General features: G+C 50.0%; 1 protein-coding gene and 1 pseudogene across 8 annotated transcripts; both read right to left on the bottom strand.

The window, feature by feature from the left end:
• Window positions 1-55: 55 nt before the first annotated feature.
• LOC112322346 (small nuclear ribonucleoprotein E-like) lies at window positions 56-334 on the bottom strand (annotated as a pseudogene).
• A 13,597-nt stretch (window positions 335-13,931) lies between these two features.
• On the bottom strand, window positions 13,932-58,749 carry BCOR (BCL6 corepressor). Of its 8 annotated transcripts, none has more exons than XM_045187526.2 (15): window positions 58,713-58,749; window positions 38,432-38,557; window positions 37,027-37,105; window positions 33,322-36,165; window positions 32,612-32,665; window positions 31,954-32,140; window positions 25,304-25,564; window positions 24,604-24,948; window positions 23,670-23,995; window positions 23,118-23,372; window positions 18,430-18,596; window positions 17,161-17,306; window positions 16,637-16,714; window positions 16,283-16,439; window positions 13,932-15,078 (listed from the first exon to the last, which is right to left on the bottom strand). In XM_045187526.2, exons 2-15 carry the CDS (start codon window positions 38,515-38,517, stop codon window positions 14,787-14,789), a joined length of 5,277 nt encoding a protein of 1,758 aa, XP_045043461.2. In that variant the 5' UTR covers window positions 38,518-38,557; window positions 58,713-58,749; the 3' UTR covers window positions 13,932-14,786. The 8 variants fall into 8 exon arrangements, with proteins under 8 accessions (XP_045043461.2, XP_053773116.1, XP_053773115.1 ...); XM_053917141.1 differs by lacking the exon at window positions 58,713-58,749 and adding an exon at window positions 58,131-58,221; XM_053917140.1 differs by lacking the exon at window positions 58,713-58,749 and adding an exon at window positions 57,889-57,967.
• Window positions 58,750-70,907: the final 12,158 nt, after the last annotated feature.

The raw sequence follows: 70,907 nt of genomic DNA, 5'->3' as shown, positions 1-70,907 counted from the left end.
TAGAAAACACAAACTGTCCTGTCTTCTCAAAAATTTCTCACTTCATTAGTCATTTCTAGTTGGAAACACTTTGAAGGAGAGTAATATTATCTCGTTTTTGCATGATCTGACCTAATTGTTTTCTTGACTTTGTTTTGGAATCAATCTCTTCTGCATCATCTAATACAAGGATCGTGTATTCATCAAAACCAATGACACAGGCCTCTGTCCACATATGCACTTGCTCATAAAGCCACACCTGAATCCAAGACCTATTTTGCAACTATCTGAAGATAAGGTTGATGGGCTGCACCATCATCTTCTGCACTTCTTGGCTCTGGCCACGGTACGCCATGGTGAAAGCTGACAAAGACCACACTAACCCGCGTACTACCTCAGAAAGCTACTTCTGGAATAAAGCACCGGAAGCAGAAGAAAATTCACTCCTTTGAAGTGTATAGTTCATTTTAGTATATTCAGAGTTGTACAAGCATCACAACTTTAGAATATTTTCATTATCCCCAAAAAAGCTCCATACTCCCTTCCTCCGCCCTCCTCCCCAGCCCTTGGCAACCACTAAACTACTTTGTATCTCTATGGATTTGTCTATTCTGGACATTTCATATATGTGGAATCATATTATATGTGGTCCTCTGTGTCTGGCTTCTTCACTCATCGGACTGTTTTCAAGATTCATCCAACTTGTAACATGTGTTAGTATTTATTTCTTTTTATTGCTAAGTAATATTCCATTATATGGATAGACCACATTTTAACATTTACCATTCATCAGTTGATAGACATTTGGTTTCTATCTACTATTTGTTTTTTATGAATAATGCTACTATGAATATTTGTGCACAAGTTTTCTTGTAGACATATGTTTTCATATCTCTTGCGTATATACCTAGGAGTGGAGTTGCTGGGGCATTCAGAAAATTCTCCATTTAACATTTTAAAGTACTGCCAAACTGTTTTCCAAAGTTGCTGTATCATTTGAAGTCATTTCTCATTGTGGTTTTGATTTGCATTTCCCTGATGGCTAATGATGTTGAATAAATTTTCTTATATTTATTATCCATTTGCATATCTTCTTTGAAAAAATGTTTATTCAATTCCTTTTCCCATTTTTAAATGAGTAATTTAATTTGTCTTTTTATTATTGAGTTGTAAGAGTTCTTTATATATTCTTCACATATTCCCAATCAGATATATGACTTGCAAATATTTTCCCCTATTCTATGGGTTGTCTTTTCACTTTCTTTTTTTGTTTAAACCACTTTTTCCAATTACAGTTGACATACAATATAATATTAGATCAGGTATACACCCCAGTGATTAAACATTATATAACTTACTAAGTGATTATTCCAATAAATGTAGTACCCATCTGATACCATACATAGTAATTAGGATATTATTGACTATATTCCCTATGCTGTAATTTACATCCTCATGACTATTCTGTAACAACTACTTTGTACTACTTAATCCCTTCACCTTTTTCACCCATCTCCCCAACCCACCTCCCATCTGGCAACTGTCAAAATGTTCTCTGTATCTATGAGTATGTTTCAGTTATGTTTCTTCTTTTCTTTTGGTTTTTTAGATGTATTTGTTGATAGATATGTATTCACTGCCATTTTATTGTTAATATTTTTATCTTTCTTCTCCTCCTTCTCCTCCTCCTTCTCCTTCTCCTTCTCCTTCTCCTTCTCCTTCTTCTTCTTCTTCTAGAAGACCCTTTAACATTTCATGTAATACTGGTTTGGTGGTGATGAGCTCCTTTCGCTTTTCCTTATCTGGTAAGTTCCTTATAAATTCTTTGATACTAAATGATAGCTTTGCTAGGTAGAGTAATCTTGGTTGTAGGTCCTTGCTTTTCATCACTTTGAATATTTCTTGCCAATCCTTTCTGGTCTACAAAGGTTCTGTTAAGAAATCAGCTGACAGTCTTATGAGAGCTCCCTTGTAGGTAACTAACTGCTTTTCTCTTGCTGTGTTTAAGATTCTCTCTTTGTATTTAACCTTTGGCATTTTAATTATGATGTGTCTTGGTGTGGGCCTCTTTGGGTTCATCTTGTTCAGGATTCTCTGCACTTCCTGGACTTGTATGTGTATTTCCACCACTGTGTTAGGGAAGTTTTCTGTCATTATTTTTTTAAATAAGTTTTCAATTTCTTGCTCTCTGTCTTCTCAGTCTGGCACCCTGTGATGCAAAGGTTGGTGCTCTTGAAGTTGTCCCAGAGTCTCCTTACACTATCTTTATTTTTGTAATTCTTTTTTCTTTTTATTGTTCTGATGCAATATTTTTTGCTTCCTTAAATACCAAATTGCTGATTTGATTCTTGGCATCATCTACTCTACTGCTGATACCCTGTAAATTATTCTTCATTTCAGTTAATGAGTGTACCTTTCATTTCTGACTGGTTCATTGTTATGGTTTCCATGTCCCTTTTTTATGCTATTGAAGTTGTCACTAAGTTCAACCACTTTTCCCTTAAGTTCATTGAGCATCCTTATAACCAGTGTTTTGAACTCTGTATCTAGTAGATTGCTTGTCTGCTTTTTGTTTAGTTGTTTTTCTGGAATTTTATCCTGTTCTTTCATTTGAGACTTGTTTCTCTGTCTCCTCATTTTGGCAGCTCCCCTGTGTTTGTTTCTTTGTAGAGCTGCTATGCCTCCCAGGCCTGGTAGAGTAGTCTAATATAGTAGGTATCCTGTAGGGTCCAGTGACACAGCTTCCCACAACACTCAAGCTGGTAGCTCCAGCTGTGCCCACCCCCATGTGGGCTGTGTACACCTTCCTGTTGTAGTTTAGCCTTGATTGCTGTTGGCAGACCAATGGGAGGGATTTACCCCCAAGTCAATCAACTGCAAGCACTGGCTGTGACCACTGATCACCATGGAGGATCAGCTGTGCAGGGCCTCACTCGACAGAGCAGGACTTACTTTAGTGGGGCTTTGGTGCCCACTGAGTCCACCCCTTGAGTGTGTCATGGTGGAGGTGGTTGGGTGGTATTTTGATGTGATCTGAAGCTGTCCTCTAGGTGAGTTGGCTCTGGAGCCTCCCAGGAGGTGCACACCAAGGTCAGCTGCCACCTCTGTTCTGCCCAGGGCCACCCAGCTTGAATTACAAAGGGATCTGCAGCTGCCTGCTACTTGTGCTTGGCTTGGAGGTGCCCAGGAGAGGCCAAGCTGTGAACCAAGCCTGGCTGCTGATACTGCTAGGCCTGGGGTCACTTAGTGAGAGATATGGGGCATGCTGAGGCCAGATGCTGCTTGTTCGAGAGATTTTAGGAAAGTCTGAAGCGTGAGCCAAGACATGCCAAGACAGGTCATTCATATGGAAAAGGCAAGTGGGCCCACAAGTTGGGGGGTACAGGGTCTCAAGGAATCACCAGGGCAGGGGTGAACAGTGATAACTAGGTTGATGGAGACTCAGATATGGCATCCACCTGCTGACTCTGTGGGTACAGGGCTCATCAAAGGAAGAATGGCCTCTGCCAGCACTTTTATCTGAGAGAAAGCTGCCCCCCAGCTCTCATCCTGATGCCAGGTACTTCAGTTCCTCCTATGTCCCTGGTGCCCTCCAATCTGCTGCCCCAGCACTGAAGCTCAGAAAGAGTGAGTCAGAGTAAGTCTATATGCAACACATTTAAGAGGAACTGCCTGGGACTCCAGAAGCCCTCCATCTCACTCAGCCTCAATTCCTGCTGTTTTTTACAGCCAGAAATTATGGGAACTCCTCTTCCCTACTCTGGAATGCTGGGCTTGGGAGCCTGGTGTGGGGCTGGGACCCCTCACTGTTCAGGGAGGGACCTATGCAGCCAAGATATCTCTCTGGATTTTTATCCTCCTCAGGTGGGTGTGGGACTAGCCCCTTCGATGTCTCCGCCCCTCCTAACACTCTCTACTTGGCTTCTTCTTTAAATCCCTTATTGTAGGACTTGTATTCAGCTAGATTTCAGGCAGTTCTGAATGATGGTTTTTCTGTTTAGTTTAGTTTAGTTGTAATTTTGATATGGTTGTGTTGGATGCGAATACCACATTTGCCTAGGCTGCTATCTTCACCAGAAGTCCTGTCTTTTCACTTTCTTAATGGTAATTATTTGCAGCACAAAAGTTTTTAATTTTGAAAAAGTCCAATTTATTTTTTTCTTTGGTTGTTCGTGCTTTTGGTGTCATATCTAAAAAACAATTGCCTAACCAAGATTTGCTTCTATGTTTTCTCCTAAGAGTTTTATAGATTTAGTTCTTACATTTAAATCATTGTTCCACTCTAAGCTAATTTTTTGGTATCATGTGAGATAGGGGTCCAATTTCATCCATTGCATGTGCATCCAGAATTTTATCAGCATCATGTGTTAAAGACTGTCCTTCCCCTATTGCATACTCTTCACAACCTTGTTGTAAGTCAGTTGACCATGTATGTGAAGGTTTAATCCTGGGCTCTCTATCCTAGTCTGTTCTGTTGGTCTATATGTCTATCCTCACGCCAGCATAAGCCATGTAGTTTGGGGTGACTTTTATGCAGCCACTGTAACTGGAATAGGGAGAGGAGAGTGGATGGAAGGGATTAAATGAAAGATGGAAAAGGAGAAAGGCTGAAGAAAAGAGAGCTTCACTTGCTCCGTTTTGAGTCTTCTTAAGCCTACTCTTGGCTTAAATTTGTACACCCTGAAAACTCAAGCCTTGGACACGTAAAAGCATCTATCTTCTGGCCCCAGGGAATGGTTCAAGAGGGCTGCACATTTCTGGACAAGTGAAATCTAGTGGCATTTACAGGACAATTAGCCCAGCTCTGAAAGGTTTCAGACTTGTCCTTCTTGGTTCTACCCTTTTAGCCTGAAGCCTTTAGCTGGAGATATTGTTAGAACTTGTATGGATCATACAGATCTCTCAGAGTTGGAGGTGGGGGTGGGGGTGGCAGAGGCAGAAATTAAGCTTTGGACCAATCAACCAGCCTCACAGTTGCCTCCAAAATGTGTTCAGGGTCATGGTCCCACCCACTAGCAAGATTAATCTATAGAGGAAAGTCAGATAAATAGGGAATCATTGCAAACTCTTGTGATTTTCCTTCTAGGGTTGTACATAGGATGGACCCAAAAACCAGAACGGTTTACTTCTGTTCAATTTTAAGCACTGCAGAGGCTTCAGTCAAAAGAAACATCTGCTTCCAAAGTTTGTATCCTTAGCATATTTCTCTCTCTCTCTCTCTCTCCTCCCTACTCACACCTTCCCTCCCTCCCTCGTTTTCTTCCTTCTTCTCGTAACCATTTCCCTTTCTCCACAGCCTCCCCGCCCAGAGATAACTATCCTGAATTAGATATGTATGACTCCTGTTCTTGTTTTTATATCTTTACTATCAGAAACCCATTTAGAGTATAACATAGTGTTTTGCCTATTTGTAAATGTTATATAAATGTGCCACACTGTACACATTCTTTTGTAATTTGCTTCTATTTTAGTCAGCTATTGTTTGTGACATGCATCTGCTGTCTTGGTTGGTGTACCTGCGATCTAGTATCTCAGTGGCTGACTATAAACCAATTTATTTATCCACTTGCCTGTTCAAAGGCCACTCCCCAGAGAGGACTTCTCTGACCTGACCACTCAATATAATGCTGACCTTTTTCTTTCTCCTTTTTCCTCTTCTTCCTTCCTTTAATATATACACACTAAGGGAAAACACCAGCTTTCAGAAGCAAATCCGGCTTCTGCTAATTCTGACCCTAGTCTTCTTTTACAGTACGTGTGACGTATTTTTATAGGAAAAGTATGTGTGTTTGGGTCCGCTAAGGAGCAGATGCCAAGATGGGATTAGACAACAAAAAAAAAAGTGAGTCATTGGAGGAGGAAGCAATAAAAAGGTAAGGAAAGCCCTCAGACCTTGATCAGGTCTGACACTTGTGGAAGGAGAGGGGAAGGAAGGAATGGGTAGGACTCTCAGACTACAGAGTAGTTCCAAGATAAGTTTAGCCAGATGGTGAGGAGTCTTCAGCCAAGGTTTCCCATTGGAGGAGCTCCACAAATTGCCAGAATGAGCCAGCCTCAACACAGAGGCTTGTGCTCGGTCACTGGCTGGGAATAGTACACGGAAAATGTGGCCTTAGCCTGAACCTGGTGGTGGATCCAGGGGAGAAAGGTAGCCAGGGCTTTCCATGAAATATACCCCCGAAGGCAGGCCTGAACAGTACATTCTCATGGCAGGCATAGCAACTCTCGCCAGCACCTTGGTTGTGTCTGCCTGCCTGCAAGTACTTAATGAGGACCGACCTGCTCAGGTTGAGACCTGGCTGATTAATTCTTCCATTTGCCCAAACCAGAGGACTATGGGAAGGAGTGTGTTATGGACTGAGAGTTTGTGTTCCTCCCAAATTTCATATGTTGAAATGAAATGCCTTAATGCCCAATGCCCTGGTGTTTATTAAGAGGTGAGGAGGTCTTTGGGAGGTAAGTAGGGCATGAGAGTGGAGCCCTCATGGTGGGATTAGTGCTCTTACAAGGAGAGACTAGAGAGCTCCATTACGTGAGGATACAAGAAGTGGGCAGTCTGCAACCAGGAAGAGGGTTCTCACCAGAACTCAACCATGTTAGCACACTGATCTCGAACTTCCAACCCCCAGAATTGAGAAATAAATTGCTGTTGTTTATAAGCCACCCAGTCTGTGGTACTTTGTTACAGCAGCCAGAACGGACTAAGAAAGGGGGTGATTTCAGTGTGTAGAGGAAAGACCTCCCCCTCCCCATGACCAGACCCAAATCCAAACCCGAAACCCTAAACTCTGAACCTGGGCCTTACGAGGGGTCTTGATGGGGAGGGGCTACAAAATGTCTTAGGCCTTTTAGAGAGAGGGGAATGGAGGGAGAAAGAGAAGGAGAGAAACGTCGATGTGAGAGAGAAACATCGATTGGCTGCCTCTCACACGAGCAAACGAGTGACCTTTCGGTTGGTTTGTAGGACAGTGACCAACCAACTGAGCCACATTGGTCAGGGCTTGGACCTTCTGTTTTTACAGAATCCTAATGCCTTTCAGAAAAGAGAGAAGAATGATAAAGTAATAAATGTTTGAACCTGGAGAACCAAGATGGCAGCGTAGGTAGACACACTGCGCCTCCTCGCATAACCAGAACTGACAGAAAAATCGAACGGCAACGAAGTCCGACACCAAGGAGATAAAAAAGAAGCATACATCCAGACCAGGAGGAGGGGCGGAGACGAGCACCAGGACGGAGAGGACTCACGTGGCCGTGGCGGGACCTAGACTGGCTGAGTGTGGGAGGAACGGGGCAGGCAGCCTGACCACTAGCAGACCCTGCGGCCCCACATTCGCGCACAGGTAAACCGAGAGGGCCGGACTCAGAGTGGCGGAGAACGGGGCAGGCAGAGCGGCGGGTAGCACCCCACGGCCCCACATTCGCGCACAGATAAACCAGGACGAACAGCGGGGAGCAAAGCAGACCGCATAACCCAGGGCTCCAGTGCGGGCAAATAAAGCCTCAAACCTCTGATTGAAGGCGCCCCTGGGGGTTGGGGCGGCAGCAGGAGAGACTCCCAGCCTCACAGGAGAGGTCGTAGGAGAGACCCACAGGGGCCTGGAGCGTGCACAAGCCCACCCACTCGGGAACCAGCACCAGAGGGGCCCAATTTGACTGTGGATAGCAGAGGGAGTGACTACAATCCCAGCAGAGAGTGAAGCAAGTGCCATTGCTTCCTCTCGGCCCCTCCCCCACGTACAGGGTCACAGTGCAGCGTCACAGTGCAGTGACCAGCATTACCCCGCCCCAGGGAACACCTAAAGCTCTGCCCCTTTAAGTAACAGAAGCACCAAGACAAAAAAAAAAAAGGCCCAAATGACAGAACACTTCAAAGCTCCAGAAATAATTCAACTAAGCAGCGAACAGATAGCCAACCTATCACATGCACAGTTCAAAACACTGGTTATTAAGACGCTCACAGAATTGGTTGAATTTGGTCGAAAAGTAGATGAAAAAATGAAGCCTATGCCAAGAGAAACAAAGGAAAATGTACAGGGAACCAATAGTGATGGGAAGGAAACTGGGACTCAAATCAACGGTGTGGACCAGAAGGAAGAAAGAAACATCCAGTCAGAAAAGAATGAAGAAACAAGAATTCAGAAAAATGAGGAGAGGCTTAGGAACCTCTAGGACATCATGAAACGTTCCAACATCTGAATTATAGGGGTGCCAGAAGAAGAGGAAGAACAAAAAATTGAAAACTTATTTGAACAAATAATGAAGGAGAACTTCCCCAGTCTGGCAAAGGAAATACACTTCCAGGAAGTCCAGGAAACTCAGAGAGTCCCAAAGAAGCTGGACCCAAGGAGGAACACACCAAGGCACATCATAATTACATTACCCAAGATTAAGCAGAAGGAGAGAATCTTGGAAGCAGCAAGAGAAAAGGACACAGTTACCTACAAAGGGGTTCCCATAACACTGTCAGCTGATTTCTCAAAAGAGACCTTACAGGCAAGAAGGGGCTGGCAAGAAGTATTCCAAGTCATGAAAGGCAAGGGCCTACATCCAAGATTACTGTATCCAGCAAAGCTATCATTTAGAATGGAAGGGCAGATGAAGTGCTTCTCAGATAAGGTCAAGTTAAAGGAGTTCATCATCACCAAGCCATTATTATATGAAATGTTAAAGGGACTTATCTAAGAAAAAGAAGATAAAAAAATATGAACAGTAAAAATGACAGCAAACTCACAGTTATTAACGACCACACCTAAAACAAAAACAAAAGCAAACTAAGCAAACAACTAGAACAGAAACAGAACCACAGAAATGGAGATCACATGGAGGGTTATCAATAGGGGATTGGGAGGGGGAGAGAGGGGGGAAAGGTACAGAGAATAAGTAGCATAAATGATAGGTGGAAAATAGACAGGGGGAGGGTAAGAATAGTATAGGAAATGTAGAAGCCAAAGAACTTATAAGTATGACCATGGACATGAACTATAGCGGGGGAATGTGGGAGGGAGGGGGTGGGCAGGATGGAGTGGAGTGAAGGGGCGGAAATGGGACAACTATAATAGCATAATCAATAAATATATCAAAAAAAATAAATGTTTGAACCTGTCTTTGTTTCATATTTCTCTGAGGAAGCAGTTATGAGACACATTTTAAAAAGTCTGCCATGGCTGGTGTGGCTCAGTGGATTGAGTGCTGGCCTGCAAACTGAAATTTTGCTGGTGCAAATCTCAGTCAGGGCACGTGCCTGGGTTGAAGGCTGGGTTCCCGGTTGGGGGCACGTGAGAGGCAATCACACACTGATGTTTCTCTCCCTCTCTGTCTCCTTCCCTTCCCCTCTCTCTAAAAATAAATAAATCTTTTTTAAAAGAAGTCTGAGATGAAAATTACATTTTTGTTCCTCAATTTATTTAGAAAAATTTCAAACCTATAGAAAAGTTGAAAGAACAGTTTAATATGCCCTTTACCTAGATTCACCAATTATTGTTTTGCCATGCCCTTGTTATCTCTGTGTATAATCTTTTTACTGAACCTTTTGAAAGTAAATTAGATATCATGATAATTCACCCCTAAACACCGTAGCATACATCGCCCAAGAATAAGAACATTTTCCTACTTAACCACAATGTCTTTATCACTTCTAAGAAAATTTACATTTATTTAATAACACCCTCTAATTTATAGTTTTTATTTCAATTTCTCTATTGACATTATAGTGATAGAAACCACATCAGTGGTTACCTGGGGAGAGGGGTCTGTTGAAAGCAAAGAAGCACAAGGAAACTTTTTGGGGTGATGAAAATGTTTAATTCTTGACTGGGAGTGGTGCTTATCTGGGCATAAAATTGTCAAAACTCACAGAACTGTACACGTAAAATGGGTGCCTTTTATTGTACATAAATTATACTTCAACAAAATTGACTTTTAAAAATTTCCCCAAAGTGTTTTATGATTATTTTTTCCACCTGATCTAGGATTCTATCAAGGTTCATTTATTGTGTTTGGTTGCCTTGTCTCTTCATTCTTCTCTGATCTAAAACATTTCCTCCTGCTTTTGTATTTCATGCCATTGATTAAAAAATAAAAAAGGGCAGGCTAGTTGTCCTGCAGAATGTCCCACATTGTGGATTTATCTGTCTCTTCGTGGTTGGATTAGGTTACACATTTTGACAGAACACTGCAGAGGTGATGTCCTATCCTTATTCATCACATTGGGAGGCATATGGTGCCAGTCTGTCCCTCTACTGGCAAGGCTCACCTTGTATGTTTCCTGCTACAGACTCAGAGTCAACCATTTCTTCAAGTAGCCCCTGGTTCTCGACAGTGGAGAATGGTATTTAGAAACCAAGAACTTAGTGCTAGATGTGCTCATTGCTAGTGGGGTGTCAATGTTTCTTAGGCCCTTTTAGTGGGCAGAGCTTAGAAATCCACATTGTACTTGTTGCATTTAAATCCTACATTGACAATTCAAACCCAACACAAGGTTCTTTCTCCCTTCCTCACATTCCATTATTTGTATCTCCCTTCTTACATAGTGGTTTCCAACATCACCAATATACTTATCATTTGCTCTAGCTTACAATGCATATAAAATGCTTTCAGAATTACAACTGAAATATCACTACAAGCAATTTGCTATATAAAGTTCAAGGTATCTTCAGCTATTTTTGTTCTTAGAATATATTCCACTAAAGATGTATACTCTGTACTATTGTCAAAACTTATTTAGGTTAATTCTTCTCTCTGTGTGATTAATGTGATACAGTTTCATTTCTTCTTTATATTTAAATTCAGCATTTTTATTTTTGGTTTTTGCATATATAAACTATTAAAAACTACATACCCGGCATACACATAAGTCTTGCCCATCCCTGACCCCTCTAGCCTTTGCCATTGAGAGCTAACATTTGCCATGTTTTCTCTTTTCCAGTTTTCCCAGTGAACGGGTCATTTACGAGATGGTAGAGATAAGACAACCACAAATCTAGTTCAAAGGAACCTGCAAATTGTGTGAGGGGGTAGGCTCATTTCAGGGTCCATTTTTGTTTAAAGTACCCATTTTTTAAAAAAGGAATAACCTATACATTTACCTAGTGCTTAATACCTGTTGGGTATTCTGTTTGGTGCTGTACATGCATTATCTTATTTAACTTTCACAACTCTAAAAGATAGGTGTTGATGCTCACTGAAAAACTTTTATTGTGGAAAACTTCAAATGTACTCAAAAGTAAAGAGTATGGTACAAACAAACATCCATGTACCCATCACCCACTTCAACAATTACCAACTGATCTGGTTTGTTTAATCTCTACCTCCTCCTGGATAATTTTGTAGCAAATCCCAGATATCCTATCATTTAATCCTTAAATATTTCAGCATCTAAAAGGACTCCCTACCAAAAAGAAATGTACTGTTCCTATTTCTCCGGTTTTCACAAATATTTTTTAGTTTGTTCAAATCAAAAATCCATATTTTGCCACTCTTGGTATTTCTAAGTCTCTTTTAAAGTCTATAGGTTCCACCTCCAACTGTTTTTTCCCCTTAAAATTTATTTGAAGAAACCAAGTCATGTGCCTTAGAGCCTCAGTCTGGCTTATGATTAATATATACCCATAGTGCCCTAAGATATTCATCTGTCCCCTGTACTTTCTGTAAATTATAAATTGACCTAGACCTGCACTATCCAGTATGGTAGCCACTAGCCACATGTGGCTAATGAGCACTTGAAACGTGGCCAGTCCAAATTGAAGTGTTGTAAGCATAAAATATGCATTGGATTGTTTGTAAGTCTTAGCACAAAATGAAAATTTAAAATCTCATTAATAATTTTTATAGATTGCATGTTGAAATGTTAACACTTTGGATATATTGAGTTAAAATATAAAAATTAATTCACCTATTTCTTTTCACTTTTTAAAGTGTAGCTACCAGAAAACCCTGAAGTACATACATGGTCCACATTCTGTTTCTATTGGGCAGGTGCTGCTCTAGAGATTTGGTCAGTTTCAGAATCCATTTTTTTGGCAAGACTACCTCATCGGAGGTGTTTTCTCATCAGGAAGCTCATAATGCCTGGATGTTCCTTTTTTTAATTTCCTGTTCTGGGCAATGTTGGCATTCATAATCATTGCCTAGACCCACTATTTCATTAAGGGTTTTAAAATGGTAACATTCTATTATTTCTTTGTGTACTGGCTGGAATACTGTTGTACCATAGGAAAGCCAGGGAAAATGCTTGATCCTTCCTTTCTTTGCCAGCTTTCAAACGTTTTCCTCAACATCCCTCTAAAGGTGATATATTAGTTTGTTTTATGTACCTTTATGAACACATGGATTTGAATATATTTTGTGTTTATTTATACGTGTTGTAGTCATCCTCACTGATACTCAAAGCAGCCTATATTTATCCAACAGAGACTTCCCCAAGTTGGCTACCCAATCTTTTTGACACAGCAGCCCCAGCAGCTTGTGTATATCCATACTCTCCTCGAACTCTTTCCCTCTTCAAACTGGAATCAAGGATTTCTCAAAAGAACTTCAATTCTTTTTAGTGGGAAAAAGTATTTAGAAATCACAATCTGAGAGGTAGTGGTGCTCATTTCCATTGGTGATTGTTTCTAAGACTTTTCAGTGGACAGAGATAGGAAACATTTTTTAAGATAAAGTTCATAAGTTCACAGTAATACTTTTTTAACTCAATAGATTACTGGTTTATTATAAAAGCATATATAGCTCGGGAACAGCCAGATGTCAGCTGCCTTTTGTGTTCAGTATATCCCAAACTTCATTTAGTATGCCAAGTCTCCCCCGAAAAGGGGTTCCCTTTCTCATTCTACATACTGGCTTATCTGACAGTGCTGGATTTCCCTGTTCCCAACTATGCCTGGCTTTTCCACCTTCCAGGCCACAGAGTTTGCTGACCCCTCCTCCCTCCACATTAAGACCCCACTCAAGTATACCATCTCCACAGCCTCTTCCCTGACCTAAGCCCCCTCCATCTGCTCTGCCTTGACGCTCTCAGGGTTCAATACAGGTCTAGAAAGCACTCAAGGCATTCTGAACACAAATGGATTTGATACAAGTAATCAGATGCTTAATCAAATCTTTGGGAGAGCCAGAAGAATGTGAGTCAGGAATGACACTGGGTTCAAGAGCAATTGACTGAGGTTGTCATCCAGGTATCAGAATGCTGTTGCCACTAACACTACTGCTTCTCATCACCTACAAAGCTGAAGACCCAATGTTGGAAGTCTGGTCTAGTCACTCCAACTGTCCAGCATGTCCCCCTCACCTTTTTTATCAGCAGTCACTAGAGAAGGAAGATGTCTCTACCTCACTCTGCCTTCCAAACCGAACCGATTCCTAGCTGCAAGGGAGTCTAGTAGTTTTCAGCTCTCTGGTCTCTGTAATAAAGGAAGGACATAAAAGGAAGTGGGGACAAAAATTGAGGGCCAAATGACAATACCCAATATGGATACTGCTGGAAAAAGTAGGAGCAGTGGAGGAGCAGAGTGATCAAAGGTACAGGCCTTGACTATCAGGCCATGCCAGTTTGGACTTGACCTGGAAAGTGACTGAAAACCATGAGGCCTGGAAGGAAAAGTGACACAACAAAAGCCTGGTTTCTGGAAAAGCATTCCTAAAGATAAAGGGTTAGCCATGATGAAGCTACTATAGTCCGTCAAGGCCAAAGACAGTGTAAAATCCAACTAGGCATTCAAAGAAGATGGGAAAGATAAAGGTCTGAGCCATCAAAATGTATTTCCACAAAAAAGGGCTTTCAGAAAATGACTCCAAGTCATATTCTGAGCATAACTCCTCTGAAATCCTCTAGTCTGCTTTGACTCAGAGACTATAAATTACCCTAAAGTCATGTATAGGGAATGAACCATCAATATCACTTAAGAAAAAGAAATCTGTGACAATGTTTTAGGAATACACAGGACACAACATACTTCAATGTTCTCCTTTTCTCAACAGGTTTATTGCCTTTTAAGAAAATTTTTGTAAAATATAAATACAAAGGCAGAGAATTTACTTACAAAGTTAAAACACAGATTTCAAACATAAACACACAATTCTGAAAATTTTAGTTTTATGTACATTTTCAAGCAACCTCAACATATTATGTTAGTTTTCAATATTTTACAGGGTACAGAAAAAAATAGCTCAAAGTCTTCTTTAAATAAGAGCATAAAATGTTTAAACATATAAACAATCCGGTTTGACGCGTGAAAACTAATTTCACAGCTTTTAAATTAGGATATAAAAGTTTCATACAATTAGTTGTTGTGTGTGGATATGGTTTGAATTTATATTACATACTACTGGATTACATCCAATAGCATTTACCTGACCCGAGCAGGTACTCTGTAAACAAAACATAAAGTTACAACATCACCAAGTGCCTTCACCGAATGTATTCCCCCAAACCAACCACACGGTTCTGAACACCGCCTGTCATCGGAGCTTTGTATGAAATTAAGTGAAAGTGTTGCGCTCCCTTTCCTCATATTTTTCCTTAAAAAAGAAAAAAACCAAATGTTCCAAGTAAAAACAAACATATCCCAAAGCACATGTGCATTGAAAAGTAAAGAAACATTATAACAACTTCCATAAAAACTGACTTAAAAGTTTAAAAAGAAAAAAAACATGTTTCTAAGTCCTTCCGACTAGAGTCATTTCTCTTATATAAAGAAGAGATATTTTCATATGTAATAGTGTCCTTTCTTTACAGAAATAGTTGTATTATGACACATATGCACAAGGATTAACACTATAACACAATGTACACGGCAGGTCTGGCGAGCTCACCAGTAGTCATCTGAGACCATGTCGCTGGGGTGTAGCCACTCCACGGTTGAGCCCAAAAGAGTCTGAAGCTCGCTAGTGAACTCAACCAGATCCAAGAGCTCCTTGCTTTCAGGGTTAAAGGCTTCCAGGTCTTTGGAACAAGAGAACAAGAGACTTGCTGCAACTTGCCGGTAAAACTCTGCCTCTGCAATGGTGACAATTTCCACATTTGGGAAATTGCAGCGAAATATACGGGAGGACATTTTCAATTTCTTAAGCACGTCTGAAAGCAACAGCCAGTTTCGAGGCCTAGAAGAGAAAGGAAAAGTGGTTCAAATTTCTAGCAAAATTAAAAGTGCTTTCAAGTATTAAATGCCATCCCAATGAGCTCAGTCTCTATCTGGAACAAGGGCCACTTCCTTCTGCGTTGATACCACGCCCTTTCCACCATTTCCCAGCATACCTAGAAGAGAGGATCTACTTCTACAGGTGGGAACTTTGGGCTCACCTCGATTTATTAAAGACACCACTCAGGAAGGACCAACCAACTTAGCCAGAAGCCATGGCAGCACCTCTGAAGGAGCTGCATCAAAAGCCACCTCATCACAGGCTGCTGGTGCTGATGGAAACTGACAGGTAAAGATTTGCTCACTCAGCTCCGGCCACAACTCGGGTCACCACTCTCCAAGTGAGTGCCCTGCTATAGTCACTGGAGGAGGCCAGTCACAAACGCCTCTTTGATTTCTCCTCTCCTCCACTGCTCATCCATCAAGCACTATAAACACAGAAGGCTGGCTGGCTGGCTGGCTGTCCTTTCCTTTCCCACACCTCCATCCCCAGCCCTTGGTGCTCGAGAAGGTGTGTTACATGCCTTACATACACCATTGCCACACTTTATGATTTCTATTACTAATAAAATGACACTGTGACGACATACATGTTTATCACCTCAGAGCCTGAGGAGGATGTTACTCATTAACACAGCAGAACATGGTCTCCTGACATGTACACCCCAAGGCCTTGGTCACAGGGGCACAGTGACCCAACCATGGGAGCCAGACCAAATCTAACCAAATCTGACAACACACAAGGTCCCTGGTGCCACATAACGCTTTTCCTAATCTTACTGAAGAAGAAGTTATATCATCAGTGTAGTCCAGTAGACCTCAAGTGCCCTGGAAGGCTGCTACGGTGGCTTGTTGGGGAGGCTCTTAAGGAGGCCTTCTCCCAAAGAGTTTAGTGACTGAAGGATCCAAGCTGTATAAAACTCTAGTCACTGACTTCAATGTCCTTTGAGCTCTAGGAGCATGTTCTGATGGGGGCAGTTATCCCATACTGTGGCCCCACCCCACCCCCACACCTTTTCTGGAAAAGATTTACTGCATTTTGTGAGGTTTAGGGACACTTAGGAATTCACTCACCCACCCATCCTCATCTGTTTCAAGGGATTTCTAAGTCCTGCCGCGCCAAGAGCAGCTAAACTATTTCTTAACCACATGGTAGCCATGCTCACCCCTGAGCGACGGAAACTTGGATGTTGTAACATGGTAAGAGGGGGCTTTCTGAAAATTCAAATTCAAACACATCACTGTAGGCCTCATCATCGTCGTTCTGGTCCTCCGGCCCTGGGGGGTTTGCTAAAACATCATATCCGCTTTCATCATCTGGCTCTAATGGAGGGCAAACAAAAGAACTGAAATCAGTCACAGCAAGACTTCAGCTGTTGTCCAAAAAGGACTCTTATTTAAAAGATTTTTTCCCCAACCAAGACCTGCTTATAGTACCCACCACTACTGACCCACACCCCAGAGAAATATTCTGTAACTCAGTCACTTCCCACTGGACCAAAAAGAACAATGCTGCTCACCACACACAGAGCTGCCATAGAACTCCCAAAAGCTGTTGGAGTCCTCGTCACCACGACCCTGCAGGTCTTTTAAATAGTCTGAAGAGAGAAAACCAGATAAAACCTGTTGGTAAGAATCCACTACTGGCAGTTAGAGGGTTTCTCACTTCCTGTCTACCCCATGACACACCCTTTGTGCACTCTCCAACAGTGTTCTCGACCATTTCTGACCAAAACCCACATACCTGTTCACCCGCCCTCCCGAGGGATGGACCACCCTTACCCTTAGCATGCCCTAGTCCTCCAAAAGAAAAGCTACACTGGCAAGCTAAGATTGTTTTCAGCCCTCATAAGCAGAAAAAAGTATGCATCTCTTCTTTGAATTCTGTATCTGTTCTTTCATAAACTTTATGCTGCTTTCCCCAGTAAGTAAACTTAAGGTAAACAAGGGTGGCCCCAGTGAATGAGCGGCATTCTTTGGCCAGAATTGTGTGAAGTCACCACTTAGATGCTCGAATAACACCATTTCTTGAACTTTGTCATACCTGTTAAAAACTTTTCCATAAGTTCGCTGTGTGTCATTTTCATAATGGTTCTACCTGAGTACGTAGCCAAAGTAGGGTCAGCACCATAGGAGAGAAGCAAGCGCACAATTTCCAAATGATCATTCTCAACAGCATCATGGAGAGGCCTAGGAGAGATGCACAGAAGGATTCAACTTGTGCACATAATACTTGCCTCTAATAATAGCCAAAATCATGCATGTGCATGCCAAGCATCGCAGGAGCAGTATTTCACTGAAGAGGAGTGTGATGCCACTGCCATTCCAGATAGGGAAACTAGCAGTGACTGGCTCAAGGTCAAGCAACATCTCTTTACTATTTCAGGCCTAATTCTCAAATGCAAATCTGTCTTAATCCAGGGCCTAAGGAGGAACACAAGGCAAATTGAAAATGTTTTCAATGAACTCAATAGTTAAAATACCTTACTGAAGGGAAAAAACCCACCATTATGGAAGCCAATACAACAATCAATTGTTACACCTGTTAACAAAAAGCCTACTCTGTTTTTAAAAAGAGACTAGGTGCAAAGTGGAGCCTCTCCTGAAAGCCAGACCCCAGCAGCCTAGAGATTAATGATCAATCCCCTGGCCCAGAACCAGTCACCAGGGCGAGTTCTCAGGAGGGTGCAGGACCCTCCCACCAGTGCCCACTGGGGCATGAAACACTGCCCACAGTCCCATCCCGAGGGAACACTATTTGGAAAGCATAAAACACCAAATACATTTCACTTTTGCTGGTGTTATGACTGTCAGGGAAGGCCTAGCACCCCACCTCCTGGTAGCATCCCATGCACACAACCAGGAAGACATTTGGGCTGACTGAGACCCAGCCCCTGACCAATGAACCAAGGTCGAGGACAAGATGGGTGGGCTATGGATGTGAGTAGACAGGGCAGGTCCTACACCAAGCCGGTGGTGGTTGGCCCTGTTTGGATGCCCAGGATTGTCAGCTCCAGTGTATTTTAAATGCTGTGATTTAGTGAAGAATCCAGGGTTTTCAAAGACAATACCTCCAATTATTCAGGCAGGCTGGACATTTTTAGGGATTTCTGTCCATGGGAACATTGCAAACTTTTAAAGTTCTATCTAAATTTGCCAGAAAGGTATGGTCAATTCCATTCTAGAGGACCCCGCCATTAAAGTGCTTCCATGTCATTCTCTCCAGTCTTTCCTTCTGGGGTTTTCTGCATAACCTGAGAAGCACTGCCTGTGCCCCAGTAGGGCCATGCTGACAGAAGCACCCACGACCAACCTGGTTCCATCCTGGGCACTGCAGTTGACATCAGCGCCATATTCAAGAAGGTGTCGCACAATGTTCAGCCACCCCCTAGCACAAGCTTCATGCAGGGCACAGTATCCGGCGTTGTCTCGATGGTTCACATCACAAATTTTATTCTCCAGGCAGTATAACACCACCTCCTGTGGGGAGAGAAGGGGGGATGCCATCAGACCATCATCCAACGAACCTTGTTAAGGGTGACCTCTCTATAGCTTGGCAGTGCCCGCTTTCGAAGGCATCGCCCTTGGGTCAAAGAGCCAACTACAGCATAGGCAGGCGGTGGACGTCTTGGTGAGGGGGCGAGAGAGCGTGTGAAGGGCTTGGTGGGGAGACAGTATCATTAGCCCCAGGAGCCTGGCCCTGGGCAAATTACCCTTGAACTTCTTCAGGTGTCCATTTATTCCTCTGAGACAGGAGAGTAATGGAGGCTCCATAGGGTGGCTGAAAGGATGCAACAGATAGCTAAGAAAGCCCTCAGGCCAGGGCTTGGCATGGCCAGTACAGAGGTATCCCGCTTCTAATATCTTAGATGACACACTAACAAGTACAGGGCATTCTCAAGAAACAGAGCCTGCAGTGCAAATGCTCCTGTTCGTATGTTAAGTAAAGTAAGAGAGAGACTCTCTATGCATCACATACATCATCAAGAAATGACACAAAATGCTTCAAATACCCCCACCCTCCATCTTGCCTCACCCTCCACCCCACTTGGGGCTGAATCAATATGCCATTTTCATATTTACTTAAGTTAATGACAGGGATATGCTACACCATATACTGCAACCTACACCTATCAAACACTAAATAAAAGTCCACCCTTACCCTTTCTCAAAAGGTGTTCTGTGTCAACAGTGCGCATTTGAATCACTGTATTATTTTTACTTCTTTGGTGTGTTAAAATATCAATACAAACCACTCCTAGTATGCAGAGTGGTATTTATTCAATGTTTTATTACCTTGACTAAGAAAGTTTTCAAACACATAGAACAGCACTTGCCACCAGAAAGCACGTTTTACTCTTTTCCTCTAAAAGTCATGCCCAGCAGAGCTGTCAGTTCTGAGAGCCGGGGCAGGCAAACCCTGCACATGGCCCAACACATGCTCCAGTTGGTCAAGGGAAGCTGGATGTGTTGCAACAGGCCTCCCTTTCGAGGACACATCAATCAAAAGTGACCCGTCACTTGGGAGCTAACTAGAATGTTTCATATGTGAACCTAACATTGCATGCTGGTAGACCTGGCCATTGGTGCCCTGTTGCTTTAGATTGCCTGAAATAAAAGGAGGAAGGGAGAAGACATATCCACAAAAGCATTCTCTGTTCAGATCCTAACCTGCCAGAAAGCCCACAATCCTTTGGGCTTCCAGGCCACCTGCCCTGAGCCCTGGTATCCAGGATACCGCATGAAGCTGCTGCTCTTTTAGCAGGCCCTCTCTAGCCAGACTCAAGTGGATGGCTGCAAGCTAATGAGTTGTGTGCCCCAGCCAGGGGGAGGCCCCATCATGTGGCTCTGGGATCAGGTCTGAGTGCCGACTGCTGTGCATAGATCAATTTACCCAGGTCCCTGTCCAGTGTCTTGTCAACCCAGGGTTTATTTGCTCTGACAATTAAGGCCTTCACCTGGAAACCTTCATCGTTACTAGGGCTGATTCAAGGGTACCTAGAAATGAAAGGATGGCAGAGCTGATGGCTAAGTCAACTCTTTTCCTGGAAGATGGCAACAGAGGCAGTAGTAAACCACAGCCAGGTCTGCCATTTTGCCAAGGGCTGTCCTAATGCAGCCATGTTGCCATCTCTATTTACATAGTACTTCTCATTTCCCCAAGTGAGTATGTCTCCTGGTGTCCTACAGTAACCTATGAGGTACCAGAAGTGAAGGCAGTACTGTTTTCATTCAACACTTGGGGAAACCGAGGTCCAGATAAGTTAAATCCCAAATTCAATTAACATGAACTAGTAGACCTAGAACTCAGGTCTTTTGGTACCTGGGCAGCTGGAAAGATTCAAAAGGTCTCAGAGAGCCCCAGCTAGAGGGATGCAATCCAGCCGTGACAAGCATCCCACAGGCTCTCTGTCAGGGTCAGGTGGGCTAACTACCTTGTCCTAGCTGGGAGGGCAATGACCTCTAAATGGATGGCTATTGCTGTCTTCAACAGTTGGAGAGAACGGCTAAGAGGCCAGCCACATCTGTGTAGCCAATACATTCCTTGGTTTATTTGCTATCCTAGAAATGGGAGTGCTTGAAGGGCAGCCCACCCATTCCCAAACAAAATCAAACTGTTTTTGTTGGACAGTTCTCTGTTAAGCGGCTATAAGCCGAATGCCATTAACCACAAAATGTAACCATAAAGGCCATAAACCCGACGTTGTTAATTAATTAAATGCCTCATTAACTTTTTTAAAAACATGATTTATTCAATTCATAGAAAATTTAACCATCTCCACTAAACGCACAAGCATGTGGTTGCACATTGGCCTTTTAGCCTAAGAATCAGAAGCCTTTTTACTGGGAAGGAAAGGTTTGAGTGTCTCTGGCCATGCAAGCTGTCTATGTATCACAGAGGGTGTTTCTAAACCTCAGGAACCAGATTAACACGACAGAACACTCAGAGAGCCTTTTTACTGCACATGCTATCTTTTGCTAAATAACAACAGAAAACACTAACATCAGGAAAGCCCTTCCAGATCTGTGCATTTAAACTACACCTTAACCCCTTTACGGGTTAAGCAAATTGTCCTTCAACTTTAAAAGGTTTATATTGCCACATGTCCTGACTGACCATCATCCTGCCAGAAATTCTGCCTAAGGAAATCCTAGAAACTTGGGTCCAAAGCTGGAATCTTTCATCTACTAGTTAAATGTTTAACATCAAAACTGGTGACCTGTGTAATTTACATATTGAAATTTACATTTGGGGGGGGGGAGCATTTGTCTTGATATAAACGTTTCCAAGACTTCATGTGCTATCAAAGGCCAGTGACCTACAAAAGTATGGATCAAGTGCTCCTTGGTCCAGACCCCAGACCCACTGGCTCTACAAAAACCAAAGCAGAAACTTCCTGAAGGACCAACAAGGGCCTCTTGAGGTCCCTGGTCCCAGGGGAGACTGGTAAAAACAATGCCAAAATCGAAGGCAAGGCCAGGAGCTCCAAAAATCCATGCAAGTGGGAACAGACTGCCCTCCTGCCCTCACCTCATCAAATAAAAGTCTATTTCCTCAACCATGACTAGTAAAGAGCGAACAGTTGGCATGAGGGGTCTAGCTCAGTGCCATGTGCAGTATCTACCCTGTCCTAGGTACTACTGCTCTGCACTCATGGGAAACCAACTGGCTCACACTTGAATGAGTTAAGTACCAAATCTTTCCAGAGAGTTCTCTCCAGGCAATCCAGAGATCTCCACAAGAGACATGTTGATGCAAACAACAGGACATACAACCAACAACCAAAAATATCCCCTGAACTAAGAAAGCGTTAATGCTTCCAACTTCCTACCCACAGTCACGCCTCAGGGGCGGGCTTGGGTCGAGGGAATCACACCAGGAAGGGCTTACTACACAATGGACAGTGGCACAGTGCCAGCCAGGCTGTGGGAGCCAGAGCTCCAGACAGACCCTGTGAGCCCTCAGCCAGCACAGGCCAGCATGGGTCCTACCACCCCAGAGTTTACCCACACCTCCATTCTCAGCCTGCTGAGCTGCATTTTATTTTCACCATTCAACTTTCCAGAGGGCTGATGCCAGCATAAAAAAATGCCTTTGCCCTGTGGGCTATTACATCACAATTTCAACTGACAAGCATGGTCGGGGAGCCACACGGAGCAGAGGGAGTAATCTATCTCACAGAGGCTTGAACTGTACAAAGGGCAATTCCAATGCAAGCCAGTCTAGGAGAGGAGTGGGGTGGGGGAGCCGTGGGGAGAGAGGCTGGGGCTTCAGAGCCCGACTGCTGGACCGATACCTGTACAAGTTCTCATTTAACCCCTCTGGGGCTTACTTGCCCCATCTGAAAGTGGGATTACCACACAAAGATATGGAAAGGGTGAAATTTGTTATTTTGGATCATTTGGGTTTGGAAAGTTACCTTTCCATCTATATTACTACAGGAAAACAGGCCATGCCTAGGGCGATATGTGACAAGGGTAGTGAGTTCGGGGCAAAGCCTGAGTTCCCCCTCATCCTCAGCCCTCAGCCTCTTTCCCTTTCAGAAAGAGGGCTCAGGTCTCCCCCCATCCACTACCTGCACAGACATTTCCTGCCCGCAACCCAAAACAGAGCTAACAACTTCTCTCCCCCTTACTAATCAGAATCTAAAAGGAGTCATTAAAATTCCCCCAGTCGCCAAGCCCTGGGTTATGTCAGATTTTATATCAGAGATAAGTGAGTGAGATGGGAGGAAGCCAAGCAGTCTACCTGCCTGAACACGACCTGAACATCAGAGAGGCCTTTCTTTTCACACCGTGATTGAACAGGCCACCAAAGAGATGGCAGTGGAGTGGGGCTAACACAAACATCCTGTGAGACACCCAGCCCAGTGCCCTGGACGTGCAGGGGGCTGGGCTCTAAGGCTGGATCCCCCACCCACCCCCTTCCCACCACCCCCCAACCTCAAGGAACAGCAGCCTGTGGTGTCTGAATCCAGGGCACCCACAAGGGATACTCACCTCATAGCCAAGCCGGGCGGCGCGCTGCAGAAGGGTTTCGCCAGCATTCTTATTGACAATAAGTCTCCGTGCCTCGGGGGGCATCGGGCGCGACTGGGTGGTCTCTGGAGGGGAGCTTGAGCGCGGCAGCTGTGAGGACTGGGAAGCTGGTAGCAATTGTTGCAAACGGTCAAAGGGCTTCTGGTCCTGCTTAGCTGGTGACAGATCGTAGTCGGAACTGGGCTCAGGCCGCTTTCGGAATCTCCTGACAGTCACCTATCACAAAACCAGGCAGCGCACACATTTAAGACAACGTTTCATACCCCCCTCTTCCCTGAGTTACATACAAACCCAAGTGGAGGCAGGCGCTTTTTCTCTTTTGTTTGGGGGAGGGGGATTAGGGGCAGGGACTTCATTCTTACTAGTTTCAAACTTCACTCCCACCCAGGAGACATGCCCCCTACGATGGGGGAGTGACATTTGGAAAAAGAAAGCTTTGTCCCCAGAAGCAGAGCAGCATGCAGGCAGGATGGGCTCACCCAGGCCCAGGGGAGAGTGAGGGGCCAGAGGTACCTTGCCATCAGCATTCTCCACATAGTAGTCCCCAGTCAGCGACAAGCCCCGCCTGGGCTCCTGGGGGATCAAATGCTTGGTTTTACACAGTCTCTTCCCGGATGGTTTCTCGCTGTTGTCGGTGTATTTCTGCAGCAGGGAGGCAGCCTGGCAATCCTCTTCTTCGTCTGTGCACAGCACATCTGTCTTCTGGCTTTCTTTAATTTTCTGATGTTTGGCAGGCGGCCTCGAGGCTGGCGTGCAGCTTGGCTGAGTCTGCTTTTTGCCGCTTGCATTGGTGGATGAAAGGCTCTTCATGGGCGGAGAGCCCGAGAACACAGGCAAACCTAAATCCGGAGGGGGTGGCGGGAAGGAGGGAGGGGGAGAAGAAGCAGGCGTTACATAGTTGTAGCCAGTGTGGAGAGAAAAGCCCATTGTTAGCCCTGATCACTGGAGTGGCTTCAGCTTTTAAAGATATACCAATTATGTTTTCAAAGCATTAATATTTTAATTATCCCACACTGAAATGGCAAATAAGTTAACCCACAAAATGCCAACTGGCAAGTTTCTTCAAAGGCCCAGGACAAGAGGATAGAAGCCAGCCCTTAGTGCTCTTTTTGCTCCTGCCCCACTGGGCCTAGGAACTTAGGACCTTCCCAAGGATGGTCAGTCTGGTGCTAAAGTGAGTGTACTGGCAAGCCCTGGGGGTCACCTAGACTCTCCTTCCTGCTCCTCACCCATGGGTTGGGCCGGAAGCAGCCCAGAAAGTTCAGCTGCCTCCTCTCAGCTGTGCTCTTCCCTGTACATTCCAGACGGGAGTATGGAGGCTGGAAGGATATCATGAAAGAACTCCCTGCCTGCCACCACCTAGTCAGTTAACTTCTGTGGTGCTCAGGTTTCCTTCCAGGGCCCTTTCCCACAGAGGTCAGGTTGTCTCAGGGTGGCCTCTTCGTACCTTGTTCATTATCACTGGACTTGAGGGACTCTTCAGACCAGCTTCTGTTGCTTTTGGCCTCTGCCCTTTTCCTGCCAGGTTTGTCTTCCGAGATGTTATTGCCTTGGGCAGTGGCCTCAGGCTGAGTGGCCTGGGTCAGTTCCTTCCTGCCCTGCCGGCCAGGTTTGCTCTCTGCTGCCAACACCTGCTGCTCCCACCGTTCTCTAAGGTGCAGCAAGTGGCGTTGTTTTTTAGGATGGAGCCCTGTTAATTCAATGCACACCTTCAGGTTGGTCAGCTCATTATAATGTGGGTCTTCTAAGTGGTTAGAGGAATTGTTTGTCATTTCCCTCTCAGGCCAGTCATCTAATGGAGAAATAACTACAAATTAATCAAAAAGTCCCCTGGGAGGGGGGAACAAACTGTCTTACGCATCACTAATGGGGTGGGGGAGGGGAGGGGTGTGGTTGCTGTCTCTGCTGGAGCTATCATCAAAGTCTTGGGAGGGGCCTATTTGTCTTTGGCCATCTTTTGGGCCAAAAAATCTTTCCTGCCTCTGGCTCTTGGGGGAGGGACATATGAGTGGGTTCCCCAGGGCTCTAGGGCAGGAAATATCCACTGCACCACCCCGTGACTTCCCAGGGGCGCCCTGTGGTGAGAGTGGGTCCACACGTGTCCACCTTTGGCAGCTAAACAGGCAACTGAAGCTGACCTAGCTCACCTTTGGAGACCCGTCTCCGCTTGGCTTTCAGCAGAGGGTCCTCTGGCAGCTCTTCTACAGTGGTCTCAGTGTGGGTACTGTCACCTGAGACTTTACGTTTTCTGTCCAGCTGGAGGGTGGGGCTGCTTGGTATATCTGCAGCTGTCTGCTCTGTGGGTGGCTCGCTTACGGGTTGCCTGTCCACAAAGTACTTCTCCACAGACAGGTCTTTGTCCTCCGGGGGTTCAAAGGGGTCATGTTTGTTTCCAGCACTATATTCACCTGAGGGAAAAGGGGGGACAGTAACACAGAAATGAAGGCTCAAAGGTCACCATGAGAAGGCAGGATTTGGGGAGCAGGCAGGCCCTCCATGTCCAACGTAATCTGCCACCAACAGGCCTTTCTGTGCAGACTGGGGGCCTCACACACTGGAAGCATAAACCTGTCAGAAACAGAATGTCCCACAGGAAGGGCAGCTGGAGACAATCAGCTAGTAACAGCAGACAGTGGGGCATGTATCACTCATAACTTTCTCTTTCCACTTTTTTAGAGTTGGGGCACAAACGAATCAAGGAGATGAGGCATCGACACTATCTTCTTTATAAAGCACACGATGAAAGAACTTCCCTCCTGCTACAGCCCAGCTACTCACTTTCAATGGTGCTCAGGTCCCCTCCAGGGCCCTTTCCTACAGAGAATGGGTGACCTCAAAGCAAGATCCAACCAAGCCAGGGCTGACCCTCTCCGGCAACATTGGCTGAGGTCATTATTTTGAAATAAAAGGAAGGCTGCTGTAACAAAGAGACCAAATATCCCCTAAATGTCATCTACAGAAGGGGTAACACTGATGCTCACATGGGCACTGGGGGAGTAGATGAAGGGAGAGGGAAGACAGAGAGTGTTAGGAGGCATGGAAGGTGGGAAAGCAAGAATACTGCTCAGACAAGTGTGGCATGCAAACAGAGTCAGGGACAATGTCAGAGAATTCAACCAGATCAGCACAAGTCCCACCGTCCTCTTTCTCACATCAGGGCGGGGGAGGGGGGAGGACAGGAGGGGGAAGGAGCCTATCACTGCAACTAAGGAGCTGCTCCCATTTTCGTCCCAGATGGAAATCCCTCAAGGCCAAGGCACCTCAGTGACACCATGTACATCCACAAGGATATAGTCACCCCACTGGCACTACTTCATGCCTTCCTTCCCGTGCAAACATCTAAGGATGTTCCAAAGACAACACACCACCCCTTTCACCGTCAGGTGTCTTTGCCACTCTAGGCCAGAACTTGCTACACTGCTCACTCCAACACTGCCTGTGCCATTTCTGCTCCTTCTGCTCAACCTGGCATCAACTTGTGGGCCTTTCCTTAAATCACCTCAGCCCAACATCTCTCCCTACTTTTGCTCTAGCCTAAGAAACAGCTCATCAACTGCTTTACAGCTTGCATTTTTTCCTAACACAGAAATAATTCCAAAACCATCATGGTGACGTTCAGGTGTTCCTTCAAAATGACCCTGTGCGTCACCAGGGGAAGGAGTTTAGTACTTTGGTAACACTGAGCTGAGTAAGCCACCATGTCCATTTCTTGATGAAATCATAAGCATAGTCCTTATAGACTGATCCCTTTCCCCAGTCCACTTCAAATATCACCTCCATTCTGACCAACCCTGCTGGTTCCCTGGTCAGCCTTCTCTTGGGGGCATTCCCAAAGCTGAGTAACAGTCAATTGTGGAGATAAGTGTTACCCTGGCCTTGGCTAGGCTGTGCTCTTAATGGTGGAAGGAGCCCAATCAACTCCTCTTCAAGGGCACCCCATAGGTGGGACAGAGGGGCCACGTGTACTCTTGCAAAGGATTGGTGGAGTTGCCCCAGCCATATGGGTCTTCCGTCATGGCAGCATTCCAACACAAAGCTGGCAGCAGCCAGAGGAAACCCACAGCTTGCCCAAATCTCTGGCCCGTGCAGAGAACGGCTGCAACTCTCGCTCTGGCTGCTCTGTGACCCTCTTAACCGTTCTGGCAATAACAGCGCCACTTTACAACTTGGCCCCCTTCAGTTGTAAAGTGGGAATATTACTGCAAGCCGCCTCCCGGGGTGGGCTTCATAAACAGGCCCAGCCGGCAAAGGGAGGCAAAGGGAAAGTCGGGAGAAATAGCTTTAACAAAAGGACACCAAGACTCTGAAACCAGCTGGAATTATAGGCCCCATATGTATGAAATTTAAGGATGTGAGCCCTCTTAGTTACACCATTTGACTTTTCTGATCCATTCAACCATCCCAGAAAGCCCTATGGGAGGGCTTTCTTAAGAACCGCCACGTGCAATTTTAAAATTAATTTGAAAGTGCACTCTCCCACCCCCCTTTTAAGTAGGAAAGATCGTTCAAACCAGGCGTTTGAAAGCAGAGGTGACTGGGTGACGACACATGCCTTCCAGGGTCACATCAGACAGCAGCTTGGCCTGTGTGGGGCCCCTCACAGAATGGGGCTATTTTGCCCTGCCACCTCTGTCCACACCTGAGATGGTCCCCAATCAAATTAAACATCTCTTCCACATTTCAGGTTTTATCTCCAGGTCTCACAGTCGCCTGAGTCTGTAACAGTCCTGACCCTGTCTAAACAGGCATCTTTCTCAGGGAGCCAGTTTTCCCCTTAAGTCTTCACTCTCACGGCAAACTTCCCTCCTAACAGGGAAATTAGATGGTATCTTCCCCCACCTGACCTTCTGCCACAGGGCCAGCCTTGCCCACCATAAAACACCACCTAAAAGACTTGTGATGACTTATTTCAGAGGCAGTGACTGGGGACCCTGTCTCTCTGCTCCTCGCTGAAAGAGAGCACCCCTGTAAGACGAGGCCTTCCACTCTCCTCCAGGCTTCCCATCTGGTAAAGTTGCCTGGGTGCAAAGGGTGCCCCTTCACCTTCCAGGATAAGGAGCTAGCTACACACACATGTGCCTTTCGCACTCAGCCAAGGATGGCACTTGCAGGCAGTCCACTCCTGCCTTGTCCCAGGGACCCTGCAATGAGATGTCTGTGGTTCCTCATCCTGAACTATGATCAGGAAGCCGCCATTAGTAAAATCGGCTTCACTGACATCACCCACCTACCTACCACCCACATAGTTCAGTTGCTTTTTTCCCCATTTAGTACAAGGATCTTTTCCCACTAGGTGTATCTACCCTCCCCCAAACCCCGAGCTTCTCAGGGCAAAGATTCTAATTCCCCTCAGTGACTCCAAGACCTCACTTAATGCCAGTAATAATCCTGAAGAACACCCACCCTAACTGCCCAAGATACATATGGCCACCAGCCATGGGGCAGAGACTCTAGGTCACATTCCTGCATACCAGAGTTGGATCACCTCCATGAGGATATCCCAACCACAACCCACAGGATTCTCCTTGAGGGCAAAGGAGATGGAGATAGATATATAGCATTCTAACTATCCTCCATCATTGCTACTTTAGGCCCTTCTACAAGTGGGAAGCCATGTGCCCTTGGTCACTTGATGTAAGCAGATGTGACTGTAGTGATGATGTTTGTGGTTTAACACTTGATCCCTGCAGTCTGGTCATATGACTCAGCACATACATCCCATAATTTATCATTGGTATGCCATAGCATTACTTCACAGAAGCATCGCCATGGCAACATTCACAACTCACCGTGGCAACAAAGCACCTTCACCACTGGTGAGCCATGCCCAGTGAACCCTAGACAAGGTGGTAGGGTTACCCATGATTGAAAGCCCCTCCTCTACACATAACTATAGTACTTGCAGCAAAGGCTAACCCACAGAAGAGACACGGGCAATCTCTGTTCTGGACTCAAAACTAGCTTACAAATACACAGGTGCCCAGCCAGAAGAGAAGTTTCCTGAGCTAAGAAGTTTTGTGAAGCCCTTTCACTCAGGCTTCCTCCAGTTCCTGCCTAGGCATTGCCCTTGAGCAGGTGCTGGGTCACCCCACCCAAATGGCCAGCAAGGGAGATGGTCACTCCACATTGGAGAAGAAATGAACCCATGCCTCATGTCCCTTCCTATCCTCAGAATGCCACTTATGATTCCTATTTATCAACATCCAAGCCTGACGAGTCTCTTGACTCATTTGTTGAACTTCTAAAATAAAAATTTCACTCAACCATCCCACTATCACAGAGAGTAAGTGAAAATCCTGGCCATTGTGTTTTCACATTCAAGTTAATTCACCTTTCTTAAGTGAGCCTCTCCTAACAAAATGCACCCACCATATTAGGCTCTGGAAGGTGTCCTGTACCCCCCTTTGTGACCCCTGCCCCTGGCTCCCACATGCTCAGAGCTCAGCTCTTAGCCACAATGACACTTATCACAAGAGAAATGGATAAGGAAACCAATGTGAAGCAGTGCCCAAGGCCATGCACACTCAAGACACAAGGGCCAAAAGGATAAGAAGGCCCATTAATCTGCAGCTGAATGATTCCAGACTCTTCTGTCCCCTATGAGAGGTGGCAGGAATGACAACAGGTCCTCTAGATTACTCCTCTTGACCAACCACAAGCCATAACTCCCCCCAAAACTGGGGATGGTCACCCACCTCCCCCCTTCATTGCCCCAATCTTTAAAATTGAACTTTTCACCACCCCCAAACCCTTTTCCTGCCCTCAGTGGTCATTTATGGCTCACTGGGCCATGTCCTGGGTTCTCTAGGAACAGAGTCCATTGCTTTGAGCTAGGACAAGTTTAGGAAAGGCCTTTCTGAATCATCCAAGGCTTGGGCCCTACTCCCCAATGGCCATACCGAATTCTCATTTGTAGGTTCAACAGAAAAGATAAGGGAAGACACAAACTTCTCTGGCAGGAAGGCTGAGGTTAGGCCACTGAGATGTGAAGTGCATGGGCCACCCTGGGTCTGGTCATATTACTGGAAAACCAGAGAAAGGGCAAGAAGATTTGAGGCTGGTAACTTCCCGTTCTCTGTCTGCAGTCTCCCTCATCATCCACCCAAAACAGAGACGGATTTTCCCTCAGAAGAAGTTTTCCCTCCTCAGAGGAGCACCTACCCATGAACTGCCCTTTCCCACTTCTACCAGGTCTTCCCAAGAAACTTCCCCCAAAGCTGGCATTCTGAGGCACCTCAGATGAGGAGAGCTGCATGCCTGGTGTGGGCATCAGCTAGAAAAGCTTTCTTTGCTGCTTTGCCCAAGAGCAGCCTGGACCTTCCATTTTCCCATATCAATCCCATGAGGTAAAAAAATAAGGACACCTTTACTTTAGGTACATTAAGAATTCCTGACATTCAAGTAAGGCCACCTATGACTATCAACAGAAACTCCATTCTTCTGGACTAACGTAGAACAAATTGATACTGGTTTGGCCTAATCAGAACTCTGGCCACAGGCTGCTGTCTGACCTCAAGGATGAGCTGGGGGATGAGGAAGAGGTTGCACTCTAGGCAGTGAGAAGCATGCTCTCCTGACCACGAATTCTCCCCAACTCTATCAGGCACGGATAAATGAACTAAGTGTGCATGGAATGGCAAACCTATGATATCCAATGGCACAGAGCTCACAACCACACCCATGATCCCAGACTGTCTTGTCTCAGGAGGATTTTGTACCCACTCTCTCAAGTGTTCACCCAAATGCCATAATTCACCATTACCAACAATGTTTCTGAGGGCTGGAGTGGGCTTCATGCCTCAAGCATGCACATTTAAGAAATGAGAAAGACTTCTCCATGTGCTGCCAACACATCAGGCAGGGAAGTCTCATGAGGAAATCCCAGTCTACCATAGCAGGGGACCCGCTGTTGGGACTAAAGAATGACTTAAGGAAAGCACAAGCTTTTTCTCCACATTTTGTCTCCAAAATATAATACTCCTTCTGTCCAGTGGGAATAACCTCTTCATTTATACAGTGCCCTTCAATTGTATTGACTCCCAATGATGACAAACAAACCTGCCACAGAAAATAATTATGCTCATCTTTACGGCGCCTTCATCATCCTTCATGCCATTTCAACAAAACCTCTGCCTTTGGAAGGAAAATACAAGTACTCTCCATTCCAGACCAAACTGTCATTGTAGCAGGTGGGAACCACCTCTTGCAAGTGTCATTCTACTGCTACCAAAAAACAAACACAAAAACAAAACACCCATATCCAGCCCTGATCAGCTGGGTGATGCCCCGCAAAGTGGAGGTCACTGGTTCGATTTCTGGTCAGAGCACATGCCTAGGTTTGGGGTTTAGTCCTCTGTTGGGGCGCGTAAGACAGGCAACTAATCAATGTTCCTCTCCTTTCTTTTTTCCTCCCTCCCCCCTAAAATATAAACAAATATATAAAAATTAGAAATAAAACATATCTGTACCTGGTACAAAATAGAACATAGATGTGCTAAACTTAAAGTCTCCTGCTGCCATTCCTCTAACTACAGCAAGAGTGCTTCCCTGAAAAAGGAGATATGTCCCAGGAAATAATCTTTCCTAAGTGCCTCATTCCTTGATGCCACAATGTTCAAAAGGACAATCAGGCCCTCCTTCCACGTATGGCAAGAGTGGTCTGTCCCTCCAAGCAGCTGCCAAGTGGACATCAGGCCATAGTAAGTGAATTGCTTCCTCTCGCCTCTCTCAGGTCTGGTATAGTTGTCCTGTTTTCACCAACATGGTACTACACACAAGCCTCTAGGGGTTTACTTACATCTCTCACTGTCATTCTCGTTGGCAATGGCCTCCTCCAGGGTGACCGACTTTGGCTTTTTGTCCTGATTTCCTTTCAAGGTTTCCCACTCGGCAGGGCTGAATTTGCACACCTCGGAGTCTTTGGTTGTTGGGTGGCCACCTTCTCTCTCTTTCATCTCCAACTCTGAGAAGCGCATCATTGCACGCTAGAAAGAGAACGAAGATGGAAAAAAAACACAACACCTTACCATAAGCTATTTCATTTGCCTTACCTTAAAGGAAAGTATTTTCAAAGAAAAGTTTGCCCAAAACCAACCACAATTTATGATACAACTGAGACATTTTAAAATTTAACAGATAAAAATTTAAGAGTTATCTATATGTAAGTAGTCACACATTCTTAATTCATAAAAGTCATATATGTATAGATACATATGCGGTGTGTATGTATAGCCATACATACACTATTGCATAGAGACAGACATTCTCTTTTGAAGGTAAACAAAACAAAAACACAACGCAAAGAAAACAAAACAAAAACACAACAGAAAAGAAAACAAAGTGCACAATGAATAAAGACGACCATGGCCCACAAACTTCCCTTTGTATATTTGGAAATGAAATTTAACTCAAAAGGTTTATGTAAGATTCTAGTAATAAAAATTTGAAGAACTGACCTCACAGTAAGCAGCGGGTAGACATAAAATACTGTCCTCTTGTAATCCTTCCATCTATGTAATTAAAATGGGCACTCAATGGATCATTTAGATAACTTCATCCATTTTTATAAGCATAAACTAAATCTTTTTTTCTTAACATTGCAAAACAATTTGGCTTTATTTATCTTTTAATTAAAATTAAAATATCTTAAGGAAATTCCTATACAACATCTATCATTCACTAGCAATTTAAATACATACTCTATCCCTTTAAGCGAGCTTTTATTTTTTGGTGAAAAAAAATTGCACGAATCCCACAGACATGCGGCTGCTACACACCTCCACCAAGTATCATGTAAGGCATCCTAAGCAGCACTTCTAGGTATATTTGTTAACGTACAGTAATGGCAGAGAAATTAAAGCAATTGATAGGTAAACGTCATGCAGTCTTTAGGTAGCCTTCAAAATAGTTAAAACTTCCTTTATTAGCATTTGAATGGAGTTCTCTTAAAATGTACAAAATAACTTAAAATAACCAGACACACAAACCTCCTAAGTGCTACCATTCATGTCCCCTTACTGGCCACATTTCATACATTTAAATTACCATAAGCTTCATTAACCAAATCTGTCCAGTGTCCTGACCTACCATAATCCCTCAGTCCTCTTTACACATTAAAAAAAAACTGACAACTAGAAAATTACTGAAATTCAGGTGTGGGGCTCACCTGCAATGCCCGCTGCTCCCGGCTGAGCTGACTGGAATCTGCGTACAGTTCAGTAGTGACACACTTGAATCTGTCACCCACATAACCAGCAGAGTTGGCGATTCTCTTTGCCAGCTTAGATGGCTTCGGTTTCAGCACTTTGCCATCATTTGATTCTGCCTCATCAGCTCCATCTTTGGTATAGGTGGGGGTGACATCCACACTTGGTGGGGCACCACTCACACAAAATGGTTTGGGATCCTCTTGGGTTTTACCAAAAGTTACAGCAGGGCCATCGTTCCCTAGTGTTGGCTCCAGGAATGGAGTAGACACCTGCATCCCCAGGTTCTCCTTGTTGGTTCCTGCTGGAACATTCTCCTTACTTAAAGTGAAGATTGACTGGCCCGGAGCCTGTTTGAAATTATAGGCTTCGTGGAAGTCACTGATGCGCCCCAATTCCTCTCTCAGGGCAATGAAATCACGGTGTGGCTGCAGGGCCTGGTCAGTTGGGGCCTTGCTGGGCTCAGCGGTCTGGCCAACACTCTCGGTTGCAAAGCCAGGTTTTGGCATGTTTGTGTCAGTTTTAGCATCTGACTCCTCCCGCAGAAGATCTACATAGACAAGCTTGTCGCTTTTGGTGACAGTTTTCCCTTGACTCCAGCTGGGGCTGGGCTTTAGGTTCTTGTCAGTGGGAACATCCGGATGTAACTTGGTGTTGCTAGCTTCCAACATCTCGGAAAAGCGGTTCCGGAGGGTTGAATCCTCATAACGGGTTCTCTCATGGGACCTGGACCTCTTCTCTGGCTTTTCCTCTTTTGTGATCTCTATGGGTGCATGAGGTATCAACATGGGATGCACCATGCCCAATCCCAGCGCATCTTGGTAGGTCACAAACTCCGGCCGGCCAGTAGGCAGCCCATAGGGCAGTCCAGGTTTTGGGGCTAGGTGCCCAGGAAAGAGACTGCCATTGGGCAACAGAACTGGGTGAGGGTAGACAGGCCCCTTGCCATGTAAGGATAGGGGACTTATAGCAATGCCCTCAGGTGCTGGGTAAGGGAGGTAACTCCTGGGGTAGGGAATTGGTGGGGACCTGAACGCCTCATTTGGAGAGAGAAATATTGAGCTTGGCGGGAGGCCATTCTCGCTTGCTTTGAAGCTCGGTTCTGGGTTGCTGGCTTTGGCGCTCTTGCTGCTGGTGCCACCGCTGTGCTTGGCAGGCGTGGTCGGAGGCTGGCCCACATGCTGAATGACGGATGGTGTGGTGTCCACAGAGCTCCTGCTAGTCTTGCTGCCATCTGCACTGGCATTAGGGGCTGGTGACGCAGAGGCTGGACGGCCTGCACTGGACACTGCCCCCGAAACATTAGTGACCACAGCATCTGTGCCGCCCATGCGAGGACATGAAGAACTCCGCTGCTGTGGTATTGCCCAGTCCAAAGCCTTATTTTTCAGCGGCATGCCCTTGCCATTGTTCTCTTCATTGGGACTTGGCCCGGGCACTACCCAGGACGAGGGAGCTGTGCTAATGATTTCAGATCTATAGATAGCACAGCCATTTCCTGGAGGAGATAAGGTTTCTTTTGGAATCTCACTTCCAGAGAGCACTAAGCCACTTCCAGCTCTGCTGTGAACCAGGACCGTGGGAGCCATCTTTTTCATGTGCTCAGCTTTGGAAGCATCTACATCCACCACTTTAGAAGACAAGTCCAGTGGCTTATCAGTGACATCTTTGGTAATCGTCTGCTTCTCCAAGAGAGGAGGTGAGCCGCCATCTTTCCTGTCCTGACCTGCTGTTTTCCGAGTGTGCCCGGGAACTGGCTGGGCACTTTCAGTCCCTTCTGGAGTCTTAGGGTACTTGCTGTTGGAGAGCCTAGCCACGGGGAACTCACTGCTGACTGTCATGTATGGCTTCGACAGGGTGACGGAAGGCGAGGTGGAGATCCTGGCATAATGCTTGTGGAAATCAGAGTAGGTGTCTGCAGTGGGCTGGGAGGGAAGGTGGACTCGAGGTGAAGGCCGAGGCGAGGGGGGTAACAGGAGAGCTGCATCCCCTGGCAGGCCACTAGTGACCGGCTTGGCAGAGGGCATTCTAGGCTGTTTACTGTTATGGATGTGGGGATAGGTGTGGGAATCGACAGGGTTCCCAGGACTGACACCCATCTTCCAGGGCAAGCTTTTGTCTGCGCAGTGGACCAGAGGTGGGATGGCTGGGGAGGCCGAAGGCGTAGAGAGCCTCATTGGTGAAGCCAGGGACGACGGGATGTGGGGACTGACATAGTGAGGTGGCGGCAAGTACAGAAAGCGCTCCCCATTGGTGCAGACTGGAGAATACAGTGGCTGGGCCAGGCTGTAAGACTGCTGAGGTAGCAAGGCCTTGTACATGTTCAGAGAATACTTATTTGGCGACTCAAGGAAAGGGTAGATGGCTGGCGTGGCACCCTCCATGTAAGGATTGACCCAGGGCAGCCGCAGGTAACTAGCACCATTGATGTTGAGAGGGCTCTGTTTGTCACTGGCAGGCCTGTCCAAGCCCAATGTTTCTGCTGTGGGTACAGCACTTTTTTGTATTCCAGGTGGCGTTTTGTATATAGCACTGAAGCCATTTGGGGGTTTTCCAGCGACAGTGGAGGCCTCCACTGTTTCAGGTGTATTAGGTTTGAACTGTACCTCTGGGTTTCTTTCAGAAGAAAACCCAAGACCACCTAGAGTGCTCGTGGCAGTCTCGCGACCTTTCTCTGAGCCCAGTCCACACAAACTAGAATAGACGATGTTGCCTGGGACACGCAACCCTTCCCGAATCAGGCCAGTGCGGTCCATGCTCAGTGCTGTCAGGCCATCAATCCGATGGGCCGCAGTCGCATCCACCTTTGCAGAAGAACATGGATGTTACTTAGGACATTCCTTCAGAGCAGCCTGGCCCACGCTTAAGAGAAACTACAAACTAGCTCAATAATGACATCAGCCTCAACATCTGAGCAGAAAGGGTTAAGAAGGAAAGGATTCACAGGGTCTCTGGTCTCCTCCCCGCTCCCCCAAAACCCTTTGCTGCCAGTTCAGCTAGTATCCTGAAAGCCCAGAAAATGTTGATCCCTTTAGACTTGAGACCCATACATTAATTCAGTCATCTATTAACTCTGGAAAATTCACCTCAGAAAAAAAACTTTGTAGCAACTGAAACACACCAACTACCCTCACAGTGTGCACACCTCGCACTAACCCTCCCTGGGCCTGTTGGATTGGGGGGGGGGGCAGTGTTCACTGGGTGTTTCCTGGATGTTATTTAACATAACAAGAAAAAATCTTCAGTGGGACAGGAGGAATGGAGGACTTTAGCTGTCTCATTTCTAAATCAATAAAGAGACCACAGGTCAAACTGGGGCTGCATCTTTTGATTTAAGGTTCTGTGTTACATATATTACTGGAAAGGTAAGCCTTGGAGGCTGGAAATGTAACCAGCTGGGAGTGCTGATGTGGCATGCAGCTTAGAGAAGAAAAGGCAGGATATATCCCACCACTCACTAAAGGATGTGGACAAGGACCTGAGGTGGGAAGAGCTTAGGTGAGGGCCTTGTCCTGCAGCAGACAGGTTTCTACTCAGCCCTGCCCTGAAACAACCTGCTCCTCTCCTCCCCCAAAAGCCCTTTAATGGTATGCAAATTAATGTACGATTGATTACAGATCACGGAGATTCAGATAGCACATCAACAGAAGCCATTAATCTCTTACCACGTTGTGGTTCAAGGGATTTTCTTCCCTTAGTTCCAGTCTGGCCTTTGAAGCGTCACCATCATTTACAGGAATTTTCCTATTTAAAAGGACACACCAACTTCATGAAAGCATTCCTCACTTAATCCATCTTTCATAGATCGCCCCCAGAAAAAGATCAGTTTCTAATAACTCCACTTTTTTTCAACTGCCCTTAAAAAAAAAAATTCCCTCCCCAATGGCCCATATTGAAAGCTGCCCCCAAATGGTGACTTAACTGGACTTGGAAAAACAAAGGCAGGACAACAGGAATGTGAGATCACAAATATGACCCAAGGTGGGTAAGCCTGAAATCAAGCACAACCATTCCTCCAGCACAGTTTTTTCTCCAGAGAAGCCAAGTAAGCCAATTTGGTCTCTGCTATCCTAGACAACCCTTAGAAGCTCTACCTGAAGACAGACGTTAAGTAATACAATGGCCAAAGACCAAAGTGGGAGACAAAGGACTGGAGTGTACTGGTTGGTCACATCAACCACTTCTGTGTTACACACAAGGTCAGGCTTTCAAAACTTTTCCCCAAAGTTAGGTACCATGTCCTCTGAAACACGTTTCCATGGTGATAACAAAGCCATATTTGACTGCCTTTATCAAAATGATAAGGGATACACACTAATATACAAATGTCAGCTGCTCCAGGCTCCAGAGGAAGCCGCACATCTGTGCCAGGCTGCTGCGGCTGCCCTGGGACTTGTTATCAGAGAGCATCGATAAAGAAAGCGCCTGGTGCCAACTTCCAAATCCCCAGGATAAAATCACTGACAAGCAGCAGAGGAAAGCTTCATCACTACCCCGAAAACCAGCTTCAATCATCTACTTCTTAGATGCCTCTATCCCACCCCCCCAAAATTACTGATCAGGAAGCGTAACAGAGTTGTCAGGTGACTGAAACCATGAGCCAATGGCCTTGCAGAATGTGCGGCAGAGGATGCCTAGAAACCCTGGGCTTAAATGAAGTAAAGGGTGGCTATCTCCCCAGTTATTACTGAGCAAACTATTTGTTTTAAAAGCACATCGAATGCCGATCCACCTGGGCCCGCACTCCTGACATTTAGAGTTAAAGCAGCGTATAGACTGGGATTAATTCTCTTTCATAAATATGAAATAATAAATTAAGGACGAAAGTGCACTGAAAGGCCGCTTTAGGGGCTAATCTTTTAAAGGGCGGCAATGCTTCGCTGAGCTGGGTTGCCTGTTAAAAGTGTAAATCAAGGACCGCCAGCAAAGCAGGAGATCTTTCTCCCCACCCCTTTTGGGCCCACTCTGGCTGTGAGAAAATGGGGGGGGGGCGGGCTTCAGTTCTGCTCAGGGGCAGGGCGAAGAGACCTGCACGCTCTCCGGGGGTCTCTGCCAGACAGGCACACTCACCTGTCTTCGTTGATCCCACACATGCGGACCCTTTCACTGTTCATCCAGCTGTGAACGTTCCCATACAGGGGGGTTGCTGAAAGCATGTCGTCTTCTTGGATGGCAGCTTTTCTTCAAGCGTCTAGTCTGTTTAAAACAAAACAAAACAAAACAAAACAAAATCCCAGGAGGTTGACTAAAGAAGAGCCAAACAGGAAAAGAGAGAAGACCTCTTTCTAGGCAATCCATACCGAACGCAATTTCTCCACAATGCATACAGAACACAGACTCGGAAAGGCAGACTGTGCTCAATGTTCTACAGATGGCCAGGAGGGTAGGCACACACCTGACCCAAAGGTCCAGGAGGGGAGAGGGTTAAAGCGCTGCCCCCACACCATCCAAAGTGTAGCCACCCCATGCCCACTGGCCAGCCTCTTTTCCTTGTTCCCAGCCTTTGTAGAACACATCTGAAAGGAACGGTGCTGGATGCCAGGAAGCCATGCACTGGTTCTTCTTGGGGCTGAAAGGATCAGGGCAGGTGCAAGACACAACAGTCGGGTGTGGCCCACACCACCAACAGTTTCTACCGCCTTGGTGTGTGCAACTTACAGCCTGAGGGTTAAAAAGAGTCAGGTGGGCTAGTGATCCACTCCACTCCAACCCTAGATTAGATTAAGCACCAAACTCGGGTGGTATGGCCTGGGAACTGCAGAGGGAGGCAGCTGAGTAATTCAGTGTCGCCTGCTTGCTGTGGGACAAGAAATCATTAGCGGGCACAGGAGCCTTAGCAGCCAAGGCTGCTGAGCTGCAAGCCGCTGGCACACTGGGAGCAGCCAAAAGCCACCCATTTTCCACCTACCAGTAGGGGGAGGCTGCCAGATAGAGGAGGGGACAGCACCTCTCCCCACCCCCACTTCCTTACCTTCTCTGCCCACCTCCCCCACCCAAGGCACATTCTAGTTTGCTGCCTGAGTGAAGGGTCAGGACAAGCTGCATTTTATTAACAGGATTATCACGGCGCGTGATTTATCCTCGTGCAGGATTTTAATTGCTCTTTGGAGGTTGAGCCGTTTCTTTTGACTGCGCTTCAGCCCATATCCTGCTGTTAAATGCTGGGTTAATAAGTAGGGGAGCCTTTAATGCCTGGGACCGATGGCCCTGGGCAATTCCCTGATCACAATCACATCGCCAGCTCCCTTGTCCAGACTGGCCACGGCATCTTTACCGGAGACCCAGACCCAAACCCGAGTGTGGAATCATTGGCGTGAAGATTATCAGGGGAACTTTTCTTTCTCCTCCTCCCTCACATACCCACCCACACAGTTTCCGAAAGCCCAAATGTTCCCTAAGTCGACACATTTCCTTTGTTAGCAGGAAAAAATATGCAAATGATCGGTTTTTACACTTTAGCACACGGAGCAGGAGCCTGCAAGGTCGGTTGCCTGGGTTGGAGGCACCAGGTCTGGGATCTTTTACCTGAGAGTCCAGAGTCACAGAGGGTGGTGATGGGGGAGTACCTGGGAAACCTGAATCCAAAATCTAGGCTGTTCTTGGACATTTCTTTGTCCTAACTAGGCCTTTTGTCCACCAGCATCCCCCATCAGACCCTAGACATAGTATACCGGCTGTTAAGCAAGAGCCACCAGCACAGCCACACCACGCAGTCAGAGCTCAACAATGAGGCTAGAGAAGGAAAGAGGCAGACATCTGCAGAGTGTGGCAGGCCTGATGGGATTCTGAAGGAGCTATTTCTCTAGGAAGCATCTTTCTTCAGACTGGGGTGTTCCCAATGAGCGAGCCACACCACCCCCCCAAAAAGACTCCTCGGGTGTTGAGGAAGGGTGTTCTGTGGAGGCTCGTGGGCTTTTTGTCCATCTTTCAAATCTACAAATCAGGATGGGGGGAAGGCCATCACTTGTGTTGGAACAACCACAAGGCACATCCAAGGGAGTCTCCCCTCCCTAACCTCTGTGGCCCCATCTAATAAAAGGAAGGCATTCTGAGTGGCCTAATGTAGAAAGTGTAGCAACATTCCTTGGTTCAAGTGTCCTGGTCATTGGCTGTGGCAATGGGACTATACCATACCACCCCCTCCACATGTGCCATAATGAAATGCAGAAATTACATAAGGAGCAAAAGGGTCACTGCATCCAACCCCAAAGAAAAGGATGAGGGAAGAAAGTGTGCCTAGGAAACCTCAATCTCCTGTCTCCTGGTGTCCTAGTCTTCCAAAATCGGCCTCCCCTTAAACAAGCCGCTTCCTACACACCTCCTTTAGTAGTCACTTTGTGACAAGGACCTCCCAACACCTGACTGAGGAAAGAGGAAGGAAGAGTGCTGCCTCAATCATCCTACTGAGTTCCCTTCCTTTGAAAGGGCTTTCCCTTAGAGAGACAGCCTGGACTTAGCAGAAAGGTGAATATAGTTAAGAGACATCTGGAACCACTGGGTGCTTTCAAAGCTTCTCCCCCATTCCAGGGCTCGTCCTGTGGGGTTTTCAATATTAATGCTGCACAGATAAATGACACCAGGTGTCATAATGAAGTGTTCTCACATGCACAGGGTCAGATGGAGTGTTGAGGCCCAGAGCACACAGGATTCACTATCATCTGTATGTGTGTGTTTGGGGGTGGGGGAGGCAGGGGGATGGGCAGGGCTGAACATGAAGAAGCAAAATGTGGGGGGGGTACATTGTTGGATCCTGTTCACACACAGACACACACACACACACACACAATCTTTAGCTGCCCCATGAACTTTTTGTGAACTGTTTAAAAGTGGAGGTCTGTTGAACAAACAGCGGCGCCACTGCCAGCCATAATTTCATTGCAACAAGCTAAAGACTTTTAACTCTTCAGGTTCCTGGCCAAAGATGGAGCTGAGTAGAAAGGGCCAATGAACAATGACAGTCACTGGCAGGAGGCCCTTCTCCAGGGTGACAAACAAGAACAGCCCAACTCCCTGGCAGGAACATCCTCAGCAAAGGCCATACTATGTACACCCTGCCATTACTGAAGAATGGGACCTTCCCTCCCCCATCCCTCTGGGATGTATTACTAAGGGGACATTGGGACTAAGAAACCAAAAGAGACTGAGAGGCAGAGATCCAGAGACTCACCCACTCCACTTCGAGAAGTGGCTGTTAAAATAGTTGGGACCTTTTTTTTTAACCTCTAAAGGGAAGTGCTTCAAAACTGGCATCGCTGACCCTTGGCTGTGGGACATGGTGGAGAGGGCAACGATATGATTTGGATGACAAACAGGGCAATCACTTTGTTGCTATATGTAAGAGGTTCATTTGCCCTTATTTCTCAACCCCCCCCCCTTCTTCCACAGGCAGGCTATGCTTCTTGAAGTGCCAAGATGTGTGAAGTCACTCATGAAAAGCACTTTGCAAGCACCAACCTGTTTGCGGTGTGAGCTGCTAAGCTACACCCAGGCTCTGGGGTTTAACCCTTTTTTCCAGTAGTGGAGAGAAGGGGCGAGGATGCAGGACAGGGATGAAGAGAGATGGCTGAGAGAAGAGGCCAGACTGGGAGACCGAGGAGCATCTGGTTTCTGAAGAACAGACGGGAATTGTAGTGGCTGCCTGATGGAACATCGGTTCTGAGGAGAAACCTGGCTTGCAAAATGCAGACACACACCGAGGGGTCTCTAATTCTCAGTATGGTGGTTAACTGAAAGCACAGGAGAACTTAGGTCTCCCTCAAAAGACTTGAGCAGTAGTCATCTGTTCTGGAAGCCAAGAGCTATGATTAGTATCTGAGCTTGGCCTAGACACTGGCAAAGAAGGGCCTGATTGGCAGAAAGAAGTCAGAGGGACTAAGATTAGGAGCTGTCATCCTTGAGGTATACTCCTGCCCTCTGTGAAAAGATGTAAGGGGCACATGAGAGCCAAGCAGCACCCACCACCACCATTTCACTTATTCCTGCCATGAGGACACCGTTATGGACTGAGGAAAGGGAAAGAACATTTCCTTTTTTCTTTAAAGTTGAGTTACTCCAACAGAAAACAAGGAGCAGGTTGAAAAAGAAGGAACTATGGCCCTGAGAGGCTGGGGTGAGCGAAGGGAGGGGAGGCAGCACCAGGCCACTGTTGGCACCTGTCCTTTCCACCCCAGCTCCTCCTGGCACCAGGCCACTTTCCACTGCCTCTGCCCTTGAGGTGCCGATCAGTTAAAGCCTGTATATCACACTTGTCAAGTGGCACAGACAAGATGGAAAGCATTGCCATCCCAAGTCCCACCCTCCACACAAGCACTAATGGTGCCCCTTCCTAGGGTCTCCCCTCCATAGGCACCCCTTATCCCAATCAGGTAGTTACCTAGTTAGTAACCAAGAAGACCAGAACAGATTTGTGGGAGGAGCAGGGATCCCAGTCACTGTGCACTAGGACCTCTTTGGGGAAGGTGTCTCCCTCACTGTACTGCTGGTTCTCTGGAGAACATGTGAGAACATAGTCACCACATCCTCCCAGCTCTCACTGTCATGCACAGCATGACTCTGGACAGGTGGCTGAACCTCTTCCTCTTCAACCTTGGTCCCCTCATCTGTAAATATTTGGCATCATGTTGTCCACAGGATTAAACTGTACCATGGACTTGAGTTTTGCCAGGCAATAGCTGGTAGAGGCCACTTTAACCCCATTAGACAGCACCTGACTCCACTAAACATGCTGTGTAACAAACCCCAGAATCCCGTCAGTTTCTCTGGAGCAGTGGGAAGGCTGAGACAGGGAACACTGGCCCAGGCCAGGGAGGGGTGACCTTCAGCAGAATTGTGAGGATTTCATCGAAGCTAACCACGAGGGAGCCCTTCCTGGGCCAGTTCCAAGTGCAGACTGAGTCACACACAGCGGCACTTCTCTACTGGTGTCAAAGAAAGACGGGCGGAGGGAAGAAGTTCCTATTTTAGGATGGGGGGGGCTCTGTGGGGGTGGGAAATGAGAAGAGAAAGCTCTTCCGGATGTGCACTGTTGGGTGGGGTGCTTTCCTAGGTTGTGCATTGCAGCAGGGAGTTGGGAACCCCACCGCTGCCCCCCAAGGTCTGGTCTCCAGCTTCTAGGGGTGTGGCTGAGGGAGGTCCGTCCTCCTGCCCTCCATGAATGTTGGGGTGGGGATAGCGGCAGTGATCCAGCTTGTCCAGGCGCTGACTCCTGGCACACTCCTAGCCATGGCAGATTGCCGGGGGTGGGGGGTGGGGGGCGCTCCCCACCCACACCACAAGTTTTGCATTAGTAATAGAGTGAGCTGCGAAGCAAGGGGGAGGGGTAGAAAAGAAGGACCGGGAACTTGCAAAGCCCTGACCTTTTTGAGCAACCAGAACCTTCCCTGCCTCCTCCCAGGGCTGGTGGGTCAGAGGGGAGAGTCACTTGGGTCCGTCCGGGGTGATGGGGTGAACTTGGCCCTCCGCTGCGGGAGGGGCGGCGGAGACGGTGAAAGCAGAGGAGGGGCACGCCCTCCCCAGACTCAGCCCCGAGGGCGATTGGTCCGCAACAAAGGGATTTTCTCTCCCACCACACACACCCAGGCGGCTCCGCGCTAAATCTGCCCCTCCTCGCAGCTCCTCAGCTCAGTTGTCTGCCCGCCCGGGTCCCAGAGGTCCCCAGGGCAGCCCGCACACCCACTCCCCCATACGCGACCCCTCCTAGCCTTCCAGAAACCCCCAAATCCCCTGAATTGGGTTAACCCCTCCACCCCCTATCCAACCCACTCTTCTGCGGTCCCCCCACCGCATCTTCTTTACCCGCCACTGAATCTGACAAAAAGCAACTTTGGGTGGGCTCAAGGAGAAGCCAGGCTGCCGGCCAAGCCAACAGGGAAGGTGCAGGGCAGATCCCTTCCAGCCATCATCCTGGGCTCCATTCTGACCAGACTGGAGTGTTCCTCTCCGTGGACCACGGACCAACCCCCTAACCCCGGCCAAGATGCAAGCCAAGTATTACCAACTATTAAGGGGGGGGCGGTGAGCACCAACAGGATGATGGGGAGAGTTGCTCCCCAACTGGGGATGTGCATGCACCCCCCCACCTCCCAGGCAGAGCCATGGCCTGGGGTTTAAGGGATCAACGTGGGACATTTCCCCTTCCCCCTTGCCACATGTCCAGGCCATGGCGGCAGCTTTTTGTTCCTTTCACTTTCTTTCATGGTTGTGCCACACACAACCACGTGAGTATGCAAGAAGGGGGCCCATTTGGAAGCTGGTATCCCTCCTCAACAGGAGGAGGCCCAGGACAGGAAACCTAGATTGAATACAATTAATCACCCTTTACTCCCCCAACCCCAGCCAAAACAACCCCATACTCCCTTCTGTCTCGTCTCTACAGAGCTGGGTTCCCACTTGCAGGTTACACAACCTGGGGGCAAATCCAGAATAAATGATTTGCACAACTCCACTGGGGGTGTCAAAGTACTGTAGTTTCCACCAGGGTTTTGCATAACTCCCCACCCCCACCCACCCCCCCGACCCAGCAAGGAATAAACCATACCATAAGGCTATTAACGACGGTTATCATTAGTACACACAGGAAGCACAAAGGAACTTTTTACGAATAAAAGATGTATAAAGCACAGGGTCCTGTGGTCTGCACTGCGCTCTTTGCTGATTGTGTGCCGTCTGGGGGTCCTGGGGGTCCTGGGAAGGCTGGGAATGAGGGTCAGAGGAGGAGAGGGGCGCCCACTTTCTTTACAAGGAACAATGGGAACCCCATGTCTGCTACTCAATCTTGGAACTGGGAACATCCCAAACAAAGCTGTGGAACAAGTGTGGCATAGATGGGGGCCCGTGAATTTTTGTAGCTGTTCAGAGCTTAATTACTCCTCCTTGATCCGTGGGACTAGACACGACACCGCCAAGGTTAAAATGCCCTGAACAGCACCGAGCAGATGTGAGCGAGCTGGCAGACGCGCAAATGAGGCCTGCCTCAGAGCACGATAACAAGTGACTAATACATTGCATATCGTTGAAAGAAAATTATTTTTCTCTAATTTGCATTTGCTTGGGGGAAAAAAAAGCCAACCAAAGTCCCTCCTCACAAGCACGGAGTCTAATCCTGGAAATACAGCCCGGCTGCTTTAAGAGAGCTGGAAGGAGGGAAAGACTGCCAGTGTTTTGGCGTTGCAAGCTTGTTTATCTTTCCGCCTTTCCTCCAAGGCGAAACTCGTTTTGCAAGCAACATTCCTACAGAAAATGGCACACGTCATAAAAAGAGACCAATTTATAGAACTGGCACCGAAGTTCATGTATCACTCCAGAAGCATCTCTCCGCTCTCCACCAGGGAACCCAACTGAATGTAGAAATCCACATTAAAACCCAGGGAGGGGAGACTTGGCGGGGTGGGGTAGATTGGTAAATTCTATCTGCAGACATCCTGTAGGCTGTATACCCAGGGAACAAGCAACGTCACACAGAAAACGGACCGATGTAGAGTTAAATCAGCTCTAAATGATCCTCCTCCAAACCCTATGGGCCAGGGTTTCAATTTTAGGATGGGGAGGGAGGTGGGGGGTGATTTTTACACTCAGCTTGTCCCAGGAGAGTCCACAGGCAGACCCACCAGGCTATCCAGGAATTTCCAGGACTGGTCATTGTTGCCACCAACTGCTCTCTCTCCCACCCTGGTGCCTCCCTGCAGTTCAGGAAGGTGGGGGGGGGGGCGGGAAGACACGGCGACTGCTGGTGGGGGACACGACCAGGAAACCAGAAGGCACATGGCTGCGGGCCTCTAGTTGATTGAGAGTGGGTGGCTCTGTGGGGAGCTTTCAGGACTACACCTCTTCGTCCCACAGCTGAAGGCAAATGCTTTTGGAAATGGGCAGGCTTGGGAGTCAGAACCCAAGCTGCACCCCTTCCACCCCAACACGCCCCCTCTTTGGGTCCTGAACCTACACAATTGGGTTTCCAATCTGGGACACAGTGCCGGGTGCAAAACACACACACAGCACCCACCTGACTCTCTAACTTGTCTGAATAACAGGGCCATTTCAGAGGGGGAAACAACGGCCTTCAGAGCCTCGCAGTTTCCAGAAAGCCTTCAGTTAATAATACATTCTTTCCAACAAGCTTGCTTATGGCTGAAAGTTAGTTCCCCAAATCTTAAAAATCCTGTCATAAGCAGCTAAGGACCCAGGTCCACAGATCCTGGCCAAACCCCTCTGGACAGGGACACACTCATGACCTCGGGGACCTTCTCCTGCCGCCTCTTTCTAACGAGTTTCCTAACCACAACACACAAGCCATTCTGCACCTCCATCCCAATCCTGGGAGTCAGAGAAGTGTGTGTTAGGGGAGGGGTTTGCTGCTGAGGTTTCCCTCATCTGAGAACACTCTGGCCAGAAAGTGGCGGCCACCTCTGCAGCTCTGGGCGGGCCTGCATAGTGTGCGCTTTGTGTAAGTGCCGGGGAGGCACAGTGCTGCTCGTGCACCAACAGCTGTCACATTATTTGCACTCGCTGTAAACAGCCTTCACATTCCCCCCTTACCACATAGTTAAAGCCAGACTAACAATCCACAGTTCGAGATCAAACCAACAACAGCAGCATTGTGTCTGCCTCCACGGCCTTCGCACCAAGCCCAGCAGCTGGCAGGTTTCTCCGGAACAAGGGACCCCCCCCCCCCCCCGCCGCTTCCCTTACCCCTCCAGGCTCCAGCCAAGGCTAGCCAAGGCAGCATGCGTTCATTGCTGCCGATAGTCAATGCAAAAGAGCACAGCCATTTCGCAAAGGTTTTAGTGTGGTTTATCAGCCCACTCCCAGAGTTTTCTCCTCCTGGTGGCTTGGGGAACCACCCCTCCCCCAGCTCCTCAGCTGGGAATAAAGGTTGTTCAGGCTCCCAGGGTCTGTTTCCATGCTTGGCAAAGTGTGGGCTAGCCTGTCTGGGCCATGTTTGGGGTCTGGGTAGGGAGGCCTAAAGCTCTCCTGCCTGTCACAGGGGCCAGGTGGCTCTGGGCTTTCTGCAGCCTCTTGTGTTTCGGAAATCATCCAACTCCCTGAATAGTTACTGGTCGCCCCACTGATCAAAATGTCTCCTTTATGATTTTTGGTTAAGTCGAACATTTCCATAATCGTCATTATTAGCGCAAATTACACGCCTAATCGGTCCTTAAATAGATTTTAATTAAATAATCATACAAGGCTCATTTTATGACTTAAGAAAGGCATTACTTTTCGTTATAAACTTTCCACCAGGATGTAAAATAACGATAGCAGACAAATACTTATTCTTTGAAAATCACCAGTGGGCAGAGTATGATGAAACAGACCCGAATTCACCTTCTGGAATTGAAGCCAAGACCAGACACGCCACATCTGCACAACTTTCCTCTTGAGAAGGAATAGGGGATATCTTCCCTCAAAGCCATTACTTTTGTCTCTTTGGAGCCAGCAAAAACCAATCCTAAATGGTACTTTCCCTTCCCCATCTGAAGAGCTTTCTCCAGCTAGACGTCTCTCCTAGAGACCACTCCTCCCCTCCCCCAGCCGTTTTCCACCCCTTCAGTCTGGTGAGAGTGCAAAGCAGGCAGGCTGTGCTTGTTAAATGCTGTGTAAAATGCTGTTAATAAAATAATAAATACAAAGGGTGGAGGCTGCTTGTTCCACGGGTGTTTTGACTGGCAATGCCTTGGCACTTGTCATGTGTTTATGAGAGGGCAGACAACTGGAGGATTTACATAGTTTGGACATTTCTGTACTTCATTTATTCTTCCGTAAATGACCTAGCCCTAGAGCTATTTCAAGTTTGCATTTGTATAGAACTGGTAAATACCTAAGACTTTCTCCAATTAAACAAAGTTTTACACCTAAAGCTGGAATTTGCATACTCTCGGACTCTCCCCACTCTGCCCTCAGCCTCTTTTGCTCAAGAAAACGAAGAGACCTTCAATAACAGCCCCCTGCCCTGCTCTCCCCACCTTCACCCCACTCTGGGGATACCTAGGGCAAAGGTTAAGGTGTCTTCACATGACAGGCAAGGTCCTGGCTATCCACTGTGGAAATCATTGCAGTTAGGTGCATCCTGGTCACACTCTACCTCTAAATAGTGAGCTAGGATGGGGGCAAAAACTGCTGGTCTGGTAAAACCCACTGTTCACGAAACAATGTCAGCAAAGGCTGGAAGGCATTCTTTAGAGAGGGACCAGGGATTCGTGCCTACTGAAGCTCTTTCAGCACAAAGGCTTTTAGGGGAAGAAGGGAAAAAGAGGGAGGAGGAGGGGGAAGAGGAGGAGAGAAAGGGAGGGCTCCTGTTTCAGAGCAGGCATCCCCTGAGAGTCAAGAACCAAGTGTAGCTTCAATCAAATGCTGACTTCCCCTCTGGGAGTCGAGTAGGAAACCTGATCACAGTAGCTTACTACCGGCCTGGATCCATACAGGTCTGGTTTTCTTCTCATGCTAGTAATTTTTTTAAATACATATCGATATAAAAGAAGCAATCCCTGGCAGACTTTATTGAAAACCACACTGAGCCCTCATAACATCCGGACTTAATCCCTATCAAACAAACCACAGCACCTCTGGCTTCTGCAGCAGGCCACCCCCTCTCACCTCTTCCAACCAGGTCTCTCCCCTCTAGCCACTGCAGTTACCTCCCCTGAAAGAATGAAGGGAAAACTCACCAAAGAGCACCCAGATACCGGTTCTGGAATCAATTCCTAACCATATAATGATACCATTTAGGGGAGAAAATACCCAAGTCTTTTCATATGGAACCCTTTAAAATGCAGAATCCGAAGAACTGTAACAAAGGGAGAGGAACCCATGGAGATGGGGGGGAGGGTAGCCTTGGGGATACCCTGGGAGGGGAACTTGAACTGCAGTCCCCAGACTGGCCTCAGCAGATTTCAGAGGGAGCAGGGACTAGAGGAGCAACCTATAGGAACATGACCAGTCATTCAAAGCAGTCACTAATCCTTGGGGCCTACTACGTGCCAAGTATTCTTTGATCCTAACGTGGATAATTATTCCCAGTCTTACAAATGAAGAAACTTACCGAGACTCAGAGGCCATAAATAACTTGCCCCCAAGGTCACACAGCTAGTAAAAATGGGCCACGGTCAAACTCAGTCCTGGAGTTGCGGAGAGGAGCCAATTACTAGTCTAATTGCGCCATTCGAAATCCCCAAAAACTTCAGAAGGCTTCCTCAGGCCTTGTTACTCAAGTCCAGGGTGAAAAGATAGCCTTTAACAGCAAGGTAACTTGGTCCACACAGTGCCTGGAACCCAGTTGCTCCTACACCCAGTAATTTCTTGGTCCATTTGAAGTCATTCCCAATTTACCCCACATCCTCCACATCTCCCTACACCGGAATATCCTGATGTGAGGCCAGGGCTCCAACAAGGCTCCACTTTCTCCATCCAGGACCCCAGAATTGGCAGGGATAGTTGGTGGGTTGCTACTCTCAGGTCTCTGCAGAAAGTGCAGACTTCTGGTACTAGAACAAGGCTTGCCACCCTAGTTTTACTACATAAAGCAATAAATCAAATTATCTACGTAAAGCAAAAACCCGTTGGAAAGAGTGCCTACACCCACCATTCCTAGGATTTTAAGGGGGAGGAAATAAAGATGGAAGTGGCTTGCAAGATGCTGGAGGTCCCAACACAAAAAGCCTTTCCTACCCGAAACTTCTAGTCCCAGAAATGCAGGGTCAGCACCCAACATTCCCTCCCTACCTAACCCCCAATTTCCAGGTCTGCCTCAGGCTTTCAGATGCGACTGGGTGGGGGCGGGGACCAACAGGGCCACAGGGCCACTTGCTCCTCTAGAGGCCAAGCAAGGCTCCGGATGTGCGAAATGGCTCCAGAAGCCACTGAGCAGGCAAGGGCCTGGGGTGCGGAAGGGGTCGAGGCGATGGCGGGCCGGGTCCTCGCCCTGCAAGCCAGCGGAACAGGCCTCGGAGGCCCGGCCTCTCCTGACTCCCGGGTCAGTGGCTTGCTCTCATTTTTAAACCTTCCGGCCTCCACGACCAGGCCATCGGGGCAAAGCTTCCAGCCTTCACCACCACCCCCCCCCCCGCCCGCCCCGCTTGGTGCAGGCCCTTCCAACCTCAGGGGAGGCGACCCAGGCACCGTGAGACCAGGCCCGGCAGACGCCCCCCTCCTTCCACCACTTGGGCCACCTGGGGCGGGCAGCTTCTCCGAGCCATCGGCGTCCGGAGGAGATACGGACTTAGCCCGGGAAGGAACTCCGAAGCCTCCAACGGTCCGAGCCTGACCGCGGCGCCCGTGCAGTGAACCCCACACTCGCGCGATTCCCGAAGGAGCTAACGCTAGGGGAGGGGGGTGGGGGAGGGGGGAAGGGGAGGTAGAAAGGGTTATGGGTTTTTTTTGTATTTTTTTAAACTCTTCAGATGGAGAGTTCTGTGTGTCCCTGAAACGACTGCGAGCGCTCGCTCGGGTAGAACAATAGAAATGGGGGGAGTGCCGGAAATGGTGCTGGAAGACCCCAATAACGCTATAAACCTCTCCTCTCCCTCGCAGTTACCATTAGCATTAAAAGACTCCAGTGTTTTAAATGCAATAGTACATGTTTATAACTTTTTTCCCGCTGGGTCTCCACACCCTAAACAGATCCCCTCCTCACATTATGAAACCACAAAGGCAAACATAACTCCCAAATTTGTGACCTGAAACTCTGGGGCCTCTCACCTGCTCTGCCCCTGGCACCCTGCTCTGACTCACCCCCCTTTCCCGAGTAGTTCCTCTGGTTTGCACCTAGACAATAAATTTAGTTTAATTTAGCTTCCGGTCTTTAATTTTAGCAGGTCTCCTTTTTGCATGCAAATCAATATGGCAATTACCATCTAAAAGCTCGCCCAGCCCCGGGTCAATGTAAATTGATCATTGTCCGCCTTCCACAAAATAACACCGGGAGTCTGTGGTGCATAATGAGATTATACTGGAAACTGTCTTTTAGATCACAAATTATATTTTATGCTGTCAGGATCTTCTCCTAGCGGACTTCCCTGCTAGACTAATCACCGGGAGCTGAGCCATGGGTGCTGAGGGGTGTTGTTGGCTGGGAAGACATGGCTCTAAAAAGTAACCAAGTGGGGACCCATATTTCTGAGACCCTCCTTTGGGGTCAGGTGGAGATGAGCTTGTGCTGGGAAAGGGGGCCTTCTGCAGAATGTCGAGGAAAAGCATCGTTCACTAATTTTCATCCAACACCAAGTCAGATATTCCTTCCAAAGGAACAAACTGAGGTCAACCACAGAAAGCCAACGGACAGGTCTGGAGGTCGGTGGATGTCCCACGTCAAGTGCTAGCGACTAAGCACCTTGTCTACCCCTGCCTCCACGGGGGTCAGCCTGAGGAGGCCAACTACTCCGGCTCTGGCTGCTTCTGAACCTGGCCACTGCCACCCAAGACTAAGCAGCGCAACGGCACATAGAATCTTGCCCGCCACGCACACTGGCAAACCAGCCAGGGTGGGCCTCATCCTTCCCTCCCAAGGCTGGGCGAGGTCCCACCAGGCTCGGACCTTGTGATCCTGTGATCCGGCCAGAAGCCTCCCCGCAAGAATGTCCCTTCTCACTAACAGCACGACTTTCCCCGATCCTCTGCAGCCCCCAGGGCACAGGTGTGACCCTGGGGCCTAACAAAGGGGCCATCTGAACTCCTTTCAGCCTCAAGCTGGCGCGCAGGCGAGGGTGGGAAGTGGGGCCGAAGTAGAGGCGCGCGAAGTGGACGGCGGGCCGGCACCCAAGAGGAAACCACCAAGATGGCATTGTCAGAGCTGCCGGGCACTGATGAGTACCGTCCTGGCTGTCGTGGGGTTCCGGCGGCACCGCAGCCTTCAGGCCTCCCGCCCAGCCTGCTGCCCACCCCTGCCCCGCCCGACCCAGCGCGGGCTCCACCCAAGAGTGCAGTCTTCCCAATAAAGGCTGAATTCCCGGCTGGGCTCAGACAAAGAGGGACCGCGGCAAATCGACGCCGCGGGCAAACCAAACCCTAGCCTAGTTTACGTGCGCATCTGGGGTCACAGAGACGCCTGCTAATCCACCCTACGCAGGCCGTCCCCACACGGTCTCCTCCAAAAAAGAGAAAGAGAATGAAAGCATACCTCCTCTTTATTCCTCCCAGAGGCCAAACTTCACACTTCTTTCAGCTCTGTCTTTATCAGTCCACTGGGCCCTGAGCCACCTTAACAAGAGCAGTGCAACATCCATTCCTCCCACCTGACCCAAAATGTAAAGGCACTCTTCTTCTTCCTCCACCCTCCATCTACTCAAGGTCAAAAACTCAAAATCTCTTAGAAATCCTTCTACCTGCTTAACAAACACCCTCTCTTCCACTCTAGATGGGAAGAAAACTATAACCAGAAGTAATCTTCCTAAATGAGGGCCATCCACCCTTACCTAGGACACTTTGCCCTCAGTTCCCCTGTAGCCAGACATTATTTCCCTGTGAACGAGGGTGCAAAAGTGGTGGTGTGGCCCACACTTCCGACCACCACAGTCTCATTCTGCAGGAAAGTCTACATCAGACATGGAGTTTTTGTCATTCAGCCTGTGTATCTAAGCATAGATGTATGCATATGAATACTTCCTGTGTTTCCAAGTGACCTTCACACCTGTAAATGGGCTTTTGTCTCTGGACCAAAGTTACAGAAATCTGTCCCAGTTTCCAGTTCAACAAAGTCTGGGGTTTTCTTAGAATATTGCTATAGGTCTCTGTATTTGCAAATCCATGTTTACACTCCTCTTGGCCAGTTCTTTATCTCTTCTGTATCTCTTGTTCCTTGTGGGCACCAGAGCCCAAGTGTCTTGATTTGTCTCAGCACATGTCATCCAGGCACACATCTTAATCTGAGCACTCCTGTCTAACATAACATGTACACCGCCTTACTATTTACTTTCTTGCCTTGCCTCTGTGTGGCTCATTTTCAGGACAGACCAATATGGGTTTGCAGTTTAAATGTAACAAGATGATCCCATAGACAACAACCCTAAAAGGGAGAGGAGGTGGAAGGAGTGCCAATAATGATTTATGTATACACAGGGTAACCCACCCACCAATTTCAACCTCTGGAAAGAACTAGACCAATGCCTGCTAGGTTGTATGAAATTTTTAGACCAATTCAGTATCGATCCCACGCGTGTGTATACAAATTATTGATCTTGTACACATCACTGTCCAACTCCTGTTTCAAGGAGGTCTCCCTGCACATATGTGATACTAACTTCACACAAGTTCTCTGCTAAAAGTGTGTCTATTTATACAGATAACTCAAGGATCTCTTTGCTCTCTCCAAATACCTGCAAACAGTGGCCTGGCACTTCAAGCTCAGATCTTCCATCTGCAGCAGTCTCGGTGAGAGGCTCAAACCGACTATTATCTCCGAGTAGACCTTCCCATACTGGATTGCCAAAAGGGTTCTCTCATCTGGGAACATTGAGGTCTACACATCTGCATCTCCCAAACTCAGTTCCCTAAGTAAGGGTGTTCATTGTGTTCAAACCTTCCCCATTGAAAAGTACCCGGTCAAAGTAGATCATCTAGCAGCTGCGTTTGGTTTGTGGAAGGATCGAGCCCAATGCACCAGGATGTGCGCGTGCAAACAGAAAGGAAGGGAAAACCCTAGGCCCAGACACCTGCCCCTCCCCCTCGGGCTACTCTGCCTCCAGGAATTTCTGCTAGGCTTCTTGCCACCGCCCCCGCCCCCCCACACTCTCTCAATCGCCTTTAAAGGGTTAAGAGAAACCCTCGCAGCCCTCCCTCCACCTTGTTCGCTGGGCCCGCAGGCTGGCTCGTTCACTCGCAGCTCGCGGGAGTCTGCCGCCGCCTCCGCGCCCCCCCCTCTTCCCGTCCTTCAGCCGGGAGGGAGCCTGCATGCCTGTCTAGACCGATCTATCACAGGCACACCAACAACACCCGCGAGAGCGCGGAGACCCTGCCCAGGTTCCCGGTGCCCACACGGTTCCCGGCGGGCAGACCCGGGGAGCGTGACCGCGCTTGCGGGGTGGAAAGCTTATCCGTGCTGGCCGCCCCGAGCGCACAGTGGGTCCTACCCGACCCCGGAGCTCCCGCCAGCCTGGCTGGCGGGGCACAGTCACAGCTCTGCGCGCTGGGCAGTCCTATTTTTATCTTGTCTAATCCCAAACTGGGCGGGGAGCACAGGCGTCGTGCTTAGAGAACAAGAGATAGGCGAGGGAGGCGGGGAGGAGCAGCCAGGCAGCGACGCGAGCGGGAGCGAGTTAAAGACACAGTGGAGGCGACTGAGGGCAGGAAGAAAGAGCGGGCTGCGCGGCCCTCGAGGCGCCGCACGCAACGCGCAGCCCCGAGAAGTTACACTCGCCTCCCCACCGCCCCTCTCTGCCCGGCCCTCCCACCTCCCAGCAGCGCTCTCCTCAGCGCGGGCCGCCGGGCCTCGGCCTGTGTGGGAGGCAGAGGCCGGGCCGGCCCTGCAAAGGGCTGGAGAGAATCGCTAATGAGCTGTGCGGCCCATTGATCCGGAGAACACTTCCTAATTAACTCTCAGTCGCCTACTGGTGACAGGGCCTCAAAGGACAGCGGTGGGGCTGTCCAAGCCCCAGTCCCAATCTGCCCGCCTATCGCCCAGCGCCCGAGCCCCTCGCACTCCTCACTACCCCAGGCGATCCAGGTGAGCGGCGGCGTATACTCGCACACCGAAGGCCAGTCTCTCATTAAAGCTGGACGGCACATCTTCCCTACTTCCTCCATACGGTAAAATCATGACCAAAATAAACACGAGAACCAATACTGCAAAACCCAGACCATATAACAGGTCGGGGGTGGAGTGGGAAATGTCAAGAACCAAACGTATTCTCCAAGTGTCCACGTACAGCAGTCTCCAAAGCCGACAAATAAAACGCCTTCCACACAAGCAATTCTGTTGGCAAAACCGAATCCAACACCTCGTAAGGATTGATTTCGACCCCGCGGTGTCCTTTTCCAGTGCCACAGGAAGTGTCAGATGGCTAGAAATACCCAAGTCTGTCTGGGTTCACCACCCACCACCTTCTGGGGTGAGCCATTTCCTCCCTATTTTTTACTCCCAGGCCATTTTAAGGATCTTTCTCCAAGAGGCTAGCCCTAGAACGTAACACCACTACTTCCCGTAGCTCTCTCTCAAAAAAGGAAAGAAAGAAAAGAAAAGCTAAAACCCTGATCTGTCTAGTCTAGACACAGCGAGGCGGTGCGAATACCTATTTGAAGCGCGCTGGTTTCTTTTTAAGGTTTGTTTTTAAATACACATATCCCTCCCCTTCCTTCGCTCTTCCATTCCCCCAACCCCCACCCTTCAGACGCCGACAGCGCGCGCCCTCGCGCGCGGGCACTCACAGCCTCTAGTTGGAGATCCCGGAGTTTCTGGGAAAGATTCATTAACAGCAAATTAAGCCTCACCCGGCTTCGGCCTACACGCGGCCAGACTCCGCCGTCTCGAGGACCCGGAGACGTGCCCACTCGAGAGAGCGAGCAGCGGGAAGCCCGCGGGGACCACGCGTGGCTCGAGCCGCTGGGCTCCGCACACTGCACTTCAGGGCTTGCTTCGTAAACAGCAGGCGCACGTCGCCGCCGTCCGGAGCCCCCGAGTTGGCGGAGGCTTCTGCAGCGCAGGCGCCCGCCTGCTCTGAGCACCGGCCCCGCGGCGTCTTGTCCTCCCCGCCGCAGCCGAGGATCCCGTCGGGTGCGCAAGTTCCTCTTCACCCTCCACCTCAACACCGCACACCCTCGGAGTGAGACCAACTTCCTCTGGCCGCAGACTCGCACACGCCCAACAGGGCTTCCCACTAGACTCCCCACTAGCCCAGCGGAGGGCCCAGGTCTTGCCACCCCGCCCTCCCTTCCCGCCGCCGCCCCCGCAAATTCTACCGCCACCCCTGGGGGCTCAGAACTTAAAACCTACCCCGCAGTGTCGGGAACTGGATAGGGATGGAACAGAGTGGTGGATTGCAATTTTACAAGAACATTTACAAAACAAAGCGTCTGACCTGGCGGGCGGGAGGATAGGCCGAGTCGGAACCCCTCACTCTTGTAGATTTCCTAGTTGTTTTTTTGTTTGTTTGTTTAAATCCACGTGATTCGTGGTTCGGGGCAAGCCAAGAAACCACCCGGGACTCCCTTGCCGAGTTGCGCGGAGGCGGCAGCAGGTCGAGCTCGGCTCGGCCAGGGCGCCTGCCACAAATCCTGGCTCACGCACACGCCGAGTTCCACTAGGAGGAATGAGCAGCCCCCGGAGAGTCGAGACCAAGCGGCGGCGGCGGCGGCGGCGGCTGGGGGTTTTTACAGTTCCTTCCCGAGTCGAAAAAGAAAGCAGACGGGAACTCGCCGCCCTCCCCTTCCTGCTCGCGAGCTAACGCCGAGCCGAGCTTCCCAGCTTCCAGCCCATCTCCTCCCCCCCCCCCCCTCCTGCGCACGACTCGCTGCGCTCAGCGGCGACCGCACTCCCGCGCACGCAGACACACAGGCTGCAAACTTCCACACGGAGAACTCCCCATCTCCTCCCGGCCCCCCAGGAGACAGCATGCCCCCCGCCTCGCCCCTCCCTAGTGCCCACTCGGGGACGCTTAGGTTGGCTGCATATTTAATAACTTAGAGTTAAGAAATAAAAACGAAAGCGAGCACAGCAGCCAGAGGGAAGCGCGAGGCGAAAGCTTCGCGGGGTACACGAGAGTCGAAGGAGCAGCCCTCAGAGGGCGGGGGCCCCAGGGAGGGGGGCGACTGCAGCCCGCGGCGCGCCCGCCTGTCCGGACTCCCCGGGGAAAGGTGTTTCGGGCACTGACCTGAAATCCCCAGCCGGGGAGTAAGCAAGGAGCCTGCGGTCCGGAGCTTTGGAGTGTCCCCCCCAGTAGAGTCGAGGCGGCGAGGAGCCAAGGGCGGCTGGGTGGGTAGGGAGAGGTGTGCGGGGTGGGAGGAAAGTGGGGTAGCAACGGGTAGCGATCGGAGATGGAGCGGGGCTGGGGAAGCGCGGCGGGCAGCAAAGTTTGCCGTCCCCGGCTGTCCGCAACCCGCTCGCGGCGCCGCGCTCGCTCGCCTCGCTCGCTCGCCTCCCTCGCTGTCTGCTGCCAGCCGGCTGCCCTCGGGGTCGGCCCCGCTGTGGGGTGGGCTCTGGGCTGGGTGGGGGCGGGGCGGGGCGGGCTCAAAGCCTCCAGGCAGGTGGCGACAGCTCCGAGCGATCCTCCGGGCTCCTGCGGCTGGGCCGCGCTCGGCCGGGCTCAGCAGCTCCCGCGCCGCCGCTGCTGCCGCCCGCGCTCCGGCAGGAGCCCCAGCGCCATGTTGACGGATCGCCGCGAGCGCCCGCTCAGGCTGGGTGTGTGTGTGTGTGTGTGTGCCTGTGTGTGTTGGCCAAGTCGTCCCTGCGCGGCGACAGCGCGGCTTGGGCTCCCCGCCTAGCCGCTCGCGGGCTCCCCCTCCGCCGCCCGCTTCGCTCCCTCTCAGGACCGCGGTCTGGGCTCCGGCGTGTCTCCCCCGCAGCCGCCGAGCTCCGCGGGCGTTCAGCGAGGAGCGTAGCTCAGCCTCACCTTGCCGCTGGGAGCCCGAGCTCCGTCTGCCGCCGCACGCCGCGATCCCAACGCGTCCCCCCTCCCGGGTTCCCTCCTCTTCCTCCTCCCCCTCCCTCCACCCGCCCTTCCTCCCTCCCTCCCTCCCTCCCAGCAGCCGCCTCCCCTCCCCCCCGCAGGCCCAGCGTTCGGGCGACAGCCGCCTGCCCGCCCGCCGCCGCCTCCAGCTCTCGCAAGTTTGAGCTCCCCTAGCCTCCGCTCACCCTCCGCTGCGGCGCCTCGGCGTTGGGCTTTCGGAGGGGTGATTCCCCAGGAATGGTTTGCCCGAGTTGCCCCAGCCGTCACCGATTCCCCTCCGGGCGCGTTTCGCCTCTCGGGGTCCGAACCCCAGACCACTTGGGTGGCGCCCCTCTCGCCCCTGGCCCTCCCCTCCCCCTCTCGGACCGAGTTGGCTGCGCACACCCGTCTGGGCGTGCGCCCTGGGCGAGCCCCAGACCGACTAAGGCGGCGGCGGCGGCGAGAGCGGCCCACAGATCCGGAGCCCAGGGGATGGGGGGCGGTGGGGGCGGCTCTCCTAGCCGCGCGCCGAGACTCCCCTCGCTACCCAGAAGGCCAGTGGAGGACCGCAATTACCATAAAGCGCCTCGCACTCCGCTCAGCCAAAGCTGTCAAACCCCAGCGGCAGCCACTGCTGCCTCTTCTCACCACCAGCGCTGCGCTCTCCCGGTTGCTTGTCCCCTACTAGACCAAGCAGAGCTTGGAGAATGCCCGTTGGCACCCACTTCCTGCCTGGGGCGCCCCTTACTCCCGGAGGAGCCCTTTCCCATTTCGCTGTCAACACCTACCTGAAAACACAGCCCGGGGCACTGGTGGCCGTACCGCCCGAACTCCCCGCCGGAGTCCCCCGGACGTTTCAATTGTATGGGAATTGTTTGGAGAGGCGGGGGGTGGAGGAGGCAGCCCTTGGGGCACAAGGAGGCGGGGATAGGTGGTGTGGGGACGGTAGGGGAGGAAAGATCCGCCAGAAATGTCCCCCAGTTCACGGGCATTTCACAGTGTGCACCTCCGATGGCTGGAGGGTCTGTCCCGGCCCCTCACCCCCACCTCGAGAGATTATCTCCCGCGTTTTATTTTCCTTGGCAGGGAGCAACTTTTGGCTTACACCATTCGCCCCATAAATTTCCACTCGGTAACGTCGTGCTGATCGTACAGCCCGCGCCCGCAGCAGTTAATTCAATTGACACGTATTGAGCTTCTCCAGCGCACCCGGCGCGGCGCTGGGCGCGGGGGGAAGGGCGGGGGCAGGCAGGCGGGAGGGGGAAGCGGAGAGGCGAGGTTCCGGCCTCCCCGGAGCGCAGAGCCTCTGGGGATAGCCGAGAAGCCCGTTTGTGCAGCTAGCGGGAAGGGGTGGGAGTGGGGGAGGGGTGTACCGGCCTAACCGCACCCAGATCGCGGGGCCGGGACGATGCGGCAAAAGGTGACCCTACTCCGCTGCTGCTAGGGTCTTTTTTATGCTGGAGGTGGGGAGTCTCTTTTCTGCTTAAGGACAAGATGGTGCAGGCTCGATGAGAACGTCAATCCGAAATGGAGGTGACTTGTAAATCCACACGGAAAGTTTTAAAATTTCCTGGAGTGTCTCCATGCCAAAAATAATCAAAAGCATCTCAAGTTGATTACTAAGTCAAGGTCAAGGCCAAAACCAGCTCTAGCTAGAAGATCCCTTTTAAAAATTAGACTTAATACTAACTGCGGGACTGGTGTTAGGTGCGATTTTATTTATTCTGTTTTAGTTCTCAGCAGTTATAAAAACAGCCCTTTCCAAAGCAGAAGTGAAACATCTCTACCGTTTGAAACCCGAAACTTCGGGCAGAATTAAATCTTCATGCTCCAGAGCTGCTTATAACAACTGATGCAAAAGACAGGCAGGCAAGTGCCCCAGCGAGCAGTGCCCAGCCCTGCTGGGCTGCCACTGCTTCCAGGACCTGCGCCTGCATGATGGAATGCACGCCTTTTTCTTCCCGTCTTTCTGGATGTGGATGTCTCTGAAAGCTAACCCACACATTTTTTTAATCTCCGGTAACAAGCAGAAAGACACCTGGACTATTATGCTGTAAAGCTATTTTTTATAAAGACATTTTAGGGCCAGGCATTAAAAGTTATTAGACTGAACGCATGCGAGTTACAGACGCAGCTGGAGAAAGGCCTCTGGTTGTGTGTTGTAGCAACATTTCTTTTTGAAGCTACTCCTCCTTTTATTCAAAACAAATCTAAAATAACTGAGAAGACTGAAGTTGGGTACTTGTGGGGAAACTCTCTGAACGCGGTTCCAGGCAAGGAGGCTTCTGTACCAATGTGGGCCACTCTGGAGAGCTGGCCTGGGTGAGTGGGGAAGCCTGCCAAGCTAGGCTCTTCCAGCTCAGTTAGGCCTCCGCAGAGACGCTGGCCATGTGTCCAACCCCCTTCTCTCCCCTTCCCATGCTTCCCCAACTTTATCCCCAGGCACAGGCTTTTCCCAAAGTTAAGAATTGCAAGTAACCACTCAGAATTTTAGAAAGTCCTGGAACCAAGTGAGAGCATGGAGCCTGCTGCCTCTCAGAGTCCTATGGCTTCCAGGGGCTGCTGACAAAGGGGCCTGTTTGTCTAAATTTAAAAGTCCTATGGTTAAAATGAATTGGGGGGACTTTTGCTGTAAATGAGAAGGGGCCTCAAGGAGGGTTGACTGTAGGAGAAATTTGATGCTGGAGACAAACAGGCCAGTAAATTCGACTTTGACGTATTTGCAGCATTTCATACTCCCCTCCCTTTTTAAGGAGCCTGCAAGGTATCCATCCTCGTTTGGGCTAGTGGGATTAAAGGGTTTCTCTTCCATCTCTAAAGGGCACATTGTCCAACTCTGTGGGATTTTAAAAATACCATATTAAAGCAGTCCTAAGAAGCATTAATGTGTATGTGGGGGGGGGGGTCACGACTCACTGAGAATTAAAATGTGAAAATTTCCCTGAGGTGCTCCAAGGCAGAGGGGGTGGGTAGGGAGTTTATGCCTATTGGCCTAGTTAATTGGAATTGTTCCACAGAGGAGAAGCAGAAAGCTCAAGAAGGGCCATCCCATGTTGGGTTCCTACTCAAGAAGGGGCTTCTAGAGCTAGGGACACCACAGAGCCTGCACCGTGTGAGGAAAGCCAGGGCCTTCCCTTGCTCCCTCCTCCCAGGCCCTCCCACAAGCCCCTCAGGAGCTGACCTGCCGGTCAGGCCACAATACCAGGCACTGGGGAAGGGGAGAATTTCAATGAAAGCAGAGGAGGGAGAGAGCAAGTGAGTTGAGTGCAAGGGAGGAGAGGCCGCACAAGCAGTGGAGAAAACAGGAGAGGTGCTTCTAATTGAGCTGTGGAGGGCCACCCCTCCCCTATTGGTCTCTTGTCCCCTTGGAAGGGTCTCCAGGTTATAATATATACCTGGACCTCAGGCTCCCAGGCACTCTCCTGCTACAGATTCTATCTAGGCTCTGCAACTGGGCCAGCAGGTTGGTGCTTCAGGGAGCAGGCCTGGAGCCTGGCCACCCTTTTCAGGCCAGGCTGATTTGGAGGGTCTGCCAGGGCCTCTTCCATACCTTCAACCACAGCCCAGGCCTAGGAAAGAGGCCATGCATCCCCTGGTGAGATTCTTACCTGGTGTTTGGGGGAACCCTCGGATCCCAACATTGTGTGTGCGGGTCGTTTAGGACATATGTGTATGATCTAAATAATAAAACTCTGTAGGCCCTGCATGGCTCTCTTCAGAGACTGTTCTTAAGTCTATGAGACTGGGTATTGGAATAGATAGGAGTTGTGTGATTTCAGAGCAGGTATTTTTTACTTCATATAGTGTGAGCCAGCCTATTAATGTTAACTATTTTAGAAAACACACAAACACCCGCACTAACACTCTTACCTGGTCACTTTGTAAAAGAACTCAGGGCTTACCCAGTGGCCCTTAAAAGAGCCACTGTACCACTCTCCCAAGCACAGGGCATCCCTGTCCCAGGAATTTCAGTTATCCAGAAACCAAAGGTAGCTGCTTTCCATGGCAGGAGACTGCTAAACTTAGGAGTGGACAAGTTGAAGACAGGTGCTCTTTCTGCATAGCTTTTTAAGGGTTATTGAGCCATTCAGGTAGAAGGTTCCAAAAGGCAGGCCCAACATAGTAGCAGCAACTGCCTTTTGGAATTTCTGGTCTGGGCTGGATTAGTGTCAGGTTCTGAGATCCCCAAACCCAGGGACAGTGGGTGAACTGCCATTTACACTCAGAGGCCAGCTGGGTAGATGGGTGTCAGCCGAATAAGCATAAATGCATGCAGCTTTTGGGATGTCCAGTCTTTCACTCCACCTGGTCCCAGCTTAAGACCCCTCAAAGCCATAGCGAAGCCGCGGTTGGCGTTGGGCCGGATGCTCCTGCAGATAAACCCAGCCACCACATCCCGCTCTGGCTGCTTATTCAGCAAGGCACCTCCAGTTCACGTTTTACCCCGCTGGGGGTAGTGAGCAGGGACCGCTGGGAGAGGGAATGGAGAACCACCAAATACTTGTCCGCGAACCTAGCACGTCCGACTTCCAGCCATTTTGGACCAGGCCTTCTTCCTTCACTCCTGCGGGACCCCTACGGAGACTCACCTCCCCAGAGACTGGAGGAATCTGAAAAGCCCCTCAGCTCTGTTTCTCAGGGCAGGAAGGGAGTATGGCCCCAGCACCTGAAAACCCAGTGCTGATCTATTTCAAAATACCTCTGAGGCCCCCACCAAGTCAGACGCAGAGGTGAGTTGCCCGGAGTGCTTGCCTCGGGAAGGTCGCAGCCAGGAGCAAAGCTGGGGGTTGGTGCAGAGCTGGAGAGTCCAAGCGCCCTAATCCGCCGCACTTTTACCCGCTCCCATTCCCCTTCCGGGCTCACTCTGCTCTGCCTTCACCCTCGATGACCACCCCCCCATCCCTGCGTCTCCAGCGTGTTAGCAGCCGCGCAGCCCCGGGCCACGAGTGCGGGGGGGTGGGGGGGGGGTGGGGGCGCAGGGTGGTTTGTGATGCGAGGCCTGACAGAACCTTCTGTGTGCGGCAGAGGGAGGAGGCTAATGCATAATGCACAGCGCCTGGAAGCCCGGCCATTAGCGGCCTGTCGGTGACACAGACAAACGACTAAGAGGGAGGAGATCCAGCTCGCTCTGGAGTTTAAATATACCAGCGTGGAGGGGAAACGCCATGATTTAAAAGTGTGTTTGCAGACACTCGCATATATTTTAATGATTTCCAGCAGGCCATGCGTCCTAGCCTTGCATCCCCCCTCCCAAAAGGGGGATGTGTGGTTGAGGGGGGAGCAGAGTGAGAGGCCTCAATCGGAGACCCACACCAGCTTTTGCAAGATGAAGGGGAATAGAGGTTGGGAAACGCAGAAGAAAGTGAGCCCTAGGGAAGCCACATGACCCGAGGCCATCACCAGAATTTTCTCCCCTAAAATCTGGCCATTGAACGTCCCACCCCACTGGCCCCTCTACGTTGTACCAGGAAGGCTTGGGGGAAAAAATATATCCTGCCAACCTTGCTTTTCCCAGGCGCCCGTATTTTTGAATATTCCATTTCCACTGAGGATCCAGAGATCTCCTTCCTCCGGGTTTAACACACCAGTGTTTTTTAGCAATTAAGGCGAGAAGGGGGTGGGGATGAAGATAAGCCATTTTTTTTTTCCGCCGTGCAAGTGTGAAAGATAAGATAACGTTAAGCTGGGGCAAAGCGGCTGCTTACAACCTCTGCTCAGTGATTTTGATCGGTCACTTCTTATCTCACCGAAATGCTCCTTTCGAGAAAACTGAATCAAAAAAAAAAAAAAAGAAAGAAAGAAAGGAAAAGAAAAAAAAAAAAGTTGATGGGAAACATTTTAATTTGGAAGTGACATTTAAAATCCACCTCCTCTGGGCAAGCAACCTCCTCCCCATTTGCCGGGGCTCCCCAGGAAAAGTCGCACCTCACCTCCAGGGTTTCAGGATTTTTTGTGGGGGGCAAGATTACTGGTGTAATGAAGCTGAATGAAATCAGGATGCATGATGAGGATTTATCCTGCATCCAACACTAAGCTCAAACCGGGTTTTCCTTCTCTTAGTTACTTACTGACTGGTGTTTGTGTTTCACCATCGCACTGGTGTGTTGAAACTAGTTATATTTGGGAGGGTCATATAACTATGTCAACACGAGGTGGTTGTTAATGCGAAATAATGAGAAACTCTGCTGATTTTTACAGGCCCCTGGAAAGGAAGGAAAAGGTATCACCCGCCCCAGAACCCAGGAACTCTCGGCCTACTGAACTCTCGGGGAGTTTTATAAAAATCCTTTTTTCCACAAAATAAATCTCACGAAGGGGTTTCCGGAAGACCTTATATTGAGGGTAGTTTCGGTATTGAATCCGAGGCGCGCAGGGCGGCCTATAAATTTCCCCCCAGTCCAGCGGCTGGCCCCAGACCACAAACATCTAGGCGGGCGGCCCAGGCCCAGTTGACTAGCCTCTGCGCCCACCTCCTCATCCCCCATCCTGGGTTCGCACATTTGCGCCGGGTGCACAATAAGTCTGCCTTTTCAGGGCCGGGCTGCACGACCTAAAGCCCGGGGCCAGCCGAGGCTGGCCGGATTGTCCCCGGGGAGCCGAAACCACGGAGTGGGGAAACCCCTCCTCTCGCCCTTCCCCGAAGAGCTTCACCGCGGCGTAGGCGCCGACCGAGCGGGCATCCGCTGACAGCCGGGCCTCACGTAAGGCCCACAAGCGACCCATTAGTCAGCCTGAGTTCCCCTCGGGCGAGCCGTCTGGCACGGCCCCAAGGCCGGGCAGGGAGGGGTGCGGGGCCGAAGCGAGCTGAGAGCAGGGCGGGGACGCGGGCTCTGCGGGGCCCGGTCGGGCTCGGTTCCGCGTTCCTGGGCCCGTGGGTAAGCTGAGCCGGCGGGGCAGGCCGCTCCCTGGCTGGCGCCGAGGCGCCGAGCTGCGCTTCGCGTGCCCGCCATATCAGAGGCGGCGGCGAGGGGAGGGGGCAGGGAGGCACGCCGCAGCTCCTGCGGGGTCTCTGGCCCACCCTCCCCGCCCGGAGCTGGGTAGTGACCACCCCGCAACCGCCAGCACAGAGAGGCGCTGCCAGATACCGAGAGGCTCCTAGGGCACCGCTCCGAAAGCTGAGCGGCAGTGGCAGCCAGGGGAGGGTGCTCCACGCGGCCGCCCCGGGAACTTCCCAGCCGCCCCGCCGCCGCAGTCCCCGGGACCGGAAGCCCCTGCGCCTCCCAGAACGGCCTCCGCTGCCCCCAGGGCTATTCCAGACAACGGCTGGCTGCGCGTCATCCGCGCTCCTTCTTGGCCCCAGTGGCCTTCCTTGCCCTGGGGTATCCCCGTTTGTGCCCGCAGAACCCTTCTCGCGCTCCAGTGAGATCTCCCTCTACACCGCCATAAACGCCTCCCTCCACCCCCCAGCCCCGCAGCTGGGACGGGAGGGGTGCTGAGCCGCCACTTCGGCCGGGTAGGAACACCTGCTCCCAGGCCCTGCAGCTGGGCGCGTGGTGCCGGGGAGAGGCTGCCTACTGTTGTGTGCAGACATCGCGGAGGAGAAAATGGAGCTCCGAAGCTCAGGGCCAAGCGTAGCCGTGCCTTGGCCGCCCCCATCTCCCACGCCTTCGGTGCGATCAAGCCCGAATTTTGGGGACTAGGGTCTTCTGAGGGTCAAAGGGCCGCCTCCTCTGGGATGGGGCTTCTGGCCTTAAGTGCTCCTCTACAAGGCAGATGGCCAAAACGTGTTTTGGGAGCCTTCCGGTATTCGCCCCCACTCTTCAAACCAGACAAACTCATCTCCCCTCCGCACCCACTCTAGCTAGCGTCGGGAGCGGGATGAGAGTAAGTCATGACACCGGCAACTCCCCCCCACCCCAACGAACGGTCTAGTACCAGGTCCGAACCCAACGTGGCGAGGGACAATGGACCCGCCTCATCTCTGTGCACCCAGGACATCGGACAGCCTTCGTGACCCGCGCTGCTCGCTCTGCCTCACCACCCCCTTCCCCGTCTCGCCCTCCCTAGCAGTCCTGGCCCAGGGCCCGGCCAGGGAAGGCGTTGTTTTGCCAGCGGGAGCCGAGCGAGTGCGCAGAGAAAAGCCTCCCTGCTCTAATGAGAGTGCACACAGCGCTGCAGCGAGGAGGATGATTACCCGGCGGGCGGGGGGGCGCGGGCCCGGGCCGCGGGCGGCGTGTGCGGCGGCCCCGCGGGCCCGGAGTCCCCGCCTGTCTGGCTGCTAATCGCACGCTTTCTGCTGTTACGCAGGCAGGCGGGAGCCGGCGGCCTAGCCCAGCGCCGGCGACTCGGCGGGTGACACGGAAACATGGCGCAGCGCCCCTCCCCCGCCCGCCCTCACCGCGCTCCCGCCTCCCGCCTCGCACTTCCTCCCGCCTGCGCGGCTTTTGCAGTTCTAATGCTTTGCTGTCCGCCCGGCACCATTACGCTTGCAGCGGCTCCTAAGCGGCTCCGCGCGTCTCTTTCCCCTTTGTTTTCGGGGTCTATAGAAAACGTTTGCTTTTGTCCCAAGCTCTCGTGAAACCAAATTTGTGGTGGCAACGCAAGGCGGTGCGGGCGGGGAGGGGCCCGGGGATTTTGGCAGCAGCTGTCCAGAGCGTGGTGGAAACTTCTCTCGCTAGGTTCCCCGCCACCCCGCCTTCCCTCCTCCCCCCTGCACACACACACACAAGCCAGCAGGCCTGCCGACGCTTCCCCCTTCTCCCCCAGAGGCCTCAACACTCCAGAAAGGAGGTCTGGGCCAGAGGGACCATGACCAGGGGCGAAAAGCCTTGGGTTCGTGTGTCCGTGAGCCCCAAGTTTGGGGCACTCGATCGATGATGACCTGGTTCCTGGCAACCCTGAATTGCCTCTCCCTCCCCTTGGGCATTGGGGCCTTTGTATCAGCTGGTGGAAAAGGAAGGGGAGGGAAGGAAGAAAGTGGTTCGTGTGTGTGGTTTTTATACTTAGTTTGTTGGAATCTCTCACCCCCACTGTACAGCCTCCTTTACAGGATCTAGGGTGATAAAGGGGGGCCTTAGGCTCCACGGGGAAAGGGTCAGAACCTTAGGCCTGGGAGCTGGACCTTACTCTATGTCTCGCTCAGCCACACTCCTGCAGAGTCGAGGACAGACGGGGCTAGGTCCCCAGATCCAGGCAACGTCAAAACTCCCTCCCTGGATCGGGAGCGCAGCCCCCCTCCCCCCGCTGGCGCTCTCCCCAGGCCAGCGCGCACGCCAGTGGTTCTCCGCACCGGAGCTGCTCAGGCGGCAATTTTTTAAGCCTGCAATTAAGCGAGGCGTCGCCGTGTCCTGTGCTAGTGTCGATCCTGTCAGTCGCACATGGCCTTGGTGCTCCAGTCCGAGGCCCCGCGATTAGTCACAGGCTTGCTTCGCTCCTTCCCTAATCCGCCTCTGCAGGCAGTCTGGGGACGCGGCCGACTTGGCGGCGTTGGCAGGGAGCCACCGCGAGCGGGGCGGGCCTCCAGTCCAGTACCATCCCCGCTGAGCCCGAGCCGGCGCGGGCCCCGGGGTGCGGGCTTGGGACTCCCTCCCCTTTCGCAGCCCCCAGGCTGGGGCAGCAGCGCCCCTCCTTCTCTAGCCCCACTCCCGGGCCTTCGAGATCTATTTGTGTGGTGTCATTTGCATAAAAATAGGACAAGTGTTTCAGTGCGTTCGAACGCGGGAGGCGAAATCCTTATTGATGTGTCTGTGTGGAGCCCTCGGTTGTCGGAGTGGTTTGATTTAGGGTGTTTGTGTTGCCTTCTGCGAGAAATAAGAGGAAATCCTGCGCAACGCCTTCGGCGGTCCGGGCCCCCCAGGGCATCCTCCTCTGCGCAGCTCGGAACGGTCCATCGCCTGGACCCCGGTGCGCAGAGTCCACAGAGCGCAGGTTGAGGTCCAGGCGGGCAGCCCATTATGACTCATAAAACCGGGCGGCCTAATCACCAGCTGCCAACCCGTTTACGTGTGGCGCTTCCCAATGCTCCCTTCATCCGGCCCGGGCCTCCAGCGGGTTCGCCCCGCTCTGTGAGGGCTAGTCAAGTGGCCGCTCGTTCCTGTGGGCAGCGCGGCTTCCCTTCCCAGGCGACCCCCTCTCTCCCGGCCTTTGCGCCACTCGCCAGCAGCTTCTCAGCTTGGACAAATAGCTTGGAGGGCGCCGGCCGCGCGGAGCCAGTAAATCAATCATTAACTCTCCAGCGAGACTTGGCCAGGGGAGGGAGTGGCGGCCAGAGGCGAGGCTGCGGGTGAGCGCCAGACCCCTCCCCAAGTTTGGAGCCGTCCACACGCCAGCCGAAGGTGCGAGAAGGCCGGTCCTCCCGGGGCCTTCTCGATCCCCTCCAGAAGCCTCTGTCTGCCGTGCTTTTCAAGCCCGCACCTCGCCTCGCCTGGCAGGTCGGGTTACTGCGCGGCCCCGGGGAGGGCTTGAACATTAACGAGCCGCTTCGGGCCTCGCGGCCTGCTCTCCCCGGGAGAGCCTGCCACGCTTGGTCAAGCTTCTTGGATCCGGCCGGGCTCCTCTAGACCCCGCCTTGCCAAACTAAACTGATCGCCCCCATGTCTACCAGTCTCCCTGCGGCGCCCTCCCCATGGAGCCCACTATGGTACAGCGCGCAGGGGGTTAAAAGCTTCGGTTCGCCCTGGCTCCTCCGCGGCGCAGAGGAAGCGCCGATCAAAGTGCTTACGGGGAAGGAAACACACACGAACACTCGGGCCTGGGTCGAAGAAAGCCTACTGGAAAGACGGCTCAGGGCCGCCCGCCTCGACCCGCTTCCCACACTCTTGGGAACGCTGTGGCGGCGCTGGCCCACGCGATTCTCTCGACTGAGCTTGGGGCTGCGGGGCCAGGAGAACGGCGGGGAGGGGGAAGGACTAGGGGAGGGAGGCGAGCCCGGGCTCCGCGCCAAGAGGCCCAAAGCCGCAGATTAGTCACCGCTCGGCTCGGCGTTCACTGGTGCACCCGGGAACCGGGAGGGCAAGCGTCGGCCCTGCTCCGCTGGCTTCCCCGGGCCTGGGAGCCACGGCGCGGGTGCCCCCGCCCCCATCCGCGCGCGCGCTCGACGCGCCTGGATGGGCTCTCGGGAACCCGCACTGCCAAGATCCACTTGTCAGTTCAAGGGCAGGACAGAAACTGCTAGCGGAGTCTTGCGAACAGGAAATTTCTCATTGACAAGGTGCTGCCCCTCCCCCACGCCGGCTTCAAAACAAAACAAAAACCCAGCGCCAGCACTCAACACGCCCAGCCTGGGCCCGCTGCCGCCTGCGTCCCTCCGCTGCCTCGGCGACCCCCGTGTCTCAGCGACCCGGAGACTGGAGAGTTCGCCGGGTCCCGGGCCCCGAGTGCCAGTGGCAGCAAACAAAACAGGCCTGGAGGGCAGGCGTGGCTCGGCCCCGCCGAGGGCGCCCAGTTGCCACTCTCCGGAGCCAGGGCAGGGTCGGGCAGGAGCGCTGAACACGCGAGGTTCCTCGCCCTCCCGGGTGATGAACCCAGCAGGGCGGCTTTTCAGAGCTGCAGGAATCGGCCAGATCAGCGGCTCCCCGGGGGGTGGGGGAATCGGAGGCTGAGCGGCGCCGCGGACTTGGCGAATCCCGCTGCGGGGACTCGGGAGGGCTGCGAGCTCGGCCTGGCAAAGTTCCCGTGGAAACTCCATGTTTAGAAACTCCAGCCGCCTTGCGGGAGGAGGGGGGAGAACGCACCGGGCGCGCGGGGCTGCCCGCACCGCCTGTCACTTCCCTGGAGCGGGGTCAGCGCTCCCCTCCAACCTAATGGGAAGTCAGGAGGGTGGGGATGGCCAGTTCACGGGATTTGTTCTTTTATTTATGTCCCTCTCTTTCCTCCACACTCTAAAGGAAATTTCTAAACCGTTTTATTTGTGGAATTCAGCCAGGGGAGAAAGGCCGTCTTTTTAGAGACCCTGATATTAAGGGTAATTTCGTATTTGACACATGTAAATACTTAGTACTCTCAGGTAAGGTCAAATTATTTATCATCTTAATTTATATTTCAATAGGCCTACAATTCAGAGGCACGAGATCCCTCCTTATGAATCATTATGGTCTATTAGGGGAAGTAATGTATAAACAGCACTATTTGGGAGGGACTCACTTATGTTGACATTTAAATGGCTCTTCAATAGTTAAAAAAAAAAAGACATTCGAGTGCCTTTGATTAAATATACAATTTACAAGACCATCGGCAAAGCTATCAGGAATATAAATTCTTCTCAGGATTTTTATTTATTTCCTTTTTTAAAAAAAGCCTTCCAGGGCATGCATGTCATTTAATCCCTTTGGGAAAATCTACAAATTTCAGGTAAAATGTCATTCTCCTCTCCCCTAGCTAATGTGGAATCAGGAACCCAGGGAACCACTAGAAATGTGAGCAAACTCCACCAGCAGGCACCCCAGGGGGGAGTTTGTAGATCTTTGTACCTCACTAACAGAATCAACCACTTTCTAACAATATTGCCACTGATTTGTGAAACATAGCTTCCCTGCTGGAGCGGAACCTTCCTGAAGGCCTGTGTTCATCCATCCATCCTGGCGTTCCCACAGCACGCAGCACAGGGCCTCAAATCATTTTAAGTCTTTCTTCTGCACTTGCTACAATGAGACACTGAGGCTCTTCCTGGATGTCCCCTCCCCCAACCCCATGTACTCTTTATTAAATTACTCTGTGTATTCATTCCCTTGAAGCATATCCCATCTTCAAAACGTCCTTCCCTGACCCCACATCTCCTTCCCCAGCTCCCTATTTATCTGCTCCCTTGCACAGCTATACTTATCAAAAGAGGTGTCCACATCCATGTTGCATCTCCATTTCCTAACCTGGTGTGCACTGTAAAGATCTGCTAGTTTTGAAGTTATTCTAAGATATTGGAATAAATGCAGCTTTGTAACAGCGTAAGATTAGAAGCAACCTAAATATACCATAATGACACTGATGCTACATGCACACAAAGGAAGAGTCTGTAGCTATTTAAAAAAATAAAGATGTGCTCTGTGTAC

Source organism: Desmodus rotundus, chromosome X (assembly GCF_022682495.2).
Source record: "Desmodus rotundus isolate HL8 chromosome X, HLdesRot8A.1, whole genome shotgun sequence".
NCBI lineage: Eukaryota > Metazoa > Chordata > Mammalia > Chiroptera > Phyllostomidae > Desmodus > Desmodus rotundus.
The sequence above is the reverse complement of the archived record's forward strand: the minus strand, read 5'-3'. Positions and strand labels throughout refer to the sequence as shown.

Bases quoted from the DNA above. Each gene is read 5' to 3' on its own strand.
- BCOR (XM_045187526.2), bottom strand. From the start codon at position 38,517: ATGCTTTCAGCAACCCCCCTGTATGGGAACGTTCACAGCTGGATGAAC. The intron at 37,106-38,431 runs GTGAGTGTGCCT...CCTTTTAAATAG, and splicing joins TGTGGGATCAACGAAGACAG to GAAAATTCCTGTAAATGATG. The intron at 23,996-24,603 runs GTACGAAGAGGC...CTCCGGATTTAG, and splicing joins GTCCAGTGATAATGAACAAG to GTTTGCCTGTGTTCTCGGGC.